Source organism: Ailuropoda melanoleuca, chromosome 2 (assembly GCF_002007445.2).
Source record: "Ailuropoda melanoleuca isolate Jingjing chromosome 2, ASM200744v2, whole genome shotgun sequence".
In the NCBI taxonomy this organism is placed as follows: domain Eukaryota; kingdom Metazoa; phylum Chordata; class Mammalia; order Carnivora; family Ursidae; genus Ailuropoda; species Ailuropoda melanoleuca.
This window is the reverse complement of record NC_048219.1, coordinates 47,049,083-47,121,171: the sequence shown is the minus strand read 5'-3', so window position 1 is coordinate 47,121,171 and position 72,089 is coordinate 47,049,083. Positions and strand designations below refer to the sequence as shown.

General features: G+C 38.9%; 2 protein-coding genes across 3 annotated transcripts; one reads left to right on the top strand and one right to left on the bottom strand.

Moving 5' to 3' along the window:
- Nucleotides 1-15,342: 15,342 nt before the first annotated feature.
- On the bottom strand, nt 15,343-31,753 carry TYW3 (tRNA-yW synthesizing protein 3 homolog). Of its 2 annotated transcripts, none has more exons than XM_002916907.4 (6): nt 31,475-31,749; nt 28,683-28,763; nt 26,926-27,024; nt 26,638-26,709; nt 24,169-24,302; nt 15,343-16,389 (listed from the first exon to the last, which is right to left on the bottom strand). In XM_002916907.4, exons 1-6 carry the CDS (start codon nt 31,646-31,648, stop codon nt 16,170-16,172), a joined length of 780 nt encoding a protein of 259 aa, XP_002916953.1. In that variant the 5' UTR covers nt 31,649-31,749; the 3' UTR covers nt 15,343-16,169. The 2 variants fall into 2 exon arrangements, with proteins under 2 accessions (XP_002916953.1, XP_019652728.1); XM_019797169.2 differs by lacking the exon at nt 15,343-16,389 and adding an exon at nt 21,477-24,067 and having other exon boundaries at nt 31,475-31,753.
- Nucleotides 31,754-31,795: 42 nt separating this feature from the next.
- CRYZ (crystallin zeta) lies at nt 31,796-57,400 on the top strand. The gene is made up of 9 exons (XM_002916906.4): nt 31,796-31,911; nt 36,950-37,066; nt 38,475-38,627; nt 42,630-42,793; nt 47,714-47,765; nt 51,499-51,648; nt 55,501-55,602; nt 55,705-55,800; nt 56,233-57,400. Exons 2-9 carry the CDS (start codon nt 36,956-36,958, stop codon nt 56,395-56,397), a joined length of 993 nt encoding a protein of 330 aa, XP_002916952.2. The 5' UTR covers nt 31,796-31,911; nt 36,950-36,955; the 3' UTR covers nt 56,398-57,400.
- Nucleotides 57,401-72,089: the final 14,689 nt, after the last annotated feature.

Here is a 72,089-nt window from a genome sequence, read left to right as displayed (position 1 = left end):
TGATTGCTAACCCTGGCCTCATTTCTAATCTAAAGGGCGAGTAATAATTTGGAAAAGGAATTATAACAACTTCCCAACAATTTAGCAAATTGTTATTATTTCAGGGGGAGGGGAGATGGTGAGAAAGGAGTTGCTTTTGTAACGTGTTTCTCTTACGGGCTACCATTTTCATGACATCAAGTCCCATTGCTTCCATGCTAGGATAGCAACTAATATATACTGGAAATAGTTTTTTTAAGTGGTGATATTTTATGCCACGTTACATATTTTAATATGGTCAAAGTTATGGGTCTCCAAAGAAAAAGGGTGGAAGGGGAGGTGTCAGTTCTTCTGTACGCATTTGCCTACAGGATTCCCAAATACATTTGAGTAAATCGCCTTGAGTATCACCGTTTTAGAAGGGATTTTGACCTTTTGAAGAATTTGACTTCATAAAAAAATAATACTGTTAAATGCTCCACTGAGTTTTTCTTTTAGTATTGCAGTGTCGGGGGACTTGGTTCAGGCAAGGTTTCTGTTACTAGAGTACAGTAATATATAGAGTCATCTTGTACATTCTTATGTTTGTATTTCTACATTAGAATGAAATATATATATGTATATATATATAGATACAGCTATATATACAGCATAGGTACTAGTTTGGAGATTAATGCAATTATTTTCTACTGAGCAAAACACTCACATACATATGTGTGTGTGTATAATATTCTCTTCACAAAGCAGCTGAGCGTACGTATCATACATATCTAGTGTAATATTGTATGAAAGAGGTCAGGACCATGCTGCTTTCTGCAATAGAAAATTTGTTGATAAGAGTCTAGGACAGAGGGTATATTGAATAGATAGTGGAGACCATCCTATTCAGCCTCTTAATTATTATTCAAATGAGGAAACACACACCAGGTAAGGGTAGTAACTTCCTGAAGGTCACACGGCTAGTAAATGACAAATTAAATTAAAACCTGGATATCCTTACTCCCACCATCACACCTTTTGCATTATATCCATTCTTCCAAATGGCTTTAAGTTATGTGGGGCTTTTTTTTAGGAACGGGACATGTTAGCTTCATCTAGTATAGACATCAGTGATTTTTGTAAGAGAATATGCTTTTGTGAGCAATACCACTGTTTCTGCATGTTTCACCTCTTTCCATGAACCTTTTAATGAAACTTCTCTGTAGTTTAGAACCCTTTTGTCCTTGGGTCTGAGAAGATTAAAATGTCACCTATTGAAAATATATTTCATTCTCTTTTATTTCCCAAATTAAGACCAGTTGCCCACAATAGAATTGACAATGAGTAGCAGAACAAACACAAAGTATTGTCCTTTCATTTCTCTCTTCAGGTGGGCAACCAACAGAATTCTGTGGGTGGACTGTAGGTCTCCGCAGTTGTAACTATATACGAGGCAACTGACATGTCCGGAAAATCAGGCGGTAATTCTGAATCTAAGTTAGAAAGACTGGAACTCCCTGTCATTTGAATTAACGTAAGCATAATGAACATTTTTTATTATTTATTCATTTTCAGTGGAAAATAACTTTCTTTTGATATTTTTCATATGTCTAGCAAATACTAGGGATAGAAAATATATCCCAAAGGAAATATTTTTATTTTAAATTGAAAATGTTAAACATAATATGCTATGCTGTTTGAAGCACAACAGATTTTAAGCAGATCTAAAAATTGGATTTAGAAAAACAAATATAACTATCTTTATTTATGTGTGTAACTATAGCAAGAAGGCTAAATTTTTCAGATACCCAGAAATGATTTATAGCTTGCAATTACCCACTCCATTCAATATAAACAGGATCGTAATTCATATTACATAATCTATAGCACATTCTAAAATATAGAATGCTACTCTGAAAAAAAAATTTCCTGTCATCTCTCATGTTCACCACCATGACCTGAAAGTGATTTTTTAAAAAAAGAAGTAAAGAATTGATATTATTAAGTCCTAGAGACAAAAAGCAAAGTATTTTTAGGAAGGAGCTTGGAATTTAAAAACTTTTAAGAGTGGGAAATCAGATATTATAATGGGAAGTATTCATTTTGTTATGGGAAGGAAAAACCCTGTTCAAATGGATGCATTTGCTGTACTTCACAGATGCTTGAAAATTAGTGAAAAATAACTATGACTTTCACTGTGGCTGAGGAGGATCAGAATGTCAAAGCTTAAAGAAAAGGACTAGCAAACCCAAAAGTTGACAAAATTTAAAGTAGTGACCTTAGGCAAAATCATGAGATGAAGCACCATGCCTTCAATGTAGCCTGAATATTTTCGAAAAATTAACAAAAATGAACTTTAGATAAGAAACTCAAAGCATACTTTTGTTTTATAGTTTTAAAGTTAGATAAAGTAACAGAATCTATTCACAGTCCAAGTAGGAGAAAAACTTAAGGATCTGAGCCCAGGAAAATGTTTTTCAAGGATAACACTCTTCTAGGAAGTGTCATATTCCTAACCTTGTTTTATTAAAACTAATATTTTAGAATATTAACACAAGCTAAAATGACCCCTAGTGTTAGGAAATAGATTCTTTAGGGTGAATCATAAGCACCAAATAGTGTTATGCACACAGTAATTTAGCACACACATTTTGTCACTGCCTGGAATAGTAACAATTGTGTTGCTTTAGTCAACACCAAGACACAAAGTGTGCGATAAAGGTAATCTCTTTCCTCCTGCCCATGAAGAATATCTTATCCTCAGATCCACTCAAGCAGTTTTAGATTTTTGTCATTCAGAAAAGACCTTTTCTCTCATTAGGAAATGCATGTTTATAGCTACGAATTAGAGCAGATGTACCTACAAGGAGAAAAAAAGGCAAGATTTTTTAATAAAAATTCTGCTAGCATCATCTAGGACAATGTGTGGAACAATTTCAAGGCAGGCTTCCTTCATAGTAAAGTTACCTATATATGGGAAATCCTAGCTTTTATGGGCTAAATGGAAAAGTACTCAAGCTGCTTTAGCTGTGTAAATCATTAGACACATTATAAGGAGATGCTAAAATGTCTAAGCATTTAAGAGCACTTGTTTCATTAAACCTGCACAAATGAACTTTGTGGTAGCCACTTAACAGTTAATTTTTCTATCTTGAAGAGCAAATTTTGGAGGGAAAATGTAACATTAAGGAACACAGTTCCCACAGTTCCCAAGTGCAACATGTACATAGTAAAGATATCTCTTTCCTAAGAAAAACACAACCGAAAGAGGGTTGTATTAAGATTCGATAATGAATGACTAAACTTTCCTATGATTTTGTGTTTGTGTTTGTGGCAAAGAAATGAAACTAGTAATACCAGTCAATGTGGTTTAGAGAAGCAAGCAGGGATTAGAACAAAAATCAACAAAACCCTGAATTTATTGTAATAAATGCAAAACGAAACATTATATAAAATATAGGCATATGGTTAAGCGTTTTAGAAACTATTGATTGTAAATGATAGATACTTCTGTTAAAAATGGGTTTTACCTGCACTGCATTATTTATCAATGACAATTAGAAAAAAAAGTGAAAGTAAGAGCTAATAAAATACAGATTCACGATATAGGTTAAAAATAAAAATTGTTAAACCTAACATCCAAGCACAATGTAATTAATTTCAGAAAAAAATTAATACCACATACATATGCATATTAAAAATATATAAAACCATTTTCAAATATATGTTTTGAATTCGGCTCTGAGCTTAATTGGAAAGCTTTCGTGGAGGAAAAAAAACACGAAGTTTCTTCCTATGTGCTTATTGCTACCATAGTAATTATCTACAAAGAATATGCCATGATGATAAACTTCATTACTCAATAACATTAGTAAACATTAAAATATTTAAAGAATATTATACTGCATTATGGTTTATTCTATTTAAATCTCACAATTATAGCAGCCTTTTCTTCTTGTATTTCCCCATGGGATGAATTGCTAGGATTTGATAATCTACTGCTAATGCAAGCTGATATTACAGTCATATGACCTAATTAAACATCAGGATTCATATTTAAAATATATAATTACCAGTGTGTCATTTTTAAAAATGTAATTACTAGTTTCTACTTTAATAGCAAAATTTGATGTGCATGTCAACAGACTATGTAAAGTTTTCTGGAAAATGTTTTTCTTCTCTGATTGTAAAGAAACAATGAAAAATAACAGTGTTGAAACCCATCGTTAATATTATTTTCATGGAATAAATTCCCTTGTCTTTCATCATTGTGAAAATTTCGGCTTCCAGAAGTATATTACATGTCATTTCTTATTGTCACTTGGAATCCATTCATCTTTCTTAATAGAAACATATTTTCATTTTTGGCATTTAAGAAATCCATTCACAACACTAGCATGATAGGTAAGTGAAGAAACAAACTTCCATTATTTTAAAACAAAGTAGACTCAAAGATTTCGGGCTTTGGGGAGGAATTTTTCATTTCTGAATTGCACAAAATCATTTATAATTACCTCTTAGTGATTTCAATATCACAAATCCCTTCTGATTAGCCCTCTTTAAAAAAGAGACGAACTCGCTTTAGAATTGTTTGGCCCTGTTGGAAGCCCTGTCTTAGAGAACGACAGATTATGTAATTAAGTTGAATCGTGTATTTTCCATAGAAACAAGGCATGATACTGGAACTGATGCAAGCTATATGCTCATTTCTATATTTAGGCTGCTCGACATCAACAGGGCAGCAGTCCGCTGACCGACCAACCAAGAGTTAAAGTATCATGTGCAGCTTTACAATTTTAAAAATATGGAAAGACAGAAAAAAAGAAGTGACTATAGAAATGGCTGATAAAACGTAACCCTTTTAAAGAACTATTCTTCCCTCCTTGAGTGAAAGAGTGTCCCCTCAAATAGTATTTTCCCACTTAGAGGATTGATTTGCTTAGAGAGGAGTATAGAGAAGTCTGGGGAAATAGTTAAGTGTAGCATCCAAAAAAGAGATCCAGGCAAGAAAGCAAAAACGTAAGTTCACAGAAGAACACATGCCAAGTACCTCCAGAAGTTTGTAAGTGAAAATGCAAATGCAATATTTATGAAAAATTCTCCTTTGTTTTTTCAAATACGAAGTGTAAACTAGAGATCACAAGGTTAAACCAGACATTGCTGAGACTACATCTAAACACACAATAGCACTAGGAAGGAGACAAATCGCTGAAGATTTCTCAGCACTTGATTATCTTTATCTTTGAATTAAGAACACTATTTCTTACTGGGCTTTACCTTCAGATTCTCTTATTTCTACTTTTTACCACCAAACCACAGTTATAGTCCTAAATACCCAGTTGTGCTGTATTTCGAAACCCTCTGCACTACATTCTAAATTGAAAGTGTACTATTTACATTTTACCTATGCAATCACAGAGAAAATTAAGTGTCACAAAAGCCCCTCAAAACAAAAGGGATCAAAAAAACTTGTAAACGGTTGTACAAGATCTAGAGTGTGTTGTCTAGAATAAGTCCTCAGGAATCAATGAACCTCCATTTTACAATGATTCTTTTAAACCAATAGCAATGGATTATTTATAGACTTGGTGATTGTATATTTAAATTTTGTAACTAATTGCTGTCTAAGTGTTGAACTTACATTTAACATAAAGAATAGACAGGACTTCATGAGGAATAGTAACATTAAAAAGACTTAAGAAAAAAATTTGACATGGAAATCTATAATCCAAATAAATGCAATTATAATTACTCGCTCTTTCTCGAGCATACCTATAGATTTAATACAAATATACAGAGAGACACGGCAATTTCCTTTGAGGCCTATATAGAGTCATCTATAAATATATAGATTCATCTTTTGAATTTGTACCAAGTGATGTTGATTATCCATTCTTTACACATATATTTATGTGTGTGTGAAAAATATTTAAAGTTATGAAGATGGTCTTACAATTCTAACCATGTAGATTTTAGATTCAAGCAGACTAAAAATTTGAAGTAAAACTGGTTCCCAATATTTCTGTCATATTATGCCGTAGACATAATTTTAATGGCACACGGAACAGCAAAGGTGGAAACTTCTGAGAACATAGCTCTTATTATTAAAATACCAAATATCATTTGGCATTACATGATTTCATTTTTAGAAGAATAAGTGGCAGAGTTATTTTTATGTTATTTTTTCTTAAAAATAAAAACATCAAAATATTCTAGAATTGGTTTTATAAAGAAAAGGAAACAAACCAAAGCCCACACTCCCCATTTCAGTTTTAAAGGAGCCTCAAGCGGCTGTTGTCCACTGTGTGTAGTGTTCTGCCACCTGGTGGCTGCTTGTAAAAACGCTAGACAATGTGTTTGGGCGGTCTGTTTCTTTTTCTTTCTTTACCCTCCCCTTTATAGAACTAACGAATTAAACTACAATTTGACAATATGCCTGTTGCTGTGGAAAACATTGGCTAGTTCAAGGGACTTACTAATTCTCTTTTTCCTCATTTCAAAGCATCAGTACACATTAGCCACAAGATTAACAGGAGGTTTGAACTATTGGCAATTGTTAAGTGAAATGAAATTAGCCAGAATTTCTTGATTTCTGCACAGTGCTTTTTTACACGAGGAATTAAAAATAGTTTATATAAGGCTTACTATACCCTGGAAAATAGGTAGAGGCAGATAGTAAGTCATGAAAAACTGAGGAACAAAGGAATTCATTAAATGAATATAACGAGACAACATTTCTGTGTAGTATTGTGAACATTCCTGCCGTTACATTACAGGGAAATAAACAGTTTGAGATGTCATTTCTGTCAATACATCTCATGGATGATGTAAACTACATGATCCAGCCTTTGAATAATGATCACTTACCAACTGATTATTATACACTGATGAATCATTCCATAATTATATGTGTGCTTTTTTTTTTTTTTTTTTAAACTTGCTGCCATGAGCACACCTAGTGTTCAGAACGTAATTTCTAAATGTCAAGGAACTGGGGCTTTTCAGCTGATTCTATGGCTGGGGGCAGCATACAATGAACCTGGAACATCTTCTTGTGAAAAATAATAAGGAAATACTTAAAACCTGATGGAAACATGTGAAAAGAGCCCCGGAGCCAACTTGAAGTGACTCCCATTGTTCACATCTGGGACAATAAAGAATGATAGCAACAGATTGTAATCCATTGACTAAAATAAAAATATTTGAATCCATATCGATCAGAGAGAGAGAGAGATCATGAACACACAGTGAAGGGGAAACTTTCTCCTGAAGAAGAATATCAGCTAGTAAATGTAGAAGGAATAAAGGAATGGCAAATTACCCTTTTGCCATCATCATGGTGATAACTGATTCAAACAAGAATTATGCTAAAACTACGTGTGAAAGTTTGATGAACAGGTTGTTCACACACTCTTAAAGTATAGCATCCTACAAATTTCTAATTAACTATAAAAGGAAAAAATATTACCTTAAGAACGGAGAAACTTGGTAGATACCACATTAACCAAATGATAGAGTTAATGTCACCAATAAGAGAACCTGAAGTCACAGGCCTCCTAAAATTATACACTGACAAGAACTCCTCATTGTGTAGTTTTCTTGCCAAAAATGCATAACCTGAATCTAATTGTGAATAAATATGAGAAAAATATAAGCTGATAGCTATTTTTAAAAACCCTCTTCATGTATTTCTCAAACATGTGAATGTTATGAAGGATAAAGACTTGATAACTGATTATTAATGATTAAAAGAGTCTAAAGAAATATAGAAACTAAATGTAATTTAAGTTCTTGAGTTGGATCCTGGGTCAGAAAAACAAATTACTAAAAAGCATATCATTGAGACAATTGATGAAATTTGAATAAATATAAAGTTTTTCTGAACTATTCAAAGGTTAGGTGAAGATAATATTATTTATCTTCAATAAAGCATGGTATTTATTATCCTTAAATGCTTTATTTATCCTTAAATACTTTTAGGGTATTTATTATCCTTTATTGTGGATAATAATCCATGCTTTATTATCCTTAAATACTTCAATGCATATTTCCTTAGAACAAGGACAGTCTCATATAATATCAACATAAATAGAAAAATCAGGAAATCTGAAATTTATATAACCCAAGTATATAATCTACAATTCTTATTCAATAAGATTCAATAAATCTTGTTCAAATAAAATCTTAAAAAAAAAAAAAAGGAAAGTGCTTGCGAGAAACCAACAATAGGGGTGCCTGGGTGGCGCAGTCATTAAGTGTCTGCCTTCGGCTCAGGGGATGATCCCAGCATTCTGGGATCGAGCCCCACATCAGGCTCTTCCTCTGGGAGCCTGCTTCTTCCTCTCCCACTCCCCCTGCTTGTGTTCCCTCTCTCACTGGCTGTCTCTGTCAAATAAATAAATAAAATCTTAAAAAAAAAAAAAAGAAACCAACAATAGGCAAGGCATCGGAGAGAGAAAAATGATAGAAATACACCTTTCTTCCTCAAGTCGTCAAAGTTTAATAGGGTGATGCTGGTGGATGTATGTGTGTGCAATTAACAAGTATCAAGCTACTCCTTAATATCTTTGATTCTAGAGTTATAAACAAAGTGCTATGTAAGTATAACCATCAGAAAGTGCTATGGGAAAGCAGAGATGGAAGAAGTTAATTCTGAAATGGGCTATCAGGAAACTTCTGGGAAGAGGCCGTGTTTGAACTGGGCTTGGATTGATGAGTAGAACTAAGGAGCACAGAAGAGCGTAGGCAGCCGTGTGAAGGTATCCACAATACAAAGTCTTTAATAATGTTATGAGGTGGAAAGCTCTGCCAGGTAGCGGCTTTGTCTTGTCTCTATTGACTGACACATAGTTAGGCACTCCTTACATAGTTGTCAAGTAACTGTTGTGCAGTTGTTGGATACACATATGAAGGGCAGGTAAACAATTGGTCATTGAGAAGGATTTCACTTTCCTCTTGCAAGACTTATATTTAGAAGAAGGAGTTTCTTTTTAATCATCATTGGCATAGCTAAAGAAAACAGGTCATTTCTATGATATACGAATGTATGAAAAGTTTGTGTTAATACATTTGACAGAAATATCTGGGAAAGGGTGTATGGAAAAGGAAATAAACTTTTGGAACCTTTGAATAATATGCCACTGACTTGAGAATGAACCAAACAGAATTTCTAGAAATAAAATACAGTCTTTGAAATGTAAAACTCAGCAGGCCAGCTAGACAGATCAGACAGAGCTGAAATGAGAATGAGTTTGCGGGCAGATAATCTGAATAAATGACATAGAATAAAGTGCATAAACCTAAGGAGACGGAGGGGAGGGGTGGACGGAAAGACATGGAGAATAGATAGATAAAGTAGGCCCAGTATATGACTCATAGTTTCAAAAGGAGAGACTAGCAATGAGGAGCGGCATGAACTATGGAGTCTAGTTAATAATACCACATCAGTATTGGCACATCACTTGTAATAAAAGCACCACCCAAATGTGAGATTTTATAAATGGGAAACTGAAGTGGGGTGGCCAGGGGTGAGGGGAGTGTATGGGAACTCTCCATACTTTCTTCTTTTTTAATTTTTAAAGATTTATTTATTTGAGAGAGAGAGAGAGCGTGCGTGTATGCAAGCATGAGGGAGGAAGGGGCAGAGGAAGAGAATATCTAAGCAGAATCCACACTGAGTGCAGAGCCTGACCAGGGGCTCAATCTCACAGCCCTGAGATCATCAACCAAGATGATGAAACCAAGAGTCGGTCCCTTAACTGCCACCCAGGCACCCCTGTACTTTCTTCTTGGTTTTTCTGTAAACCTAAAACTGCTCCAAAGAAATAAAATTTATTAAAATAAATTGACTAAAAATAATTATTAAAATAAATAAGTACACGTGCAGAGTTAAAATTAAAGTTTGGTTTTTTTTTTTTGTTTGTTTGTTTTTTTAAAGATTTTATTTATTTATTTGACAGAGATAGAGACAGCCAGCGAGAGAGGGAACACAAGCAGGGGGAGTGGGAGAGGAAGAAGCAGGCGCATAGCGGAGGAGCCTGACGTGGGGCTCGATCCCATAACACCGGGATCACGCCCTGAGCCGAAGGCAGACGCTTAACCGCTGTGCCACCCAGGCGCCCCTAAAATTAAAGTTTAAACCAAACTGTTTTAAAGGCAAGAAGAAAAAAGGCTGAGAGATAAATTCTCAGCAAGAACCAAATGCATAAAAACCCAGTACATTAAATGGTTGAGTTTAAGAACATAAGTATTTGTGGGTATTATAGTTTTTTGCACTAAGAGAAACCTGCATGTTGAGAGCAGCATGGTAGAGTAGGGAAAAGAGAGGCTTGAGGGTCAGAGCCCATTTTTAAAGGCCAAAAATCCTAACCAAATTGCTGTTCCTTATTACACACCCTAAACGGCAGTGTTAGATTTACTCCCCCTCCCCCAACCAGACTCAAGCAGTTGGGGGGGTGGTATTCACAGAAGCATGACAGCAGCCAGTTCTCAAGGTTCTTCAGCACCTCACCCATGAGTTTCCACAACTCCTGTCAAAATGGGGAAAGCCTTTATTTTCAGAACATGGCGCTCCTCACCACCTTTGCCTTTGAATCAGGTGGCTCTGGAAAAGGCTCCATTTCACTTGATCTGAGTTTAGCCACTGAGCCCTTTGCCTTGCCTTTCAAAACATCAGTGATGAGTATTCAGTCCTGGTATGCTCCCAAATGGCTACCCATGGTCCCACCACCTCAAGGGTGTTGTGTGAAAGCTGACACCTCCAGCAGGCCCATCCCACAATCTGTAGCATTCTGCCCCTTTCCTAATGGGGGGAGGCTGGATAAACACCCTGACACTCATTGCCCTCTTCAACTCCAGAAACACCAAGCCTCGATCCAGAGCAGCCTCATGGGTGTCCAACCTGTGCAACTGCATGGGACCCCATGCTTGGAAGTATCCTGCGCTTGACTTTATGCTCTGTTGTTGCCATTTTGTCACTGAATATTTTTCAACAAGATTTTCTCATTCCCTTTTCATTTTTGCACTGTCTTCTGCAAATTATGTAGCCAGTCCTGCTCCGATCTCTTGTTTATTGTGTAATATCATAACTAACATCATTATGCAGGTTAATTCTCCCTGAAGTTCTAACCAGGGGTTACCAATGCTGGTGCCCACAGGGACAAGCACCAGTGGGAAAGATTGCAGCCGGTGAGTAAGGGAGCCAGCAGGGGGCGCTGCAACTGCGGTGAGCAGAAAGCCTTGGGCAGCCAGCCTTTGCTTCTGCTAGGTGTTGTCACTGGCCCAGTAGAGACAGATCTTCCAATTTTTAAAGAAAAACTAGAGATGTACTTTAAAAACCTCATCATATTTTAAAATATTGGCTCAATGAGGAAAAAATATATTCTTTGTAGGCCAAAACACATTTGTTTGGCCATACTTGCATCACTAGCTTATGACCTCTGGCCCAGAATATTAAAAACAAAAGCATGTTTTTAAATTTCCCTTCCTATTTCTCAGTAAACTTAACAATCTTTTTTTTTTTCTCTCTCTCTCTTTTAGAACAAAAGGTTGGTTAACTTGTAGAGGATGAGGAGAAATGAATCCAGGCCTTAGAATTAAATGCCCGCCTCCACCCTGGGGGACAAGAAAGAATTCCCTTTGTTTTGGTTGGATCAATAACAATGAAGACAAACCATAAGGTAATTCTCAATAGGTTATCTTGCATATTAAATTATTACTAATTTCCCAGCTGCAGTTATTAATATTCTTAATCGGGCATGTGAATTGAATATAAAATAATATACTATGTTAAGGAGTGAGTGGGATTCAATGTCCTTTTGGGCTTATGGGCAGCACCTGAACTCTCTCTACTAATCTAAGAGGTCCAGGATAGTTCTGTTACCTTCGATAAAGGGATTAGGAGGCAGCTGCTCTCTTCCTGATTCTAGATATCAACTCAGTTTATAAAATTTTTGGATACAAAGTCCCTATGGGCTCAGTTTAAATGAGTGAAGGATTATGAAAACCAATGGATTATGAGTTCTTTAGAGATATTTTTTAACAACAGAATGCAGAGTCATTCTACCGCAAGATCCCTCTTCCCGTTTCTCCCCCCGCACCCCCCTTTTTCCTACAGATCTTATTTTAGGGCTTATTTTTTAATTGTTTCTCTTCTCTTTTCATCTACCTGCTGGCAGGTAGTTCCACATTTTATTCATTAAATTAGAAGAAATGTTCCAGACATTCTGAGACTATAAGACTTCTTTCCTGTCCAAATTCCCCTTTGGCAGGACTGCTATATATGTTAGTAGATAAGAATGTGCACTGCACACCTTTAAGGGGTGCTATTAATAGTGTCATCTGTGGGGAATGCCCCCTCCTGGAGTTGAACAGAGTTCAAAGGCACAGCTGAACATACTGTCATTCTTCCTGGCTTTACACCTAAGGATAAGGATGGGGACTTAATTAATACATTAGAACCTCCTGCTTACCCTCCTACAATGTATACACATAAAATCTGTGACATAGGTACATTGCAACATCTGATCAGGTTACTTTTTTCCATTTAAAAAAAATCTTTAATTTCTCTCCAATACCTTTAGGATTAAGTCTGTTACCAGTGGATTCTGAAAGTGTTGGGCTGATTTTATCACCATCACTTACATGGGTTTAAAAAACAGATTCCTGGACTCCAGATTGATGGTTCTGGTTTGAAAGGTCTCAAGTAAAGTCTGGGAGTCCGTGTTCTAAAAAGCAGCCCCACAAAGCCACTGCTAGGCTGGGCGTTTCAGACACATAGTCATGTTTAGGCAGCACTGGTCTGTGTCCGTGGTGGACTGCAAGGCCCTTCCCAATTAGGCTTCAACCAACTTGACTCATTTCACACCGAATATTGCATTTCAGCCTTTCTGGAATGTTCACCATCACTGAATATACAGTGCTCTTTAGTGCCTCAACTACATTACACATTCTTTCTGTCTCAAGAATTTTTCTTGGATTTTTTTCAGCCAAGTGAACTTGTTTCTTGACCTTTAGGACCTAAACAAAATGGTGTCCTCCTGAATTCGATTTCTAATTCTCCCTCACCTAGAATCAATTATTCCTGTCTCCAGTCTGTGTTCTAGAAGTGATCCTTGGGGCACGTGGGTGGCTCAGTTGGTTAAGCGTCTGACTTCTGGTTTCAGCTCAGGTCACAGTTTCAGGGTGGTGAGATCCAGCCCTGCCCTGCTGAGCACAGAGTCTGCTTAAGGTTCTTTCCTCTCCCTCCGCCCCTCCCCTTCCTCCTGCTCACTTTCTCTCTCTCTCTCTCAAATAAATAAAACAATTTTTTTAAAAAGAAGTGATCTTCAAAAACTGTTGGTCAGCTACTCCCCCAAAATAAGTTTTAAAACTATGTACTTAACATCATGTTTATTTGTGTCATGTTTACATCATAAGTTTTAATCACTACCAATGATATAATGTCTAACATCGTAAAACATCAACTCTTTATACTAAATGTATGTCATCACTTAGAAAAAAATAGATCTGAAGTAGTCTCAATACCTGTCTTAGGTTAGGTTCTTATAGAAGACACCTTTCTAGTGCAAGGGATGTATTAAGCAGGCGCTCCCAGGAGAAACGGGTAAGGAAATGGGAAAAACATGATAGGATTCAGGTGAAGTCCCAGCCTCAGCCTGACACTGCTGGGAGCTTAAATGGCAATTGCATATCCAAGTTTATCCAATGACTGGGCAACAGAGTTGCCTTTGAAGCTCTGCACTTGTCATTATTGGCTACAAGACAGTGGATGTGTATGTGGCAACAGGGTGGGAGGTGGGTAGGAAACAAGTCTGTTGACTTCCAGGCTTTTCTTTCGCTTAGAGTGGAGAGGCTCAAGAAGCCTAAAGCAGGAGCAGCACAGCAGAGGAGCTGGAAGATGAGGCACGGCCCCAAATAAAGGGAACCGTGGCTATTGGGATAGGTTCCAAAGGTGTCAACAATATTCCGACAATGTGATGTTACCAATAATTTTAAAAATTACATTAGACTTCGGATTCTGGAAGATGGAGTAGATATGCTTTTTCCCATTCCTTCCACTAAGTGCAACTAAAAACTTTGGGCATTATAAATAAAGCAAACATAAGAAGACTGAAAGGTGAAGAGGGGAAGGTGGACCGGCTAGGCATCTCAGGACCTAAAGAACAACACAGTGGTAAGTTCTCTGGGGTTTCTTCTTACCTCACATATCTTGGACTGGGAACTGGAAAAGTGGAACCCAGAAATGTCAGTGGGCTCAGACCAAGAAAAAAAAAAGAGGTCCCGGTAAAAGCCTTCTCTCTCCAGCGGAGGAACCAGGAAACGGTGTAACAAGAGACCTTAGAAATTAACAGCTGTACTGGAGAAGCCCTGCAGCTGGCTGGAGCTTAGCAGACAGGCAGGTAGGGGCAGGAGTCAGGAGTTATTGTCTCAGAGGTCAGAGCTGCTGGAATGGATGAGACGGCTGGGATGAAGAGAGAAATGCCAAGAAAACCAAAGACAGAAACATGGGAATGCCTACATGTTTTTGCCCTTTGGTTTACAATTAGAGAACAATTTGGTAGCTTTAAAAAAAAAAAAATACACATGCTTACTGTCCCTCCCTGGAGTCTCAGATCCTTTCTGTAGTTTTCCAAAGTTCTAAAGATGATTCTAAGGTACAATGAATATTGAAAAGGGTTAAAAGTTTCGAGAGAAAAAGATTTGAGAAGGATTCGCCATAATCAGGGCAATTTAGAAGAAAGCATTTGGGATGCTCTTAGGTGCAAGGTGATTAACAGCACCAAATGCTGCTGGTGGCAAGGGGATTGAGGACTCAAAAGAGCTTCTTTCTGGAATAATGAAGGAGAAGGCTGTGTTGGAAGACTTCCTAAATGTTGTGGGGATGCTAAAAGAAATTAGAAAAGTAAGTATTAGAATCTCATTATAAAGGCCTAAAAGAGAGAAGTTTGGAGATATGATAGAAAAAGGGAGTGAAGAAAAATCTCAAGAACTTTAAAACTCCTTGGACATCATCCCTGATGAATTTATTTAGAGGATAATAGATGTTTTTGAAGTCCATCTGTTTTTAAAATGAGAGTGCAAAATGATATGTCAGAAGGCAAGCATCTGGGATGCAAATCTAAACATAATTTACAATAAAACTTAGACAAATTATAAAAATATTAGGAAATGCCATAATCACAACTCAATGTTTACAATCTTGTAAAAATTTTTTCTTGACATTCTGGTAATTTTATCCTAGCATTTATTAGTTCTAGGACTAATAATTTCTCTTTAAGTATATAACTTATATGATTTGATACTTTCTGAAAATACAGTATGAAAGCATCATTTTATAATGAAAACAAATGAGAAATAAATAGGAACACATATGCAAAAGTCTATTAATAACTTTCTCATTTTTATTTAACATGATGCTGTCAGCACTCCTGTCATGTAAACACAGCAGGTGTCAGAACTATTATGCAGAAGAGGAATTGGAAAGCCTTGGAAACAATGATTTATTCAAGGACCTCCCCAATTTCTGTGCAGCAGTCAGAACTCAGACCCAAGTCTTTTGATTCCTTGAAACTTTCCAAAATAGTATATAAAGATTCTATAAACATTCCTAGGTCTTAAGTTATCATTTCTGACCAGGTTTAGTGAAAAACCAGGCCCACCTGTGTGGCAGAGACCATGCCATGGCAAGCTCTGGTTTGTGAGAAATAATGAGAAAAGAGGGTTCAGGTATTTTATCCTGAATAAAAAGCGTAGCAGTTGTTTTCTCCACAAAGTCAAAAGAAAGGGAAGGGCTTATTACTGGACTCCACGGCGACAAGAAACAAACTCATCCCCTTATAAAGGCTGGAGATTTCAAAGTAAAAAAAAAAGTAAAATGTTGGGATGATTTTTACTCAAACATTCCCAATGTTAAGGTTCTCTTGAAAGAATATTATAATTGTTTTGCAGAGCAGAAATTGAAACTCAAAAAAGAGAGGCATTAAAAAGTCTATTTTATTTTTGCAATGAATCTCTATGTGACTAAAACAGATGGTATTTAATGAGCAAATATTATACACAGCTATTTTAAAAAGCTAAGGACTTCTCTAAAATATAGAGAAAGAATAAATCTTGCTTTTCTGAATGGCTCATACACTCAAGAAACTAAAACACTCTTTTAAAGAGCAGCTTTGTGATATCTATTAGAAACATTATTCTACCAAGACAGAATCTTAGTAATCTTCAGGGAAGATACTAACACTGATTCCTGGGTCATCATCATTTTCACATTCTTTATCATTTTCTTCAGTAATACATTTGCCATGTGCTTCTTCTGGGTTTCTTTTCTTCTTACGAGTATATGATGAATTATTTTTGTCTTTGATTTTCTCTTTGGGATGTAAGTTAGTAATAGTTTCTTTTTCCAAAGCATGTTGTACGCAGTTGTAAAACCTGTAAAGAAATAAGTACTACTGTTGTATCTGTGTTCTCAAACAGAATGGCTGAAATACATCTAGAACTTATAAATTCTATACATTTGATAATGTTCCATATTAACCTTAAAATATAAAATGAAGCAGAGAAATAATATGCTTCTTGCTTTTATATGATCACTTAATTAGGAGGTGTGTTTTCAGTTCTTCAAGAACACTCCTGAAAACTGGGTTGGAAATACCTCTTGACAACTTGTATCCTACCTCAATTTCTATTTCAGATGTAGGAGTCAAACAAAAAAGGTAAAAACCAGAAAAGAAATTATTTTTCTTTATAAAAAATCATAAATGTAATAAAATCTCACTTTAAAGAATTTGGCAAATATATGAGGTTAAAAATACACTACCTATACAGAACTACCTAGAAATAACCTCTCAATATTTTTTTCTTTCCAGTTTATTAATGTATTCCAAATTAATGTATTTATTTATGTACCCATAGACCTACCGTCTTTTACAGAATTATTATAGTTTTACATTGTTTTCTCAAATTTAATATTTATTGAAAACATTTTCTATATCATTAAATAAACTACAAAATAACACTTTTTAATGGTCGTATAACATTATGTCATCTAGGTTGGCCTTAATTTATTTTCAAACTTTCCCTAATACAAACAACGTGTGACAAACATTTTAAAAAATAAAGTGATCTGAGTTTCTAGCTATTTATTTAGGACAGACCGCTAGAAATGTAATTACCTGGTTAAAGGAGATAAACATTATAAAGCTCTTGATAAATACTACCTGTTTTCCAGTATGGATGTTCAAAGAAATACGCTTCTAATAGCAGTACTTGAAAGACCACTTCACCCATACATTGAAAATTACCATTAAAAATAACTTTGAGGGGGGCCTGGGTGGCACAGCGGTTAAGTGTCTGCCTTCGGCTCAGGGCGTGATCCCGGCGTTATGGGATCGAGCCCCGTCAGGCTCCTCTGCTATGAGCCTGCTTCTTCCTCTCCCACTCCCCCTGCTTGTGTTCCCTCTCTCGCTGGCTGTCTCTATCTCTGTCAAATAAATAAATAAAATCTTTAAAAAAAAAAAAAACTTTGATAAGTGACAATGGTATCTTATTAGTTTAATTACCATTTTTTGTTTGCAAGTGAAATTGTTTTTCAGGTGTTTATTAGCTATTTTGATTTTTTAAACGTAAATTACTCTTTTTCTTTCCTCATTTTTCTGTTTTAGTTTTAGTGTTAATCTTGTACAATAAACTGTTAGTTCCCCAAAAATTGGTCTTCACGTCTTTTCTACTCCCATGTTTACACCTAATACAATCCTCTGCCTGACACAGTAGCCTTCAGCACATGTGGGAAGACAGCGAGGTGGCATGGTGTCTTGCATGCGCTTCAAGTGCATTCCACTGGGAAAGCTAAAGGTAGGCTAATTCCAGCCTTACTGGGTCTCGATTTCCTCATTTACAAAACTGGACATTATCCTGTACCGAGCTAGGTTGTCAGAAGGTTACAGGAGATATATGTAAGTACCTAGCACAGCGCCTGGCACAAAGTACGTTTTAAGTATTACCATTTACGTAGAATATAAACTCTATGAGACCAAGGACCCCATCTATCTTGCTTTCTGTTACATTCCTAGCATGCAATACAATGCTGAGTCATTTGGTAAAAATAAGTGAACAAATAACCACTAAACAAAAAGGTGAATATGGATGTGTTATCTTAGGTCCCCAAGCAGAGTAATCTGGAAGTTGAGAACTCCCTCACCATTGTGGGGATCTCATCACGCTTTTATGTTCTATTATAATGGCAAAGTGTGACAGGGAATTTTTGACACCTATGGAATAGATTGCTATTTGGATCAATTTTCTTCTTTAATTCAATGAACAGGCTAAGTTCTACTTGTAAAGGCTCTAAAACTGCCCTAAAAAGCCCAAGATACTCACCTGTTTCCAAATATTCCACACAAGTCTAATATGTACCTAACATGCTTACAACATATCCTGTCCGTATTTCAAGAATTTATGTACTCACCAGTTATGGATACCTTGATACCCAGCACCATCTTTGGCAAATAATAGACACTCAATAGATATTTCTTTGGTGAATAAATCTCAAAAAGGAGGTACAGGAGAAGGAAAAATAGTACAGTAGGAGGCACAGCAAAAGACTTTGAAAAATACTGATGTATAATTTTTTAGACCCTGTTCTGTGGTAACAACCTTTTAATTTAATGCTTCCCTATATCCTTACTTAATTGAAACCTGGTTCCCCCACAAAGACACTGTCTGCTCTGTACTCCTCTCAAGTGAAGATGCTTATTCTTTCTATATCCCACCTAACACAGAGTTGGGGCGAGGTCCGAATTGAGCTGGCTCACCAATACTTCGCGAGACTAAACGCCTTCATCTGCCCCTCATGCCGTCTACCGATACTTTGTTCAGTCTCCTACATTCATGAAAACTTCTACACTTGGCATATCTTTCTCTCCAGGTCTTACCATCATCCTGGGTGACTTCCATGACTGGTTTTCCTTTCATCTTCCACACTGCCTATTTAGAATAGCTTAACAAAATGACCCAATAGAATGACTCCATTAATCTAAAACATAAGTCTAAAACTTCATGCCAAAAAATGGTGTGATCACCCCTATGTGATCCTAAGAGGATATCCATGATGTGCAACTCCATTTTCTACCATTCTCCACCCAACCCTGAACTTTAGACTCAGGTCACCAAGTCTTTTTTCTGGATTATACTTTATTCCTAGAAAATTAAAGATAAGATTAAATTGCTCTTTTACGGTCACAGAGAATTAATAGCTTGTGTAAAATACCTTGTCAATCACATAAAAAAAGTAATTAAAGAGGAACAGGTGCAGGTGCTTTACTTTAATCTTCCATTAAAAACCTAAGAAATCAAAGCTACATCCTCAGGTACCAAAAACAACGGTAAAATGGAACAAACACCCTGTTGTCTGAAAGCCAAGAATAAATACTTCAAATACTTTCTCCTTTTCTTTTTTAAAGGGAATTTTTAAAAAGTTCTTTGGGAAACTATCTCTCTCAGTAAGTCAGAAATTTGTTTTGCAATTACATGCTCTCCCCTCATACGGTGCCCCTTTACACAGCACTCTGTAGCCCAATTCTCAAAGTGCAATTTTCTCAGCTCTCACAGGCAACAAAAAGAACTCAGAATATAAAAAGAAATGTATGCACAGGCAATTGTCTTCCCCACCCTCAAAGAAAATCAAATTGTCTTACAGTTCTCTACTTCCGCAGTCCAGACTATCATGCCATGGGGCAACTTGCACTTAGTTCTCTTCATGACATAACTTTTCAGACCAGCTCTAGGAAAATGAATTCTTGTTTTTCAGGTCAGTTAGAGGACCACTTGCAATAAAGAGCTGATGTTTCTAAAACTTCCAAAATAGGAACGTAAAATTAATGAAATCCAGCCACAATTTCATTCCCATTTAGGCTTCCATTATTCGCAAATAACAAAGAAGGCTATTTGCATAGATATGTATTTAGATTTTAACTTGGTTAAACTCTAGCATTTTTATTAAAAAACAGGTATGTCACGGAGCCTGTGCCAGGCATTGGAAAGAGGGAAAAGACCCAGTTGTGCCCTCAAGGAGCTCAGGGTTTAACGGGAGCTGCAGAACTGTAAAGGCACATTCAGCATGCCATGAAGAAGACAAGACCAGGGGGGGCACAGCAGGGGTACCCTGCTTCAAGTGAGATCATGAAATGCTCCTTGGGAAAAACCCAACGCCGGGGCTGAATTGCAAGGATGGATGGAAGCTGGCTAGGTATGGGAAAGGAAAAAAAGGAGGGAACCAAGGGGGAACTATACAAAAATAAAATAATATGTTTTCACTTTATACTTGTTTCTTTGATCTTAAGTAATAGGGACATATGAGAGTTATTATTTACCTGCTTTAGTTCCGCTTTTAAAAATAAGACTAGCGATGATGAGGAGTCTAAGACGTCTGTTAGCCTTGCCTCCTCCTTCTTTCTAACTCCCATTTCTGGTCTGTCACCACGTTCGGTTTACATTCTGCACTATCGCTCCCATTCACCTTGCTATTCAGGGTCCAGTTACTTCTCACCTGGACTGTGCAGCAAGAGCCGACACTGCTCATTCGTATCTCTAAGCCATCTTACACATCTTCCAGAAAAACCATCTAAGGCTTTGAAGCCCTGTGAGTAGCACTATTGATGGGAAAAGTGAGTCAACAAATTCAGCAAACATTTATTAACCGTTATTCTCATGCCAGACACTCAGAAAATGATAAATAAGAAACTGTCATTGCCTTTGGGGAAGTCAATTTAATGGGTTAACTTTTAATTTCTGTTATTATTTATTATTAATTCCATAAACATGTGCTGGTTTTCTACTATGAGCTGGACACTATCAAGTTTTGGGGAAAATATTTAAAGCGTGTATGTGTATGGCTGGTGGAAGGGAGAACTCAGTCCTGTTTTCAGTGTGACCACATTGTAGTGGAAGAAAAGGACATACATGTAATTATGTCTCAAAATGGTTCATATTTCTGTTTTGCACTGAGGAATTAACTGTAACGGTACTGGTGAATAATAATAAGAATCTGAATGAAGAAAATGGCTATGGGGTTGAGGCTAGGACAAGAAAGCTAATCAGGAAAGGCTGATGGGAGTATTCTAGTTAGATACGTTCACACGGCTACTGGATATATAGGCTCGGGATGTGGGAGAGATTTGGAAGACCTCTCATTATACGCGGAAGTGGCTGAAGCAATGGGCCAGGAATGCTATTTTAGAGAACAGTAATACTGAACCAGCAGACAGAATAATAAGGGAAATCCAGAAGGAAGCTAAGGAGGAGCACCGCAAGCAGGAAGGAAAACAGCAAAGTGGCATTACAGAATTTCATATGCCTGCCGACAGGTATGTGAAGAAATGCTCCATGTCATTAACCGTCAGAGAAATGCAAATCAAAACCACAAAGATATCACCTCACACCTGTCAGGATGGCAACTATCAAAAAAACACACAAGAGACAGCAAGTATTGGCAAGGATGTTGATAAAAGGGAACCCTTGTGCTTTGCTGGTGGAAATATAAAATAGTGCAGTTCCTGTGGAAAACAGCATGGCAGTCCTTCAAAGAATGAAACATGGAACTACCATATGATGTAGCAATTCTATTTCTGGGTATACACCCAAAAGAAGTGAATGCAGGACTCAGACATTTGTACATATGTATTCAAAGCAGCATAGCAGCATAGCTTAAAGATGGAAAAATCCCAAACGTCCATTGATGAGTGAATGGATAAATAAAATGTGGCATAAACATACAGTGGAATATTATTTAGCCTTAAAAAGGAATGAGATTGTGATACATGCTACAACACGGATACACTCTGAAGACCGTACACCGAGTGAAATGAGCCAGACACGAAAGGACAAGTATTATGATTTCACTTATGTGAGGGAACTAGAATAGTCAAATTCATAGTAATAGAAAACAGAATAGTAGTTACCAGAGGCTGGGAGTCTGGGGAATGGGGATTTATTGTTTAATGGGTACAGAGTTTCAGTTTAGGATGACTTTTAAAAATTCTCCTATAGTTATTTGAATTGTGAAACTTTGGTCCTATGACAAACCAATTTTAGCACTCAAAGTCTGATTGCAGAACTTATCACCTCCAGTATTTATTATTTTTTTCACTTTTCCACATAAGAAGGGCAACTTTTTCTCTGCATTTGGTTGAATGTACAGCTGTTCCCAAAGGAGCTCTCTAATTTGTTCCCCTTTCTGAATTCACGTGTAATCTTCTCATCAGTATCTTAAGACACTTTTTACCCTTCTTTAATTTCTCACTGATTTTATACGATGAGCGTAGCTCTCTTGATAGCAGCATGCATACTATAATCTCAAAACATATTTTTGAGTCAATGGATTTAAAGTATAATTTGATTTTATAGTTGGTGAACGTGGCTCAATTAACTTCACCAGGTGTATAGTTAGTTGCTCTTGGGCTATATTTATAATCTTGTTGAAATTCAAGTAAGGAAACAGAGAAACTGATTTGTTACTTCCTACATTTTAGCAAAGAGCCTCACTAGAATACAATCTAAGAAACGGTAGTAAACTTGTGGAATGGTACCAATAGGTACCTACATGGAGTACAAACTCTGTCGTCTGGTGAAGTGGCTGGGTGCTCCTCAGTACTTAGCTGAAATGATCACTTCGTTTAGAATGTTTGCTCAGAGCACCTGGTAGCCAGGTAACCCCTCAGCTTTTTTCAACCAGGGTTCTACTAGAAAATTAAACTCCAATGCCCTAAGACATCCACTGTTTGTAATGAGTTAACTTCTCTCCAATGTATCTAGAATGCAAGATATATACCATTGTTGCAAGAACTGAGAAACAGTCACTTGAATAAGTTTGTGAATTCTGTGGTGCAAGTGAGGAGTCCTGGTTAAGAAAGCCTGGATGGTTTATAATGATGTGATCATAGGTTTATTTTCTATATGTGCCAATGAAGAAGGAAAAGAGCTACCTACCCTGAGAATCCATGACATGACAGGGATCGGGCCAGTCCTTATATAGATGGCTATATATACTAAAACTGGTCTTTAAGACAGGTATTTCTCCCAAGTAAGATAGAAGAAAAATGAAGTCAAGAACGTTGAGTAAGTTGTGGTGGAACCTGGATTCAAATTCAGTTCTGCCTCTGGAGCCAAATTCTGCCTCTTTCCACCATCGTACACTGCTACACTGGCACTCATAGCCTTAGCTACTGCAAAAAAAATTGTAGGTATTAAAGAACCTTAAGCAGGCAAGCTAAACAAAAGGATTCCTTTGCACTTACAGACAGGATTCTGACGGTGACATAGAGAATGGCTTGGCGGAGAGACATACTAGAAACATTTTACTATGAGACTAGCTAACAAGGCTATTGCAGTGGTATTGAATAAGAAAGTGAAAGTACACATGGGGAGAGAAGAATGATTTAAGAATTATTTAGGCAGTGAGTGACTCGTTGTGAGGTAGCCAAGGAGGTGGGGAGAAGAGGAAAGGACACCATAAATGACAACAAGTTGGCCATCGCTCCTTGACGAACTCAGAAGCGTACATCTTGCTGACAGCAGATCACTGGCATTCCTTTCATAGAAGAAAGACGGCATCATAGTCACTTCATTAGGTCAAAAACTCTATTTTTATGAAAAAGTTGAATAGAAAGTAAGAGTTTTATTTACCAGGAGGTAAAATTTAAGAAGAGAAAGTATAAAGATGTGAACTGATAGTCATGATCCTTCCTCCTGGGACAATTATGGCAATTCTAGATCTAATCCGTAAGAACCAGCCACATATGTAAAATATGTATGAGGCTAAAATTAACCAGGTTGCTTTCCTCAAAAGGAAATTCTAGATAATCTCCAATAGATACATCCAGGGGGCAGTATGTACCTCTCGCCTGGCTGCCTTCAACTTGCTCACTTATGATCCCCATTGGTGTTGGGCTCTCTTACCTGAGGGATGATATTTCTCTTCCTTCACGCCTGTAGCTGGCAGTCACGTCCCACTATCTTCCATGGACTTTCCCCTTTACACTCCATTTAGTGCCCTTTACTGTCTGGGCTACTCTCATCTATTACTTTGATCATGTTTTTATTATCTGTGATAAGACTACAAATAGAAAAGCAGTTGGGAGCATAAACTGAAGATGACGTATTTTCAAAGATGTCCTAGATATATAAGAATGACATAGAAATATCCAATTAATATACCTTTCAATTCTCTTCTTGTTTTCTTCCATTTTCTGATTTGCTATCTTTAACAGGAAGTCAATATATTCCTCAGTTACCATCAGTTTTCCCTTATTGCTTAATGGAACTTCTAAGCCATGTGTGCTCCGGATAGCCTACAAGGAACAACCAATTTAGATATGACGACTCACGTACTAGAGACACTGAAGATAAGTAAAGAAAAGTCCCAGTCAGGGCCGTGTTTAAACACAGTTTGGTTCCATTACAGGATTTAAGTTTATGGTTTTATATACTTTACCTAAACACAACTGAAATCGAAGGAGATTAAACACATTTTCCCATCACATGAAGTTATTTCTTAAGAAAGTCATTCTACATATTGTCTTTCAGAAAAGCAGATAATATCCAAAAATCTGATCACTTTAACAGTTTCAGTCTCACTAAAGCTTAGAAAGCTTTAATATACTATTTAAAGAAAAAACATAAATGAAATCTCAACAGAAGCTTCAAGGGAAAATCAAAATGGACTGGATGTGGAAGAGGCCCTTAGCGCTGCTTGAGCAGAGTGCGGTTATGAGAATAAACCATCGTGTTCTATCTCACAAAGTGGCTGCTTTCTCCATGCTTTAGGGTTGCCGATCTTAGTAAACCTCTTGATGAAACAGTCAGTGTGTTCCAAGTAAAGCCAAACAGTGGAAATTGGTTAAGAACAGTAAAAAAACTAGTATGAGAAATAAAAATTCTTTCGGTGAACTTTTACTGCGCATCTACATTGTTCTAGGCCCCACGAAAGGTGGGAAGACACAGAATAAACATAATGTGATCCTTGCCTTTAAGAGCTCATGCTTTAAAGCAGGAAATAAACAAGTGAACAAAGAATGACAAGACAACATAGGTGCTATGCCAGGAGAGACACACACATACGTGCGATTGTGCCCATGCATGTACACAGACACATAAGCACAGTGCTAAGGAAACGGAGAAGAAGAACAACTAATTGAGACTGAGGCCTCAGCTTTATGGGAAAGGTAGCATTTGAGTTAGGATTTTAAGGTAAGTGCAATTTCACCAGATGTAAAAATGGAGGCAGGGGACATCCCAGCCAGAGAATGACTTATCTATAGTCATGGAGACGTGAAAGAGCATGATACATTTGGGAAACAGCTAATAGTTTTCTATCTGGCTAGAGCAGAAGTATGCTAGCAGGAAGGGAACCTAAATAAGGTAAATGGAAACTTAAATAAGGTAAATGGGTACAGCCTTGACTACCAGGGGAAATATATGGAGACCCTGGCTTTTTTAAAAGGGGGATTCTGATACTATTGGCTTGGGGGGACTGAAGAAGATGGATAGCAGGAAGATAAGTCACGAAGCCATTGTAAAAACTGGGGATCATGATGGCTTAAGTAGGGACAGTGACAGAGGGCTTGGAAAGGTGGAGTTGGGCATACGAAATTAGAGGCAGATGTGATAGGACTTATAACTAACTGAATATGGAAGACAAAGGAATGGAACGTGAATGAACAGTTTTGTTCTTGCTTGGGCTACCAGATGGAGTGTATGGGAAGGAGACAGGGACACAAACCAGTATGGTGGGCCTTGACTTTCTATTTAGGCATTTTTTTTTTATAGGTGTCTTCTTTTGTAAGCCATCTCTATCTGGGAAATGGGCAATTTGTGAAAAATAGAAAATAGGAAAGTCTAGGAAGCTAAAATGGAAGAAAACCTGAAATAGTTAAAAAGCAAAGAATACACACCATTACAAATAATAAATACTATAGAAGATCAGAACAGGGCAAAATCACTAGGAGTTGACTTAGCCAGGAAAGCGCTGAGAGAGGATGGAGGCTTAGAAAGGGCTTTAAAGATCATCTAGTCCAGGATTGGCAAACTTTTTCTGTAAAAGGATAGATAGTAAATATTTCTAACTTTGTGGCCATACAGTATCTGTCCTAACTACTCAGTTTTGCCATTGTAGCACAAAAGCAACCTGAGACAGGAATTTATCAAGTGGGAGTAGTGGGATCTGACCTCCTGTGGACTGGACTTGGTCCCAGGGCAGTACTTTGCTGGACCCTGATATGGCCAAGAAAATTGAGACCCTGAGGGATTAGAAGCTTGCCCAAGTTCACATAGCACAGCTGTGGTGCAGCCAGTGTCCGTGCGGAGGACTTTAGATCCCCTGCCTATGATTCTCTCTACTATATCATGGTGCTGATTAAACTGAGCTTTGACTATTTAGGATGAGGAGGGCGCAGAGAATCCAGTTGAAAGTAAGCAGAGGAAGATACCACAAAATAAGAGCTCAAATGCTAATCTAAGAACTCTAGACTTTGCTTTGTAGGAAAGAGTAAAGTACTGAAGATTTCTGAGCAATGGAATGGCAAGATTTAAGTAGGAAGAGACTAAACACAGGACTCTAATGAGGTTTCTCAAAAATTTGAATCACTTCATGCCCAAAGAATTGCTTTTTGCCAAAAGTTATCTTACCAACATAGTCTTTCCTCTCTTTCCCACGGTGATGCCGGAGTTCCTGAAACCAGAATCTATTGCCACTGAATGCTGTAAAAAAATAAATCGGTTACATTCTGATAATCTGGCTAATCAAATACACTGGTTAGCTCTAAAAATTATAGAAACATATACAACCCCAAATCTATAATTAAATTAAAAAACTAGTTAACTGAGCTAACATCATATTATTTTTTGGTAGATTTAAAGCTTAGGATTTAATCTACCTACATACCTACAAATTCAAGGATAATCATAAAATGTTACCAGAATCTGTGCATCCAGCAACCGTCGACACTGCACATGAAGAACAAGTGGTTCAAATTTCAAAATGGCATCACCAGTTGCTTTCTTCAGAGCTGCCATCTAAATAAAGGAGAAACGTTAGCATCAGACACCAATATACGATCCTTTTCTATGGTGACCCTTTACCACATACAACTTCAGTTTTCCCCAGAAACATTCAGAATCACCCAGCATCCTTTTTCCGCAATAACTTTTCACTCTGCTTTCTTGGTCCTCTTTCTCCAAAAACTGATTAATCTGCTTATTCTTTTAAAAGACCTGATTTCTAATTCTCCCATAAACCTCTTGTGTCATTCTTTCCAGCCACACCTTGGAAAGTAAACTACCACTCTATTTAACTCATAACAGATTTTCATTAAGGAATATGGCATGTGGGTGTCTCAGTCCATAGAGCACGTGACTCTCAATTCTGAGGTCATGAGTTCAAGCCCCATGCTGGGCATAGAGCATACTTTAAAAAACAAATAAAGGAATATGGTATGAAAGTTCTGTTTAGGGTGCCTGGGTGGCTCAGTCAGTTAAGCATCTGCCTTCAGCTCATAATCCTGGGGTCCTGGGATCCAGCCCCAGATGGGCTCCCTGCTCAGTGGGGAGTCTGCTTCTTCCTCTGCCCCTCCGCGCCACTAGCAAGCTTGCACTCTCTCTCTCTCCCTCTCTCTCTCTCTCACTTGCGTACACACGCACAAAAATAAATTAAACATCTTTAAAAAAAGAAAGTTCTGTTTAAACGCTTTGTTATTAGATTGAAATTTGAGATGCATGTATGTCTGCACTAGAATTCATACAAGGTGGTTGTTATTTCTGTCCATCCAGTATCCCTGGGCAGTATCCTCCCTTTTTCACACCATTTCATTTTGGTAGGACTGTCAATCATGACCCTATCACTCATGACTCCTGCTATCATAATCTCAGGGATGCCAAGTGCCTAGGTCTGATCAAGGACAGTATTCCATTCTACTGGAAAGAGTAAGTGATCTCAGGGGGAGAACATCTAACCCAAGCAGGATGACTCAGACTCCTCTGGGAATAATGGATATTAGCAAGAAGTCCTTCCGCTGCGGCTGTTGGCTGCTATTTTTCCTGTCACAAAGACTGTCTGCAGCAGAAGAGAATAAGGGCCAATATGCAGAAAGAACCACTACCCAAAGAAGGAGATGAAGAATGAGTGAGTACCCTAAGACAACATTTGAGCACTTGAAAATGTAATGTAAAGTGCCTAACTAATACAAACTTATATGAACTCATCTAGACATTTTGATTTCCGAAACTAAATAACCCAGGACAGACAGGAAGATTTACAAGAAGCAATCCAGACCAATAATGTATAACTTATTTATATCAGTATGCTGGTAAAATATAGATAGTACTAATCCCTTTCTCCGAGCTCCCTTTTCCTTGTATAATTTATTCCAGGTTACAGAGTTATCAAATGGTAGAACTGAAATTCAAGTTTTCGATTTACTATGTGTCTAATACCCATGAACTCTCTATGTCCAAGAGGATGTGTTTTAAAAGCAATAAGTAATGCTTATATTCATATTTATACTTTTAGCTCCCAAATCAAAAAAGCCACTGTAATGAATTCTCCTCAGGCTTTCTAATCTTCAGTCATTATAACTAAGGACATAAATCCACCTTGAATTTTCTATTCTTTTCATATGTATTTAATGTGACTGTGAATTACAAATTTATTTCTAAGTTTATATATAAAAACTTACCACATCATCCTTTACACAAGGTTTGTGTGTAACCAGTAGCCAGCAACGGTTTTGCTTTTGAACCTCAAAACCATTTATACCCTAAAATAAAAAAAGAAACATAATCTAATTTAATCATATAATATTTACACAAATAATAAGTACATTACATAGCATAATTGTAAGCTTTCTTAGATTAATAATCCCAAGCGCTAATTTTAGTTTACTGAGAACAATCATTAGGCTTTCGTTAAAGTTAACCCAAAACAGAAATGAAACCAAATTACTTGAGATAGAAATAAAACAAATTGTTTATTAAGGTATGAAAACTTCTTAGTATTTTCTGAAATATGGTCATGATTTTGTCAGGAGAAAAGGGATTATTGTAAGGGGCTGTATGCTAGCAGCCCTGAGTTGAACTCTAGTTGTTTTACTTGGCTTGTACAATATTGTTTTTTTTGAGGGAGGGAGAGAGAGAGGGGAGAGAGCCCAAGTGATGGGGGGGGTGTTAGTGTAGGGGGCAGAGAGAGAGGGAGAGAGAATCTAAAGCAGGCTCCACGACCCTGAGATCATGACCTAAGCTGAAATCAAGAGTCGGACGCTCAACCTATTAAGCTACCCAGGTGCCCCTTGGTTTGCACAATATTAAAAAAGCATACAAACAAAACAACTTGGAATTCCCTTCGTAAAAAAGCACTGTCTCAGTCTCACACAGGACCTATTACTTTTCACTGACAGGTGGGCTGTTCACACCCTTATAATACATCTCTAGTTTCTAAAGGCATGCATTTGTAACATCAGGATTAGACTTTACATATAGTCCCAAAGGGCAGAGCTAGGATTGCAAGGTCAAAGCTTCAAGAAGCCAGTAACTTAACTGGCTTTTGTTTTGTTTTGTTTTGTTTTATTAACTGGAAAAATGTTTATTTGTAAAGTTCTATTAGATTTTTTTGGGTATAAACAGATCCTACCCTCAAAGAGGCTGGAAAGAGGATGCAGGAAACCACACTTACTTTTAAATCACTATACTTCTACAAAGTAACTATTTCTACAACGAATTCACAAGAGACTTGGATGTCTAGCTTTGGAAAGAGGAAGAGCTGGGCCTGTCCTAAATAACTGGCTTGCTTTCATTGAATGATCTCAGTGACATTTATCTGATCTTATGCTGGCTGCTCTAAATGTTAGAGCCGAAGGTGTAGCTCACCTCTAGCAAATTTACAGAATCTAGGGGCATGTGTGAGAACTAATGCCATCTCTAGCTTCATCTGATCTATATTCCCTTCATTCAGATTTTCCCACTTTTAATTTTTCTTCTTGCATTGCTTTTCTGTAAGTTGATGCAAATCCTTCCTAAAATAAGTCTAAATGAAAATAAATAATATTCATAAAATGAAAAGAGGTTCTCAAAAAGTCCTAAGGCAGTTCAGAAGGAGCAGTCATTACTTATAAGTGGGTGTGTATGTTTGTGTTCAGATGGGAGAGGGGAGTTTTGGGAGTCTCAAATATACAGAGATGGGGGTAAACATTTTAGGAAAAACAAATATGAACAAAGACAACGGCAGGTAAATATAAGATGAAAAAGAGAATAGTTCTGTTGTAAATAGATAAACATGAAGAGAAATAGAAAATATGGGAGCAGCAGAAGGGTTGGAATACTAGAGAAGGGGTTTGGATTTTCTGATGTTGGAAAAATGTGTAATAAAGGATTTCAGCATGGATGAGTGACATGTGCAGAGTTGTCTTTAGGAGGGTGAATCTGTTAACAGTATGTGACATGCTTTGGGTAGAGAGAATAGTAGATCAGTGATCTGTTAGGAAAATGCTACAGAAATCCAGGTAAAATAGGGCAGTAGAAATGGGGGAAGAGAGAGAGTAAGCCCAGCGAGAGTGCCACTGCTCAGGAGGCAATGGTGGCAATATAAAAATATGCAGGCCCTGCTAACCTGGGGGACCAGAAAATTACCAGTCAATGAGGAATCTAAAAAATGAGCTTATGAGTGTGCTGTCTTTCATGCTTTGAATCCAATCCTAATGTTAAAATTGACATGCAGCTAACTTTTATAGTGCACTTAATATGGGCCAGGCGTGATGCTAAATGTTTCAAATTATCCCATTTCTACTATACAAAATCCCTATGAAGCCAATACTCTTATTATCCTCAGTTCATGGAACAGAGAGGGGCTGAGTTTAGATAACCCTCCTAAAATCACATAGCCAGTAAGTCCCATAATTAGCTTAGAATCTAAGCAGTATCACTCCAAAGCCTGAGGGCTTGACCACTATCTCAGACTAATCCGTACAGTACATTCTATTGTATTTAGAGTAATGTAAAAATTACCAGAGCTGTAATACCAGAGTGGGCCACTAGGAGGCATTAAACGCCCTAACCCTGGAGACGTTCTGTCAAGTAGTTGATTTGGTAGGGAGGTTGAAGAGAAAAGCTGCCTCGCCCTGCTGGGAAGTCTAAATCTCCCTTGTATTCAGAATCCAATTCGCTAACCCTTGCAACTCAAGAGTATTCTCAGGCCAGCAGTTTCGCCATCACTGGAGGGCTTGTTAGAAATACATAGTATCAGCTCCATCCTAGAATTCCTGAATCAGAATTTGTATTATAAAAGAGCACCCGGTGATTAGTAGACACATTAAAGTTTTAGAAGCACTGGTCTAATTCATCCTCTAAGTTTCATAAAGAAGCCGAGACCACCCATCAGAAGGACAAACACAGGCTGGATTGGGATGTTGCACTGGGTGGGCACAGGGCTCCTGGTGTTGCACACCACAGGGCTAGCGCTGAAACAATAGGGCCTCACCCCATCCAGGAGGATGATGCGCCCAGCGCAGGAACTGGTGGTGAAGTACTGTTCTCGCTCATTCAGGAGCTGCACAAATTCTACCACATCCTCGTCCACACCACCCTTCCGGCTGAGGTCCGCTTTGCTCAGACACTGCGCCTTCCATCTCCTGAACTCTGCGGTACGATCCATGCGAGGAAGAGTTTAGAGTCTATACTTTGACGTTAGCCCTCGCCTTTTCCTGGGGGAAGCCGTTTTGAACCGGGTGGTGGCCGGAAAGGCCCAAACTTCCTCCAAGTTCCGCGTTTGGGAGCGTGTTGTGCCCTCCCCTGAGGGTGGGGAGAAATGCGAGGGCGAGGCGGAGCCAGCAAATGTAGAAGACTCCCAGGTCCGTCCCCTTTTTTGTGGAATCTGAGTGAGCTCTCGCAGGTTTTGCTCCTCCACTCTAGAACGGGGTAAGTGGTTTTAAAAAGTCCCCTTTAGTTGTTCAGGCAGCGGATCTCCCCGCCGCTTGTCTGCAAAGCAGCTGCGTTTGATTGTGGTCGCGTTCTGTCCTGGAGAACCTGAAAACGGAGCTCGTGGCCGCAGACCTTTCCCTCTAGGGGCTGCTAATTCCTCATCCGTAAATCACGCAGGGACTTCACTCGTCCGCCACGAGCTCCCAGCCCTGGTCTCCAGTGAGGTCTGCGTTTCGGCTGCACGCCGGTGCGCCCGGCTCCCGCCGCCGAGCCTGGGCTTGGGCATTCCTGCTCCGGAGCTCCACCCGCCCGGTCTTAAGTCGCCTCTGCCGTCAGAGTTGCTGTCTTACTTTTGGAGAGAAAGGCCTAGTTTCTTTGACTCCCCCCCCCCAACTACCCCGGGGACCCCCACCTAGAATAATTTTCAAAGGAAGAAAAAATTACAAAACACTGCGTAGACACGTTAACTGTTCACCTAGTTCCGAGACGAGGCTTATCTCAGTGACCAGGGAATGCGTTAATGATTGAACGATTTAAAGGCTGAAGTTTGGACTGCTAGTGGAAAGGTTGTGCGATTCCCAGTAAAGCCACTGGCACGCACCGTGTGTCATAAAGAAGTTTCCTGAGCTCTTCCGAGCTGTGGAGAGCTGCCTGCCTAATTCCATCCAATCTTTACATCCAAGAACCTGGAGGGAAGAAACTTTTTAAGGCTACTTTTAATTTTTTTTTCCCATTTCTGGCGTAAGGCTAAAAAAAAAAAGTCTTACATGAGTCATTCTTAATCAACAGGAGCACATTTCGTAATGATGATTCTCTTTCCAAGTTCTTTTTTTTTTAATGATTTTCTATTATGTTAGTCACCATACAGTACATCCGCAGATTCCGATGTAAAGTTCGATGCGCTCAAGTTTCTTTTTTTTTTTTTTTATGTCTTGCCAGAAATTCTTATTTAATTTTGTTTATGCTCTTCTCTCAAAGGTGCCCTTGCTCTGGCTTTGTGACTTGATTTCTTCGTTCTGTATTAAAATATAGTTCTAACATTTTCCCTATCCCTTTAGTTTTTATTTAAACCAAACAGATTGAAACAAAGCATAGAAAAGATCACTGAGAAGGAATTTTAAATTCTGTATTTCCTACATTTCCAAAGTATGCTTGGCAACTTTTTATAGGTCAAAAGTATAACCAAAAATTAAACCAGGGCCTCTAATTTAAAGTTCATACTTGATGAATAGAAAAATCTGTTTAAAAACACTTGCAAGGTGGCAGGCCTGCTGACAGGCAAATGATTTAGTCTGAATAATAGAGGATATTGCATGCTGGGCATGCTGGGAAGCACTCCCACCCTGTGCTGCAGTTAATCTTCACAAGGATCCTGTGCTGGGGAGTACTGGCCCCATTTTACAGATAAGGAAATTACTAGTTTTCCTAATAGAGTCATGTCCTGTGTATCACTACTGTATCCTCCTAACTTACAGACATTTGGAAAATTTCACACTCTGAGGAAATGCATTAATCATAAAATATGTAATCCTACCTGCAGTTCAGTTGAATTTCATATTTCTAGCTCAGCCTCTCTCACTGTCATCATTATAAGGTATATTTTTAAGAAGTTAAGGGTCTTCTATGCCAGTCTTTCAAAGGGTAAGATAAAAAGGATTGTACAGTAAGCGAAAAAAATCACCAATCAACATTTAAGATAGAGGGCTTGGGTTCTAGCTCTGTTGCTGTGTGACCCTGGTGAGTCTCTTGACCTCTGGGAATGTTTTCGCATCCATAAAATGGATGGTGATTTTATTTCCATTTTTCTTTTTTTTTTTTAAAGATTTTATTTATTTATTCGACAGAGATAGAGACAGCCAGCGAGAGAGGGAACACAAGCAGGGGGAGTGGGAGAGGAAGAAGCAGGCTCATAGCAGAAGAGCCTGATGTGGGGCTCGATCCCATAACGCTGAGATCACGCCCTGAGCCGAAGGCAGACGCTTGACCGCTGTGCCACCCAGGCACCCCTTTATTTCCATTTCTGCATACGATTAAATGATTGCTTTTCTACCTATTGTGAAAATAATTATACCAGTGGACATAAAAGATGTGCTTTTTAGAAGAAATCAAGGTATTAGGGGTTTAAGAATTATAATTACTATTAGTGTGTTGTATTATTTTATTCTTTTTATTATTCCTTTTGACATATCACCTTATGTATTATGTATTATGAAGCAGATGATGATCTTGTGGGTAGTTGAAGGGGTTTTCAAAGACCATTTGTGCAGATTGGAGCCTGATCGATCTAGTGGTAAAGGCTCAGTGGGAAATGAGATGGACAGAAGCAAAGTAGAAGACAGCGCTGTCAAGATTATGCCCATTTTCCTTACACGCTCTGTAGGATAAGATGATAGTACTAGGCAAGGCAGCAGGGTCTTCTAAATCCAGTATTAAGGATGAGAATCCTCCTTTGTTCTTTTCTCCCAGCTTAGCGGATATCAAAATATGGGGGGTGGGGAATGTATGTGTTAGATAATTTTGACAGATCCTATTTCAGGGTAATTTTGCTTTTATTACTGCTACAGTTCTTTAAGGATAATAATGCTGTCTGCTGGTGAAAAGGTAGATGCAAGTGCTTGAAAGAAATAAATCAGTAGCAAATAGGTAGAAAGTGGAAAAGGAGCTACAGAGCTTACATGATGTGTGTAGCTGTGTGGAGGAATGAGAGCACGGAGTGAACAGGAGCTAGGAGAGGGGCTGGGGCATTACTCTTTGCCCTTGTGTTCTCTGGGGTTGGCACAGCACCTCACTTACAGTTAATGTTCAAAAAATACATGTTGGGTGAATAACAACCAAAGTTTGGTAGCAATGTTTTGTTTAAATGATTCTCCAGACTGAATTCTTTGAGCCCAAGGTCTTGTTTTTATAATCTGAGTCCTGTAAATATTGTTACATAAAATCAAAAGTGATTATGGAATTATAGAATCAAGAGTATTTTAATGAATAAGAAATTGGAAAGGAGAAAAGAGAGGGGAAGGGAATCATGGTACCTACAATATATAGGAGTAAACATTCGTCAGGTTCAGTGCTCGATGCTTGCTGTGTCTCTAGCACTGTAGCCATGAGTGGGAGCCCAGTTTTCAGATGGAGAAGCTCAACAAAGCTGACTGCCTTGCCCAAGGCCATCTGGCTAGTAAATGATAGAGCTGGAATTCATACTGAAAGCTGTCAGATTCCAAAACCCATACTCTTTCCATAACAACGTGCTGACAACAAAAAGGGAAAAGAAAGCTGTGTTCTTATTTCCAGAATGGAAAACTCTGAGCTGGGCAACCTTGTTCTGTTGTTGTTGTTGTTGTTGCTGCATTTTTTTCTGTTTTATTGTCTTTATAGTTTCACTTTCTTGTCTAAGAAATACCCAACCTGAGTGAAGAGTTAGATAGAAATTCAGCAGTGAGACTGCTGGTAGGTATGGAGTGAACTGCCTTTTCCCGGTCCTCATGCCACACAGCTGTCACCCTCAGGTACTGCCCAGCTGCTCTAAGTGACCTTAGGTTTATATCTTCTGCCTGCTTCTGCCCCTTGTATTTGAGGTCTGCCCTTCAGGACATGTCATTGCTAAACAACCATCTAGCGATGGACAATTTACTTTCTCCGCTGTGCTAGGTACTACATGGCATCACTTAAAATAAAGGGTTTTAAAATGATACAACTTTTGATTAATTATATCAGGAACTTTCCACTAATAACACTATCAAAATGCTTTCGATTACCCCCTGTACTTGGAGTGACATTTTATAGTTCTCACATGCTCTGTTCTGAGTAGCCCTGTGTTGAGCTTCAATATAGTAAAAGTCTGAATTCTTTCATCTCAAGTCCTAGTTTCTGCAACTCTTTTTGATCTTTCTCCTACTCATGGTTGATGAATATGATTATTCCAGAAGTTAGCAAGGAAGTTCTGGATGGTGGAAGAGTCTAGCTAACTATTTGATGTGGTTAATTTCAAGAAATTGTGATAACCCACAAGCAAAATTATGGAGATAACAGCCAAAACCATTTTGTTACATCACTGTAGGTATGGAACATTTCCATAATTAGCTATTTTTGTATTCTAATGTTCTTTACCTTTTCCTAGCGTTTATTTTAACTCTGAGTTTTCATTTCAGCGATAACAGTGGTAAAAAAAAAATAACAACAACAATGGTAGGACAGAATAGTCAATTGTAAATGACCCTTGTAATTTATAAAAGATGACATACAAAGCAGTGTTTTTAGTTTTTAATATTTTCCTCCTTTCTTAAAATGAATGAACTTCATAAAGCTAAGTGTTTCACCGTTGATAAATCTCAAAAACTTAATGTTGAGAAGAAAAAGCAAGTTGCAGAATTAAGTACAGTATGAACCAATCTAAATAGAGTTCGAGAACATGCAACACAATAGCATATATTGTTGGGTGACGTAGTGGTAAGACATCGTGCCTGGGAATGATGAGCACTGAGTTATGGTAATAATTACTTCTTAAAAGGGTGGGCCAGGGATGGATTTGGGGATGGGTACAGAAAGCTTCAATGATATCTGTAATGTTCTAGGTTTTTAAAATGTTAAGATTTATTAAAGCAGGGTGGCAGGTAAATGTGTTCATTATATTCTTAATGTTTCTTTCTATATGTGAAATATTTCATAATCTAACACAAGGTCTTTCTCTCTGATGTTAATAAAACTTAACAAATTTCTAAGATGTGGCAGCACAAGCTTGCACAAAAGGAAACCTAAGATACTGTATCATGCTCTGTCTAGCCAGATGTTTTTGTTTGCATGTTTGATTCCCTTGTGGAAGGACACTGAATCCCTACAGGAAGTGGTATCAAGTATTTTGCTTTGTAGCTGAAGGATTTGTAAGATGAAAGGTCCTTAAACATGAAATGAGATCTGTGTAAGCTCATGATTCAAATTGTTGTTTGAAAAATTGTTTGATCTGCCCCCTCCAGGGGAAAAAGCATAGTGATACAGCCTAGATACCATATGACAGTATGGTTTTTTTTTTCTTGGTGTCTAGATCACCATGGCGACTGTACAGAAGTTGATGAGAGCAATTCGAGTTTTTCAATTTGGTGGACCAGAAGTGCTGAAACTCCACTCAGATATTGCAGTACCAATTCCGAAAGACCATCAGGTAGAAATAATTACCTAAAAGCAGATAATAATTACACTGAGTGTGAGTCTCCAGGACATCAGGTTAATGTTCAGAAGAAGCAGACTCACAATAATTTGTAGAGACATTGAATTAGGACAAAGATTATACTGATGATATATGTGAGCTCTGACAAAGAGAGCAAGCATAATTATAACAGTGAGGTAGATCTATGAAAACGAAAAACATCTTGCTATAAGAACATTTTTGAGGTTGACGATCGTCTGTGCAGTGCAATAATTGAATTTTTCTGCATGGAGTCATAAGTAGTTTTGAACAAGTTATTCTATTATAAACTTTCATGATTTCTATTTTGTGCACAGTAGGAAAATCATTTTCTTCTGCATACATGCCCTTCTATATATGATTTAAGAGAATTTATATGAAGAGTTTAATCATTTCCGGTGACTTTAACAATATACCTTCTCATTAAAAATTATGTATTTTTATTACTGCACCTTCCATGACTCCCAAGTCTCATTTCCTTAACAAACCTTGAACCTTCTGAGAGTTTTTACAATTTGGCCATAACCTAACTTTAGAGATTCATTTCTTATTGCTCCTTCTCAGTCATCTGTGCTGTAACAAGCAGCATTATATGGTTTCCACAAGAGGCCCTTTTATTCCTTCTGTCTTTGCACAGACTATTCCTTCTACCTGAAATATTCTTTTCTCCCATTCTGAAAGAGCATCTATTCTTCTTTCAGGGCCTAGCTCAAATACCACTTTCTTTGTAAGGCCTTCTCTTACTCTGAAGCAAAAGTAATCATTATGTATTAACTAAGGTAAAATTAGCTTCTGTGGTAGATGTAACCTCAAAATCTCAATGGTTCAACAATAGAAAACTATTTCTCATTCACTAAATTCCAAAATTCTAAAACATCTGTGGGTAACTCTCTAAGAGTGATCTATGGACCCAGCCTTCTTCCATCGTGTGGCTCGGCCACGTTCAACACCTCTGTCTTCTGAGGTCACATCTATGAAAGGGTGGAGGCACGGTGTGGATAGCCTACAACATCGTCGTGGGCCCTGAAAGTGGCTCTGATCGCTTTTGTTCCCATTCTGTTGGCAAAGACTCAGTCATAAGGCGCCAAGAAGTAATGCTCTTCCTAGTAGTAGGAGGAGGCGGCATTACATACAGGTTTGTGTCCCACATCCTCTTAAGTATTTCCACTACTGTTTTCCTAAAATGTTTTTAATATAGCACTTAATAAGCCTTTCTGTCTTATCTTTTTTATGTATATGTTGGTTTGCAAAACTGTAATGTGAGTCCGTTTAAGGCGAGGTTTTCCCTTCCATTTTTATAATTCCCATAATCAGTAGAGTCCTAGCATAATGCTGAATAAATGCCTAAATGTTCTGTGTGAACTAAAATACGTTGTCCTTGCAGGTTCTGATCAAAGTCCATGCATGTGGTGTAAACCCAGTGGAAACATATATTCGTGCTGGTACTTACAGAAGAAAACCAGTCCTCCCCTATACTCCTGGTTCAGATGTGGCTGGGATAATAGAAGCTGTTGGAGATAATGTATCTACTTTCAAGGTATTACATTTTAAATTATTTCCGTTTTGGCTTAATATTTTTCTTAAAATATTGTAACATAGCTTTAAAATGTGTCGTTATTTAAGTCTTCAAAAGGCCCTGTTACAGATAGGAGTGCCCTTGCTGTGATGAGCACTGGCTGTTGGATATGTGTCGAATTACTGTATTGTACACCTGAAACTAATATTACACTGTCTGTTAACTAACTGGAATTTAAATAAAAACTTAAAAAGAAAATGAAAGGCCCCATTACACAATTTCTGCCACTTGGGGGACTCCTCCATTCAAAAAAGAGATTGCCTTTTATCTAGAGGCCTTCCTCCTCTCCATTTTTGGGCACAAACACTAGGTAAATTCTGTATCTTCACATCCTCACAGATTTCAACGGTGATCCTTTTGATGTAGCAAAAATATGTTAAGGACAGAAAATAGGCAAGGAAATTATACTCTTTCCTAACTCTCAGTAATATATAAGCCAACATAACATTTAATTCCTTTTATAAATTTAGTTTCATAAGATAAAGGGAAGGCCAGTCCTTTTGAATAATAAGTAAAAGATGAAAACAACACAAGGTCAACTATACATTTTTAGAGCTCTGACTCGGATCAAGGTGATTGAGTCAATGCAAATGTTATGATCGGGGCTTTTGTTATTTATATGCCAAAAGAAATCTAACACATAGTGTATTCACGTTCTAGCATCTTTCCTCTAATTCCTTGACCTGCTCCACTTTGGCAGCACATTTACCAAAATTGGACTGAGACAGAAGATTAACGTAGCCTCTGCGCAGGAAGTCAGACTCCTACAGCTTTGCTCTCCTCACCCCTGGTGGTCTGGCTTCTGCCCCCATCGCTCCACTGAAACGATTCTTGCTAATGTCACTAATGTCCTCTCTATTGCTGGAGTTAATGGGCCCTTTTATGTCATTATCTCTCTTGACTTCTTGGTGACATTTGACACTCTCAGCCACTTACTTTTTCTTAAAAATTTTTTTTTCTTCAGCTTCTATGACATCATTTTCTCCTGTCCTCTTCCCCCACTTCCTCCTGGGCATTGTTTTACAAGCTTCTTTTTCTCAGAATGCGCCTCAAATTTCAGTGTTGGCCAATGTTCTCAGACCCTCTTTAGACCTCTGCTTTTGGTATTCTGGACCTTCTTCATGATGCTCTCGTGCACTCCCATGGTTTCCGTGATCACATGTATACCTTTAGCTTAGAATTGTTCACATAGCTGTGGACCCGTGCTGTCTCATAAGGTAGCCACTAGTCGTATGTGGCTACTTAAAATTCATGTTAACTTGAAGTAAAATAAAGAAGTCAGTTCCTCAGTCACACCAGCAACATTTCAGACACTTTCTAGGCCCCCTGTTTCTAGTGACTTCCCTACTGGACAGTGCTGATAGAGAACATTTACATCATCGCAGAAAGTTGTGTGGGACCCACATAGTCAGCACTTGGTAACCTCATACTCAGTGTGTCTAAAACTGAGCTTACCTTTTGTCATATCAGATCTGCTCCTCTCTTGTGCGACTGTCTTGGTGACGTCCGAGGTTTCACTCCCCCTCGCTCAGCTTTCCCTCACTAGGATGGTTTTCTCTCTCGTTGTTCTGTGCCCACTGCCTGGAGTTCAGGTTATTCTGCCTGGTCCCTTACCTGGGTGTCTGTAATGGGTACTCAACTTACCCTGCCCTCCTTCCTCCCCAAATCTATCTTTGCTCCATAAGGGGTGTTTTCTAGAATGTAATTGATTGTTGTATAGTTTAATTGTCACATTAGTTCCTTGTAGATGTCGGAGTGTTGCTGAGAGTGCTTATGTTGTGAGAGAAGACTCTTTCCTGCTCTTTTCTACTGTCCTTCCATTCTCATCTCCATTCCTGCTCTCCCTGTAGTTTATTTTTTAGTAATGCTGTTCTTTCCTGCATACCGCATGCATTTCCTTCTCTGTCTTTGCTCATATTGCTTCTTCTGCTCGGCAGAATTAAACTGAAACTTAGAAGCATAGGTGCGGGGGCTTTACCCTCCAGCTTTTAGTTCCTTTTCATTTTATCTCTGAACTTGTTACCTTCAACACATTAGACTACTTCATCATTGGGCACAAATGATAGTGGTTTCTCAGCATTATTCCTGCCACTGTTCCTTTGTTTGCTTTGTTTCCTTCACTCATAATGACTTTTCTCAGTTCTAGTTTTCAAAATCTTGTCCAATTCCTCAAGACCTACCTTAAATATTAGCTTCTCAATGAAGCTATTTTTGATTCCTTCAACTTAGCAATAATTCCTTTCTCTTCCTGGTACTTATCTTTGATGGTTCATCATGTTTTCTTGCATTGTAGTTATTCCTATCCTTGCCTTTTCTCTTCTACAGTTTAAGGTGCTTTTGATGGGGAAAGTTGTTTTGTTATTAATATCCATCACAGAACTGAAAGTCCTGCTTTCCATAGTGAATTCTTAGAACATGTTTGAATTATATTTCAATCTATGCAACTTCTTTTTAAGCTGTGAAAACTGGACTAATCTTAACACCGTCATATTTGACCATTTGCAAGTGGCACTGTTTAGCAGTGATGCTTGTCTTGGACTGCTGGATGCCTTTTGAATCTTTTTAGTTTCTGTCCCACCGTATAGTGCTATTACTTTTTTTTAGATATTTTTATAGGACACATTTAAGTATCCTGAGAGTTACTGCCTTAATGTTTTGCTTATTCCAAGGAATATTTACATTTTTTTCAAGAAAGAAGAGTTCGGGCAGGTGTTTGTAGTAAACAGTCTGACTTCCCTAGCATGCAGGTCGTATCAGGCAAGCTCTAACGCTTGCTTCATGCCTTACCTCACCCTCAGTGATGCATCTGCTTTTCAATAGCAAGGACCCAGCAGAGTTTACTGAGAGTTTATTGTGTTTCTGGTGCTATAACAAGTGAAGAAGCCTGTCCCTGTTCATCTTGCTGTCAGGATCCAGGCATAGTTACCTGCTCTTGGTGTATGCATAAAAAATGAGGGAGAGAATGCAGGGGTGAAGAAACTTAGAGGAAGGATTTAGAACAGGTATTTGACATGTGGAAGAAACCTTAAATATTATTTGTTTCTTCTTCCTAGTATTTCAGAGAGAAAAATAGTTGTATTAACCACCATTTACTAACTGCTTAATCTGAGCAAATTATTGAACTTCTTTGTCCCTCAGTTTCTTCATTTGTGTAGTGGAATTAATCTAAAGTGGTGATAAGAAACGTAGTTACCTCATAGGCTCTTGAGGAGATCAAATTAGACAATACTCATTAGACACCTAATACAGCGTCTTGCACAGTAAGCTCTCTCGATAAAGGTTAGTTGTCTTCTCATTATACCATTCTGGAGGTTCTCTTTCCTTTCCTTTTTTTTTTTTTCTATTTTCCTTAAGTTTTCTTCTTGGTTTCTATTAATAAAATATTTAAAAACGTTCAGTATGTTGGGGCGCCTGGGTGGCGCAGTCGTTAAGCGTCTGCCTTCGGCTCAGGGCGTGATCCTGGTGTTCCGGGATCGAGCCCCACATCAGGCTCCTCGGCTATGAGCCTGCTTCTTCCTCTCCCACTCCCCCTGCTTGTGTCCCCTCTCTCGCTGGCTGTCTCTCTCTGTCTAATAAATAAATAAATAAATAAATAAATCTTTAAANGGCGCCTGGGTGGCGCAGTCGTTAAGCGTCTGCCTTCGGCTCAGGGCGTGATCCTGGTGTTCCGGGATCGAGCCCCACATCAGGCTCCTCGGCTATGAGCCTGCTTCTTCCTCTCCCACTCCCCCTGCTTGTGTTCCCTCTCTCGCTGGCTGTCTCTCTCTGTCTAATAAATAAATAAATAAATCTTTTTAAAAAAAAATGTTCAGTATGCTGAAGATATTTTTATGAGACCCTAAGATGTAGAAAACAATATATAAATACTCATTTGTTGTTGTAAAAGTTGCATTATATAGGATTATACCCATTTGGCATCATTTTTAATCCCTGGTACATTTATCAATTTATTGCTTTCCCCAGGAAGGTGACAGAGTTTTCACTACCGGCACCATCTCTGGGGGCTATGCTGAGTACGCTCTTGCAGCAGACCACACTGTTTACACACTGCCAGAAAAAGTGGACTTTAAGCAAGGAGCTGCCATCGGTATTCCGTATTTTACTGCTTATCGAGCTCTGCTCCACAGGTAATGACACACGCGGTCGGTCAGTCATATAGCCAGTATTGCCTGCCTTCCTACCATGTGTCCATGTCTCTCATATTGGGTTACTGTTTAGTTACCATTAAGCATTTATGGAGCGGAAACTGTGCTAATTTGGAAGATCATTCTAATCACTGGGGATACAAAGAAGAGCAAAACACTGTCTTTGTCTTTAAGATTCTGACAGTCTAGTAAGAGAGACAGACATAAGAATAATAACAATTGATGTATAATGTGGGAAGTACAGTGGTGTAGATGCATGTAGGGGTTTATGGGATCATAGAGATGTGACAGTGGTGATGAGATAGGGCTTCCTGCCAAGATGTAAGGCTTGGATTATTTTAAAGTCATGGTTCAAAAATCTTGTTATCCAGCCCTAGAAATGAATTGCTGCAATTCAAAAATACTATGTATGGCCCTGCCCTAGACCCACTAGTCAGTTTCCATGACTGGGATCTGAGAATTTATGTATCTGTATANCAGCCCTAGAAATGAATTGCTGCAATTCAAAAATACTATGTATGGCCCTGCCCTAGACCCACTAGTCAGTTTGCATGACTGGGATCTGAGAATTTATGTATCTGTATATTTTTTAAAGGTTTTATTTTTAAGTAATGTCTATACCGAACATGGGGCTTGAACTTACAACCCCAAGATCAAGAGTCACATGCTCCACCACCTGAGCCCTCCAGGCGCCCCCCCTGAGAATCTATATTTTAATCAGGGAGTTATCTTGGGGAGGATAGCTGGAAGGGGAGAGGAAATTCTAGACAATGGGAATAGCCTGGTATCAAAAGGGGGAACATCATGATATTTAAGGAGAGCTGTAGCAGTTTGGTTTTGTTGGATAGAGGATTTCAAGGCAAAGAGTGGCATAGAATTAGGTTGGAATATAGTAATCTTTTAATAAATATTAGCTGTCACATGAAATAGGTAGGTTTCAGATTGTAAAAAGCGAGATGATAGAGCTCTCACACTGTTCCTTAAGGGATTAGGGTCATGAAATGTTTTATTCAGCAGAGTGATACTGTCATATGAGTGTTTTATTAAGATCACTTATCAGCTATGATGGATTTGATGACAGGAATGGAGAAAGAGATCTTAAACAAGTATCTTTTAGGCAAAATACTTAAGGCCAGAGCAAGGGCCATGGTAGAAAAACGGAAAGGGAAGGACAGCTATTAGAGGGTAAAGTCAGGTCTGTTTGGTGACTGTTTGCATGTGGAGAATGAGAGAGAAGACTAACTTATGGAGACTTCTATGCTCTTTAGATTGGATAATATTTAACTGTGACAAAGAAAGGAAGGAGGGGCGCCTGGGTGGCACAGCGGTTGGGCGTCTGCCTTCGGCTCAGGGCGTGATCCCGGCGTTATGGGATCGAGCCCCACATCAGGCTCCTCCGGCTATGAGCCTGCTTCTTCCTCTCCCACTCCCCCGGCTTGCGTTCCCTCTCTCGCTGGCTGTCTCTGTCTCTGTCAAATAAATAAATAAAATCTTTGGAAAAAAAAAAAAAGGAAGGAAGGAAGGAAAAAGTTTCAAAGGGAAGCTTAGTCCAGTTTTGGAGTTGAACCCAAGATAGGCATCATGATGGAGAAGACCAGCAACCTGTTGGGTGAAAGAATCTGAAGCCTAAAGCCTAAAGATGTCAACATGGGGCTATCAGCCTGGGTGTGGGAGTTGACTGGATGATAGTGGCTAAAAGCCATCAGGGAGTGAAGAACAGTGGAGCGAGAATAGAACATTAGAGAACATCAACATGTAGGAGTATAGTCAGAAGTAGGGGACAGAGTCCTAAGAGACCAAAGGCAGCGTTTGTCAAGGCCAAGGGCATCTAGAGGTCATGGTGTTTGTTAAACCCCTGTTAAGTTCATGGTCTTTGAAGGCAGGAAGACTTGGGTTACAGTACTGTCGTCTCCTACTACCAGCCATATGACCATGGTCCAGTGACTTCCCTGTGTCAGCTGTAGTTACCTGGTTTGAAAAACGTGAATGCTAATAGCACCTCCTTCCTAGGGTGTGGTGAGGATTCAGTGAGGTCATACCTGTGAAGCTCAGTACAGAGCCTGGTGCAGAGTAAGTACTGCATTGGTGCTGGCAGTGTTAGGGGCAGTGGCTGATGTTGCTTCTAAGAAGGGAAGCTAGCTGTCAAATGCAGCAGTGAGGTGTGTTTGGAAAGAAAAAGAACAGTTGGGCTTAGCAATTAGGAGGTGATTGGTAACTTGAGTCAGGTCACTTTCAGTAGAGTGGTGACACAGAAGCTTGATTGGTGTGGGCTGAGGAAGGAGGTAGGTTTTGGTTCCTCGAATGGAGGTAGTTAGGGAGTAGAAGAATACTTGAGGAGTTTGTGGGGACGAAAGGTTGGACGGGAGTTGAATATGTTTATAGCTGAGGAAAAGATCTAGCAGAGGGAGCAATGGAAGGTTTAGAAGAGAGGATGGAGTAGCAATGGCGGGATGGAAAGACTTAGGACATATGTGGAGAGATTGGCTTCAGATGTCGAAAGGACAGCTCGTCTGCTCAACCTGGGAGGGGTAAAGATGGTATAACTATGGAGACGTTTGTGGGTAGAGTGGAGTGTTGAAGGGACTCGTATGAGATTGCCTCATTTTTCATAATTTAAATGGGAGGCAAAGTGGTCTTTTGAGAGTCAGAACTGAAGTGGCACCAAAATGCATGGTCACGTGATTTATTTATTATTATTTTTTTTAGTACTTTGCCATTTGGGTAGATTATCAAGGAAGTTAGATGTTAACATTAATCCAGGGCTGGAGTGTTAGTGGCAGAATGGAGTAGCGTGAAGGAAATGAGAGCACAGAAGAGGAAGAGAGAGGAGCTGGGGTAACCTACCATGGGGTCTAGGCTGGTTAGTGTAGGAGATGCGGCCAGCAGCAACAAGTGGGCAGAAATTGAGCAATCCAGAGACAGCAATCTCTGGGAGGTTGAAGGAAAGATTTTGAGAGAATATGGGCTTACAGAATGAGGATAGGAGATTACTGTCATAGCACTGGTTATTAGGGTCTGACATTTCTCAAGGAGAGTGGTTGGGGGTGGTAACCAGGTTCCGCCTTGGGAGAGAGTGGCTAAAAGGGAGAATTCGGGAGTTGTGATTCAAGGTTTTCTAACCAGGGAATATTGAAATATTTTAGATTAGGGCTCGCTTTGGGGTGGAAGAGAAAGCCTGTGTGCCAGATACTAATCTTCAGTGATTGGGAAGAAGTATGGAACAGCAGCATGGAAGGCCAGGCCAAGGCTCGAGCCCCTGCCGTGAGCCCCAGGGGTAGATGACTGTGTTAGTCAGGGTTGTCCAGAGGAACGGAACAAGAGAATGGGTACGTACTTACATACGTATTACATACATACATACATATATACAGAGAGAGAGATTGATTTGTGGAGGCTTGGTGAGTTTGAAGTCCGATAGGGTAAACTGGCAGGCTGGAGACCCAGGAAAGAGTTGCAGTTCAAGTTCAAAGGCAGTCTACTGGCAGAATCCCTTCTTTTCTCCAGAAGTCAGTTTTTGTTCTCTTAAGGCCTTCAACTGACTGGATGAGGCCCTTCACAGAGACATCCAGAATAATGTTTAACCAAATCCTGGCCGCATGGCCCAGCCAAGTCGGCACATAAAATTTAACCATCACAGTGACTCTGTGCAAGGGTAGAAGGATCTGAGCAGTGGGGTCTGGGAGAGGATTAGCTTGGTTTTTCACCACCCACCCCAGGCCCAGTGGTTTGGGAGAATGTGCTCTTAGTGTTTGAGGGGTTGTTTGTAAGATTCTTAAAAGAACCGTTATTGGGAAAAGTATTTCATATCCCGTAGTATGACATTAGTAATCCTATTCCCTTACATTTGTATTTTACTTTTTAAAATGTCAAAGTGTTGTGGTAATAGTTACCTTAGTTTATCATTTCAGACTCTCCATTTAACTCACTGCCCTCAGTGCTCTTATCTCCACACACGAGTATTGGAAGAAGCTTCATTTACTGCTCTTAATTGCCATTTGTCAGCTGTCAGTACACAGCCGTGAGCACGACTCTGGGTCCTTGTGTTCTTACTCTCAGATTGAACATAACGTCTGTACAGTGTGTCCACCCCTGTTATTCTGGGAAATAAGAGACCGTCCCTGAGAGTCAGGTCTGGATCACAGAAGAGCTGCAGATTGGGACATTAGCACTTGTCCGTCTGGAATAATCAAGCATTTCCTATCTGTCTTGTTGCGTATGCCTTATTTTCAGTATAATGGAAAAGTAGTCAGATGAACCAGAAGTAGAAAGAGTATGTCTTTTCACCGGAGGATCTAGACATATTTTGGTGTGGCATGGAAACCTTTGTGACAGGATTGACTGCATTTTTTGCTCTCGTACCACTGCGGATTCAGCACTGCTCTCTGAAATGGGGGCTTAGAGGCTGCGCGACCCGATGTTCAAAGGCATGGAGAAGGAAACGTGTTCTTAAATCATCTAACTTCTGTGTTTCCTTGGGCGTTACCCTGGGTCACAGAATCAAGACGGGGCTATCATAAGCCTGTTTTGAGACACTGTCTGTGGGAATGAATGAGAGACTCCAGTTCCTCTAGGTCCAGCTGTTTCGCTTCCCGTACCTCCAAATTCTGTAGCCTCCCAGATGTGCTACCAGCATCCAGCACTGTGCCTGGCACATAATAGGTTCCCATTAAACGTTTGTTGAACGAACAAATGAATTTCATGTTTTCTTTTGTCTGTGGTCCTGAAGAACCCTCATTTGATCCTGTGAAGCTTGGAGAATATTTTGGGCTGTAGAGCAGAATGAGTTTCCTGTTTGGGGAGGTGTTAGCTGCCCTGAGGGTAGAATTTCCTTAAGAGGAGTGACACACACCTGAGCTTCATTACCTTTAGAGTGAGGTGATGAACCCTTGCCTTCTTTTGCAGTGCCCGTGTGAAGGCTGGAGAAAGTGTTCTGGTTCATGGGGCTAGCGGAGGAGTAAGTATTGCTTTATTTTGAAGTTTATGTTTAAAGGAGCTTATGTGTGGGGGCTTCACATTATATTTCTTTTCAGTCATTTTTAAAAGCCAAGTTAATAAACATAGTCAATATTTGTAGTCAGTAAATATATTCCTTTCTGTAGTAAATCTTCTTTAAATGCTGTCTTGTGAAGGTGATTCCTTGTCATTAGTTTAGCATTTCTTGGATAATAAATTCAACAGATCACCCCATTAAAAATGTATGTATTAGGTGTTCCACTTGTGTCGGATGCGGACCAAAATAAACCGGCTTTGTTTTTGCCTTCAAGTAGCATATGTTGTAAGAGTATTTATTTAGAATTTTAAACAGTTTTTTAAAGGTAATATTAATTCCGTATTCCCTTAGATAAGGAGACGAAGGCTCATTAAAGCTTTACCTGTGTTGCCCCAGACAGCACTGCAAAGCCACACTGTGAATTCTCAGACCCTTCTATCTCCCTTCCACGGCTTGCCTGCTGCGCTTTGATGACATTCATGGAATGCACAGTGTATAGCTGTGTCCTTAACACTGCAACCCATGGCTTAAAATGCTAATGGGTGTGTGTGGGGGGGTGCTGAGAACTTTAATATAAGCCCTTCAGTGAAATAACCCAACACAGGGCTGTCAGAAGCTTCTTCAAGAAACCGGCTGTCAATCTGCCTCTGAGGAGCTTAGAGGGAAAGTTAGAGCTCTGAGGTTGGAATTTAACAAGAAATCCACATGACCTCTATCCTACATGTAGAGGCTTTAGAAATTTTGGAGATGAGATTTCACATTTTTAAAATACAGGGCTTGGGGCTAGATGGCTCACCTTGAGGAAGCTGGTTAACCCCTTCAGAGCATTGTGTATTCTGCCCAGCAGTTGAAAGAAGTAGCCTATTAAATGGCACATTGTTCCTGGAATAATGAGTGGCATCCTGAAAATGTGAATTTCCCTCTAAAGGTGGCCAGGTAATACAGAGCGTTCAGCCCATTGTGTTTCCGTTACTTCAAATAGATGAAGCACAAGGTTCCACACTTAGCCTCCCATCTACCTCACATAGATCATTCCTGAAGGGTTTCACAGATCAGAGTATGTACTAAAAAGGCTGAGATTGTCTTTTTGGGGCTTGAGAAAATATGACAGATATACCTTGTCAAAAATTCCATTGCTTGGCTTCGCCAAAGAGGCTATTTTTGGGTTAAATTAAATTTAACCCAAAATAACGAAAGGATCTGTCAAACTTGCATTTATTTAAATTGCTTTGGCTTTCAGAGAGCTAACCTGGTGCTCTGTATGAAAGGGAGAGGTTTCAGTAGGAAGGGGAGAGAAGAATTTAAAGAAAATCTCTCTTTATTCCCTTTACCCTCTTGTAAAAAGCCCAGTCACTTCACCATGATTTTTTAAATTTCTTTTTTTTTTAAGGTAAAATCCACACTGTGCTCTGAGCTGGCTGAGTTTGTTAAATCCTCGGCTGGCAGGGATAGGCTGGCGGCCTGGTGTGTGAAGCACTTCTGATCCTTCCTTCCCTACCAGAGGGAGATAGCATTGGGTTTTGTCTTGCTTCTGTTTGTACTTTCTGTCCTCATTTAATTCAGATTCCTCTGGGATTATGTTGTGTATTTAAAATGGTGTGGAATTTATGAACACAGCTTATCCAGATATGTTGGTGACGAGTGCCCTATTTTAGTGTCAGCAAAGTAAATAGAAGAAAAGTAGTTGACACATAGTGGTATATAATCTATTGAAGTACTGTTGCTGGCATAATTGTTGACAAGAATAGCATAAACAGTACCTTCGGAATAGCTATTAAGTGCCTCTTTAATGTAGAGCAGAAGGTGCTATATTTACATTAAATCTTTAGTTTAGATGTAGTTTTATTAGAGGACTATTTTTTTTTTCAATTTAAAGTAGCAAAAATCAATAGTGCTATATTATGGAGTATATTGTATTTTCTGGAATTGAATGTCTCTCTGACTCATGAGACAGTGAGTCAGTCCCAGGCGTTTGTTTGTTTTGGTTAAATCAAACAAATCCCTGCCAAAACCCAGCTGAGTTCAGGCTCATCGCTCCCATATGCCATACAATCTTTAAAGTCTATTTCAGGCCTGGGAGTCTGTGACTCTGTTACAATTTTAATCAGTTTCTGTCATTTTTCATTTTAATTCTTTTCTATCATCCCCAATCCATAATGATTTTACCTTCCTCTAAATCATTGGTTATCAATGAGTGGTGTTTTGGCATCATCCCTCCTCCCCCTTGAACATTTGGGGCAGTGTCTGGGGACATTTTTGGTTGTCACTAGGTGGAGGGGTTCTGGGTTCTAGTGGGTAGATACCAGACATGCTGCTAAACACCTTCAAAGCACAGGATAGCCCCCACAACATAGAATTGTCCAGCCCCAAGTGTCAGGGCTAAGTTTGAGAAGCCCTGCTCTGAATGTATGTGACACTTACTGTACCATTAATGTGGCATGTGATCAAACACAGATTTCCTAGTATTGCAATTTCAATAACTGCTTTTATCTATATTCCTTATATGCTTTTATTTCTCCTTTATCCTAAGCACGTGTATGTAGTGATCTAGTGATTTCATGTAATCCGTGGCTTTAAATACCATTTATAAAGTGATGAATCTCAAATCTATGTTTCCACCTCTGGACACTCCCAAGTCTACGTGAATATTCAGCTAATTGCCGCACATCCTCAGTTAAGTGAGCAGATACAGCTCAGCATTTTCAGAGTGAGTTCCTGCAAGGCCCTGCATGCCCCTTTGCCCACATATTGCACCATCTTCCATGTGCCCTGCCCTCAAGCCACATTGACCTTCTTTCTGTCCTCTGAATGCCCCAAGCTCATTCACATGTCACCAGGTGAGCCACGGCCATTCTACCTACAGCATTCTCCACCAGCCTTTCCAGATCCTCACACGGCTCGCCCCTCACTTCGCTCAGGTCTCAGCTCTTCAGAGTGGGCCTTTCTTGGTGACCTCACTAGTCCCTCTCCCTCTCTCCAATAGGCTAGGGTTTTTTCTCATAGCACTTTTTCTTTTCAGAACTTACTTTATTCATTTAGTTTGTTTGTGTGTTTATTATTTTCCCCCTTTCTCAGAATATAAGTTTCTTACATGAAGTACCATGTCTAGCACATAGTAAACACTCAATAAATGGTCATCCTAAAGGTGAATGAGTTAATTTGCTCATATACCTATCCCACCTAATGGTGTCACATTTTTCATTTAGTATTTTATATATACTGTTAAAATATGAAATCAGTGAGCAAGTTTTGAATATCTTTAAATCCTCTCCCTTCTGCACAAAGTAGATGGTAAGTAAGCATTTTGATACAGTGGTTGAAAGCTCAAGCTTTACAGACTGAGTTGGTCCAGCTCTGTGATTTGGCCGTGTTCCCATCTCTGTGACCTGGGCAAGTTACTTGTATTTTATAAGCTTCAGTTTTCTCATCTACGGAATATGGACAATAATAATATCTACCTCCTAGGTTTATCGTGAGGATAAAATAAAGCAATGCATAGAAAGTATTTTGTGTGATACTCGACACATTATAAATGCTCAGTGAAAGTTAGCTATTGTTCTTACTTCTTCATTTAGACTCAAAATTCTTTAAGGATAGGGTAGGACCTAGAAGAACCTTAAGTTTATTACATATATTTAATAAATATTTACAGGGATGCAAAGAATCTAGAGCTAGGCGTTTATATTTTGTTTTTCAGGTTGGACTAGCAGCATGCCAGATTGCCAGAGCTTATGGCTTAAAGGTTTTGGGCACAGCTGGTACTGAGGAAGGACAAAACCTTGTTTTGCAAAATGGAGCCCATGAAGTATTCAATCACAGAGAACTTAATTATATTGATAAAATTAAGGTAAAAGTATTCTACAGTTTTATAAAAGTAGATTTTATTGCTTGGGAGACTTACTTTTTTGTAAGTTCTTTTTTCTTATCACCCACTCTCTTAAAGTTGTTTCTTCTTTTTTTTATGCTCATGTGGGTTTTACAGTTTTAATAAATTAAAAAGCAGAGATGTCTAATTTTCAGACCTTTACCCTCATCTGTCTTGTTTATGTTTGTCAAATAGAACCTAGCCTTTCCAGAGTCTTACAGCTGTAAAAATTGATACTCTTTAATGTAGTCACATTTTAATTAAAGCCACAGCTTTGTATTTGGAGTCCTGAGGTGTTCCTTCTTTTTTTAGATTTATTTATTTTTGTTTTTTGGTTTTTTTTTAATTACTTAAATTCAGTTAACATATAGTGTATTATTGGTTTCAGAGGTATAGTTTTGTGATTCATCGGTCTTATATAATACTTAAGTGTCAGTGCTCATTACATCACTTGCCCTCCTTAAGGTCCGTCACCTACTTACCCCACCCCTCCACCCCTCTCCCCTCCAGCAACCCTCAGTTTGTTTCCTATGATTAAGAGTCTCTTATGGTTTGTCTCCCTCTCTGCTTTCGTCTTATTTTTTCCTTTCTTCTGCTATGATCCTCTGTTTTGTTCTTAAATTCTACATAGGAGTGAGATCATATGATAATTGTCTTTCTCTGACTGAATTATTTCACTTAGCATAATACCCTCTATCTCCATCCACGTCGTTGCAGATGGCAAGATTTCTTTTTTTCTGATGGCTGAGTAATACTCCTTTGTGTATATATATATATACCACATTTTCTTTATCCATTCATCTGTCGATGGATTTATTTATTTATTTTAGAGATAGAGCGAGTATGGCGGGAGGAGTGAGAGGGGCAGAGGGAGAGGGACAGAGAAACTCAAGCAGACTCCATGCTGAGCATGGAGCCGGACATGGGGCTTGATCTCATGACCCTGAGATCATGACCTGAGCTGAAACCAAGAGTCAGACATTTAACCGACTGTACCATCCAGGCGCCCCCACCTCTTTTTTTGATATTGGTAGACATTGTGAAATGATCACCACAATAAGTCTTATTAACATCCATCACTATACATAGTTACAAAAATTTTTTCCTTCTGATAAGAACTTTTAATCTACTCTGCAACCTTTAGATCTATGATACAGTATTATTAACTATAGTCGCCATGCTGTACTTTTCATCCCCATGACTTATTTTTTTTATAACTGGAAGTTTGTACCTTTTGACTATATTTACCCATTTCACCCACTTCCAACCGCCTGCCTCTGGCAACCACGAGGTTTTCTTAATGTAATTTCTGTTGGTGTAATTTTTCAGTGGAAGGTGAGGTACCTATAGATTACAAACTGGATCTGTCTAGCCTAGGGAAGAAAGTTTATTTGTTAATTGGATGCCATGGAGGAATAATCGTTACCTCTTCCAGAGCAGTGAGGTAGGCTTTAGTTAGTTGTTGCATATATTCCTTTGTTAGAGCAGAATTCGAGCAGATTCTGAAGTTCTCTGTTCGTACTGTAGTAGCAATTTACTAAACACTGATTAGTTTGCTAAACCTCAAATTACTTGCTTATGTTGAGAAAGACTTAGGATTTTCCAGGTACTGATTACTGTGTAACCTCAGCCATTACAAATTGAGAAACGTATGAGTGAGTTTATTAGCACTTAATCATCTTGCCAAAAAACTGATAAAGCTACTCCTTTGTATATGCCTAGGAAACCTAGAATTAATTGAATATTCACTCCTGATACCATCATCCAGGAGTATTTACAAAGATGAAAAATGGCCAGTTGTTTTAAGAATATGTTTTCGTTTCGCAGAAATCTAACTTTAGGACCCTGAGGTCTTGTGGCTTCTTTCTCTTCTACTAGCTCCTTCTGCTTAAGTCTCTCTCATTCTCCAAATCATTACCTTACCCGTTCATCAAACCCGTCACTGCTACTACCACACTTCTTGAAAAAGCAGTGAGTACTTACTCCTTTTACTTCCTTACCTCCCATCAGCTTCCACTGCATTTTGCTTGTCGGAGGTCACTGGTGAGCCCCTAATTAGCTGTCTGCTGTTTTGGCTTAGCCTTCATCCTGTGTGATTTTTGGGCAGCAGCTGACCCTGACCACATCTCCTAGAAGCCGGTTCTCTTCTTACTTCCCTGACTTCATTTTCAGTCCCCTGCCTCCTCATATTACTCAAATGTTGCTGTTCCTTAGCCTTTCCCCTTGGGTCATATCTTCCCTGGTGCTAGACCTTCCTCCTGGTCAGTCTCGTCTACGCCCATGGCTTCGGTCTGTGCCTGCATCCTGCTGATCTGTCCCTGGCCTGTGTTCCCTTGCTTCATGCCGTCATCTTGCTGGATGTGGTCACTTATCTGCTCACCCGAGACAGACCCATGTTTCATTTTTTATTCCTGTCTTTTAATCACTGCTCTTCTCCCTACCCATCACGTCAGTCACCTCCCTCTGTCAGTTTCGACTCTGACATGCCTTTCAAATATGTCTCCCTCTTTGTTCTCATCTCTGCTGTGACTTAGTTTAGTCTCATCTTCTCTAGCTTTGTCTGTTATCTATAACTGACCTAGTAGCCCCTTCTGTCTTCAGTTTCCAAAGTTATGTGTTTATCCTTAAAAAAAAAAATCTCCAGAAATAACTAAAATGGGAGCTCCATGAGGGTAGGAATTTTTGTCTTTCTTGTTCTTTGCTGTACCTTCAGTTCTAAAACAGAGTTTGGCATGAAAATTTGTTAATGAACACCTGCCTCCCAAAAGTTGAGATGTTTAACATGGTATTCAGTGCGTGTGCCCAGTCCATAGCGGTGGACAGCCGCCTCTCTACCTCTTCCCACTCCCCACCACCCCAGCTTCCCAAACACAGCCTCAGCTCCACTGGGCTACTTTCTAATCCCAACTCGGACTCGCATTCCATAACTCTTCTGTTTTCTCTTTCTTCCGCCTCGTGTAGCTTCTGCTGGCCGCTCTTCCTTCCTTTCTGCTTAAAGAGCTCTTGTTCATTCCTCAGGGCCTGGGTCCTCATCTCTGTGGAACTTCCTCTGATCATTACAGGTGATCAGAGTTATAGCTTTGCTTTTCCCTATAACCTAGAGTTTGTTTCCACTAACGCAGCCCCTAGCCCATCCCATCACAGCTTTGACTGCGGTATGTTTCCATCTTTCTGCTTAGCTTTGTGTTCAGCTCTCTGTGTCCATCTTTGAATTCCCAGTACTTAACAATGCCTGTCACAGGTGTTCATTTTTTTGTTGTTGTTAAATAAAATGGGTATAAGGTATATATGTATAACTTATTTAAGAGAAGAGCCGGTTTTGGGTGTTGCAAACCAACATCTCTGAAAACCCAAAAGAAAAGAAGTGTATGCCAAGCTGATTGTAAACCACCTGGGACAAAACTGAGTGTACAAAAAAAAAAAAAAATTCTGCAACACCAAACAGCCAGTGATTTTCTTCTTTTGTTTTTTGTCTTTTAAACAAAAGTGGAAGCTTTTTTGGGATTTGGGATTTGTTGTTTGTGCCTCTGTGAAAATACATTTTGAAGACAGAAAATTTTCAACTGAGGAAAAAGTATTTTATAGTCAACTTGAGTCAAAGCACTTGAAATTTATTTAGTATAAATCTTTATCACTTTAGATGTTGTAACTGGTACCTTGGAATTACATCAACACTGTATAATTAGATCATTTAAAATTTGTAGTATTAGTCTTAAAAATGTAGCATTTTATGTCATTTGAAACACATTTCTGTAATAACATTTCTGTGATAACTGTTTTACAGTTTTTTTACTTGTTTTCTTATCTTATTCTGCATTCTTTTTTATTACATAGAAATCTGTTGGTGAAAAAGGAATTGATGTGATCATTGAAATGTTAGCTAATGTAAATCTTAGTAATGATTTGAATCTTCTGTCATATGGAGGACGAGTAATGGTAAGTATTTGGGTTTCTTCTTACCACTTTGAAGCTTTATACCATAATTTAATACTGTCTTGCAGTAATCTATAACTACAGTCAAGTTGTTTTTCATACTAGGTTGTTGGCAGCAGAGGTCCTATTGAAATAAACCCACAGGACACCATACCAAAGGAATGTAGTATAATTGGAGTTGCTCTCTATTCATCAACTAAGGTAGGAAAAGAAGTGACTCTGATTTTGATAACTTACACATTGATACAATTTGCCTAGTCAGGCAGGCTAAAAGTTCCAGGAGATGTTAAACTTAGTTATCTGACTGGATGGGTATGTTAAGGATTAGTCACTACAAGATAACTAGGGGGATGATGTCATTTATTTTCCAAGGCAAGACACTTTTGAGAGAGAAAGGACATACTATTAGTATTTACTTCAGGTCAGTGGGTTTTTTGTAAACCAACACTGCCTCAGACAAATTGGACTTATGGTTACTCTATAGAAAACAGCTTTTTCTATAGTTCTGGACGAGTGACAAAAGCCACGTATTTGTAAGCACACGTCTGTGTGTGCTCTTAGAATCTGAAAATTTTTAATGCTTCTGAAAATTAAGTCATGTGTTTTACAAAAAGACCCTTTTCTTTCCCTTAGGAGGAATTTAAGCAATTTGCAGCGGCCATTCAAGCTGGAATGGAAGTTGGTTGGTTGAGACCTGTAATAGGTTCTCAGTATTCACTGGAGAAGGTGGCCCAGGCTCACAAAGATATCATCCATAACAGTGGGGCTAGTGGGAAAATGATTCTTCTCTTAGAATGATTAATTCTTTCATGTATTGCCTATGCAATTAGAGGTTTCCTGCCCCAGTTTTGCGTACACTACTTTTGCTTTAATCAGCATTCATGTGATTCAGTGAGTTTCTTATACAAAAAAACAAGATTTATCTTTAGAGATCTGGGCATTGGAGTACAATTTATTCTATAGCTCACAGTAGTCTTTATGCCTCCCACCTACCTCCAATCAAGGAGTCATCATAGTAGGAAATAGAATGTCAGTAGTCATTTGGCATTGGGTGCATTACAGAAATTCCTGGTACTTGATCATTAATTCTATACCTTTGACTAAAGCAAACTAATACAAAATAAGGCTGTGTGATTTCTAAGCCCACTTGTCCTTGTAAAGGTTCTTTAGTATCTGATTAGCTCAGAACTGTATTGGACTCTAAAGATTTTCTGGACTAAATATGACCCCTTTTCTAAGCTAATCTCATCTGAATCTACAAGTCTCTTGCAAGGGCAAGATAAACAGTGTCCAGAGAAATTTATTTTTTAACAAATGGTTTTCCACTATTTCCCCAAATATTAGAACATCTGTGTTGATGGTTGATTACTCATTATCCATATATTTATTCTGTGAAGAGAGCAGCCTTATTTTTGGTATAATATGATAGGTAGGTACGTAGTCTCCCAATAGATGCTTCTTGATTGATTTGATTTTCAAAGTAGATTTAGAATTATCTGTGTGATGGGAGTCCTGTGCTTTTATTTAAATTACTAAACAAATTTGACACATAAAGAGTGATCTGGTTTTGTCTTCATTACATGGTAACCTGCAGTAAATCCTGTAGAAAAATAAAACCTGTGTTTATCTGTTTGGTCTTCATGTAGTATGTGCCTTACATCTCTTGCACATAGTTCCTCTGGTTAATTTCTAACAGGGTTCTGTGCTGGAAGTCCTTATCGAAACTAAATAAAGGGATGATTACTTCGAAATCTTGCTATCAATGTTATATGCAAGGAAATAAAGTTTGATTGTTATTTTTGTTCTTGTCTTTCTTCGAATGAGTATCGCTGCTGTATATGTACAAACATACACCCACATACACACATGTATGTATAAAGAGATTTAAGGGATTTTCTCATAGTTATGGGGGCTGATAAGCCTATATGTATGGGCTGGTCCAGCAGGGTTTCTACATTGCAGAATTCTTTCTCTGGGAAACCTCAGCTTTCATTCTGAAGGCTTCAACCCATTGACTGAGGCCCACCTGCATGACTGAGGGTAACCTACCTAATGTCACCAGGGGACTCTTTGTAAATACATAAACAAAACATGGTGTTATTATGTTCATACATGAAACCAATCATCACAGGAAGTTGGCATAGGGACACAGATGAGGGACACTTAGTGTAGCTTGGGATTTCCAATTACACATTTAATATTTTTGATGCATTTGTTAGCTGCCTCCATCCAGAGTAGCTTTGGCCATGCAAGTACAAAATAACATGCATGCTTCTGAAGAGGGAATAAAAGGGGGGGGTAACATTTTATAATGTCTTCGGGTTAGCTTTCCTGAGGCAAGAAATTCTGTGTGTGCCAAGGGGCTTCCACAATCCATAGTGTCAAGAGCATTTTTTCTGTGCAAGGTAACGCTCAAGAATAGCAAAACCAGTCAGGTCGCTTTGACCTGGCTCTCTCTGCCTCCTCAGCTATATCTCACGGACAGGAAAACACCTCAGCTCAAACCTGATTTTTTTTTCCAACAGTACCATTTTTTAGCATAGTGACTTTTTAAAAAATATATCATTTGAAAATTGTCATAGGATAATTTTACTAATCCATAGGGCTTTAGGAATAGCTCATATTTTGGGAACTTCCTCCATCCAAGAAAAGAGCCCAGAAATGTTATGTCATAAAAAGGAATCTAGATTCACTTTGGCCTAGAGTCAGACTGCTAGGTGTTGATGGGGACAGCTTATGTATGCTTTTAAGAGTGAGCCAAGTCCCAAACCCACTGTGTGATACAGAGGCTTGTCAAACTTGTTAAACGTGCCAAGGTTGGCAACCCCTGGTTATCCTTTCCCAGCTTCATGCAAAAATACCCACAAAGACTGTAACAGTACTACAAAGTAAAGAGGAAACCCTGGGAATTAACTCCAGTGCCATCATTTGATTAGTTGATCCAAATTAGCTGGAGAGAAGTTAAGAAAAAGCCCCAACTCAATCACTATCGCAGGGCAACCTAGAAAATCAAGTCCCTGTTGCCTGGACATCCTCTGAGCTAGCTGGAATGGAGATCTGTGCCCACCCCCTCAATATTCCTCACCCCTTTCTTTCACCTGCATGATAGAAACTGAAGATTTCAATTTTTGGTACAACTGGAGATTCAGAAGTGAGGGGCACTTTGCACCCCTGGGTATACAGTCACCACAAAGAAGTCTTGCAAATGGATGGAGGTTAGAGGATCCCTAGATTGTAGCAAATGGTGAGAGTGTGTAACACTTGTTCAAAGAACATTTGTCTGACTATAGCAATTATCTAAGCACATTATCTAAGAATTGGAGCAGAAGATGCTCCTGCCTTAGTCCAGCAGGCACTGGAATTGACCCAGGCCCTTAGGAGGCCACCTCATTCCAGATACAGATCTGGAAGGAACTGAACTCTCCTGTGAACAGGGAGGAGGCCCAAGGGCATGTGAAACCTCCTCACAGAACTGTTAGAAGCGTGGGTTATGGAGGCAGAAGGCCTGGCTTTAAATCCTGGCTCTGCTGCTGACCAGCTGGAGAGTCCTGGGCCAATTACCTAGCCATCCAGAGCTTCAGTTTCCTCGCACACACCATGGGAGTGGTTTCTACCTCAGTGTCTGCAGAAAGTAAGCAGGTTAAAGTCTGTGAAGTACTTAGTGCTCTGTCTTGCACAAAGAAGTGTTTAAATAATTACTTTCATTTTTATTAGCCACAAAGAAGGAAGAAATTGAGATAAAGAGAAGGAATGAAAAGGGAGCATCCTGAAATATGAAAAAAATAAAAGGAAACTCCCAAGCAAATTCCCACAGGAGGAACAAATCAACATAACTGATACTACTGAAAACTTCATAGGTCATAGGGATAAATTTGATCAGTCTCAAAAAAAAAAATTAAGATACAGTAAGCAAAAGGAAAAAAATACAATTTTTGAATTATATCTGTGCCACCCCAAAGAAAACAGAAAAATGAAAGAAGCAATAATTAAAACTTTCCTGAACTAACCCAAAGAGCTAAGTTTATTTACTGATGGTTTTTATTAGGTCTATGCAAAATTAATGAAAACTACTAGTAATAAGACATATCCTTTAAAATTTAAATTAAGAGTCACACAGATGTTGGAAGGGAGTATACAGAAGAATCACTATTTGCAGTTACGTTATTCAAGACCTGGAGAATGCAAGAGAACAAATGCGAAGACTACTAATGAGTTTAGAAAGATAGCTAATTGCATAATAAATACACAAAGATTAATATAAACCTGTTGATCAGTTAGAAAATACAATGAAAAAACAATCTATTCACAGTAGAAGTGCTACTATTACCAATTTAAAAAGCAGTGAAATGTAAGTGACCAAATTTACACGAAACATGCAGGACCCTTAAAAAGAGAACTGCGAAACTCCTGGGGGATATGGTGGAGTACTCAAAGATTTCTTGGTCAGGTTCATGCACAGATTTTCCCCTCATACTCTGGAAATTCAAACTAATTTATACCAAAATCTCAATAGGACTTTTTAGAAACTTGAAAAAATATTTCTAAAGCTTTTTTTGTGGGAAAAAAATGGACAAACCACCAGACAATTCAGAAAGGAAAAAAAAAAAGGGTTGGAATGAGTCTCAGCAGATATGAAAAATTTTTTCCCAAGTTAGAGTTATTGAAATATTAGTCCAAGATCAATGGAACAAAAGAGAGTCTAGAAATGTTTCTCACTTTGGTGGGGGGGATAAGTATGGCTTTTAAGTGGGGAAAAAAGTTATTTATTAAGGGACCTGGCTACCCGTTTGTAAAAAAAGAAATAAAGCTAGAATCTTACTTCACATACAACAGCAATAGACTTTGAGATGGTTCAAAATTTTAAGTGTAATAAATTATATAAAACACAAACATGGTAGAATATTTTTTTATATGAAAGGTAAACAGCCCCTGATATCAATACTCAGAAGCCCAAACTATCAAAGAAAGAGCAAAATAGGAAAAGTAGAAAAAGATCTGTAGTAACAGATAAAGATTAATAATCTTAAAAGAATTCTTAGAATTAGTAAATGATGAACACCCCACCAGAGACGTGGAAATGAATGGATAATCCACGCAAGAATGGATGCATACAGGCACGCCTCATGGCTCAGTCGGTTAAGCGTCTGCCTTCAGCTCTTGGGTCATGATCCCAGAGTCCTGGGATCAAGTCCCACATCGGGCTCCCAGCTCAGTGGGGAGCCTGCTTCTCCCTCTGCCTGCTGCTCCCCCTGCTTATGCTCTCTCTCATTCTGACAAATAATAAATAAAATCTTAAAAGAAAAAGAAAAAGAATATCCATACAGCCAACAAACTTAGGGAAAGTGTTGTTCACCCTCATTAGTAATAACAAGAAATGGGCACCCATGGACTTGTGGAAGTATACAATTGCTTCTCTTCTGGAGAGCAGATAGACAATGTCTTTTAGTTTAAAATGTGGATCCCCTTTGACCCATTAATTCCACTGGAAGAATTTATCCTAATGGGATGGACATGTCTGTGGAGGCGTATGTCAAGATTGCTTTCAGTGCAGCCTAGCTAATCATAGTAAAATATTGGAAACAACCCAGATTTTCATCAATTAAGTGATTAAAAAGCTGATATATTTGTACAGTGCAACATGATGTAGCTATTAGAATATCATGTAGATACATGGCTACTAACATGGGAAGATGTTCAGGGCACAGTATTAAGAATATTAACTTTAAGAAGCAGATACAAAATACGTATAATTCCAGTTCTGTTTCATTGTGTTTACCTGTGCCTTTCAAGAGATGCCTGTTAAATACTTACCAAGAGGTTTTGATTTAGTAGAGTTATAAAGATTTCCCCCAACATTTTTATTTTTTCAACACTTTCACATTTTTTTTTAGCAAAAGTTATTTCTAGGGAATCGGCAGCAAAATTTTATTTAAAAGACATGCTTCCTTAAATAATAAATATTAGGATCTAAAGAGTTTAATATCAAAAATAAAAATAAATGACTTAATTAAGTTTCAGAGTACATATATATATCTTATCTTGAATCTTCTGCAACTGTATGTCTGCATATTCAGAATTAGTTTTTAATCTGTGTTGGTAATTTATGATTTATTCTTATGACATGCTCTGTAAAAAAATATGGCAGTGCATGTGTTTAAATTTGTACTAAGTGGATCGTAATGATTGATTTATTTTATTCTTGTTATTGAAGTAATAAATTGTCTTCAGAAAATACTCCATTTTGTTTTAAAAAATTATTCTTCGGATGAGAACTATCTGATCTTGTGAAAACTCTGTACATTTCTCGTTATGAACCCTTGTATTTAACTTATGGTTAATAAAAAATCCAAGATGAACTTGGGCTTATCAGTTTGTCTTGGATGTTTATTTTGATTGCAGCATCACATTTGAAATCCAATTGTAAGCATCACTTGTAATCAAAGCACTTTTAGTAGGTGTGACAAATGCATTTTAACAAAATTGTACCCATGTATTACTTGGCGAAATATTATTTTGCTTAGGAATTAACACTGTAATTCTGTTTCACAGTTTATCCATGTAATTTGGGTTTTTACATGTCTTGCAGTTCCTTTTATCCTAAAGTAGGTTTGAGTTTATTAGCTGGTTTCACATAGTCTTGTTTATAGACCTATCACTATCGCTTCTAAGTGCTTCTCAGATTATGTTCCTTTTTTATGTCTATCAAACTACATTTCCACATAAATGAAAACTCTTAAGTTGCTAGAATTCTTTGCCTGTTTATCGTCAGCCTGCTGGTTAACTAAATGAGGAGCCGTTTTCCAGTTTTGTTCCACCCAGTGGTAGGCAATTTTTCTGGAATTTTTATTTCATGATGAAGAAAACACTAAGCTGTTTATACTTACAAATTTATTTGAATCCTTTTGTCTTCATCTCCTATTTCATTGGACGTGATGACCACCTGCTTATTAAGCATTCATTCCTCTGTGTTTTCTCTGGATCGCTTTGCTCTGGGCTCTTCATGAACTTTGCTCTATCAAGTATTCCCCGAATCCTGGAGCTTCATCCTCACCCTACACATGGAAACACCTCAAATTCTTTCCTATCCTGACTTCTAAAAACAACATTCTCCTGATACCCCTGCTCGCTTCTTAGTTTCCTCTGTAAACCTCAGTTCTTCCACTCACCTTTAAAATGTCGGCATGCCTTACCTTTGGACTTGTTTTCTCTGTACATTACTCTTTTTTTTTATAATAATATTTTTATTATATTATGTTAGTCACCATACAGTACATCCCTGGTTTTTGATGTAAAGTTCAGTGGTTCATTAGTTGCGTATAACACCCAGTGCACCATGCCATATGTGCCCTCCTTACTACCCATCACCAGCCTATCCCATTCTCCCACCCTCTCCCCTCTGAAGCCCTCAGTTTGTTTCTCAGAGTCCATAGTCTCTCATGCTTCATTCCCCCTTCTGATTACCCCCCTTTCTTTATCCCTTTGTTCCCCTACCGATCTTCCTAGTTCTTATGTTCCATAGATGAGAGAAACCATATAATTGTCTTTCTCTACTTGACTTATTTCACTTAGCATTATCTCTACATTACTCTTGACTGGCATCAGAGCCCAGGCATCAATATCTCCTTTGTATCCTCAAACCTTTATCTCCACCCTGTTCTAAGGCCCATATATGGACCGTCCACCGGACAGTGCTTGCATGTTCCACAAACATCTCAGAATCGGTATGTCCAGAATTGAATTCTTCCCTAGCTCAGTGAATGACAACGGCTTGGACCTGGATACGCAAGTCCAGCGGTCATTTTCGACTCTTCTGTCTCCGTTATTCCCAGTACTGCAACCTGTTGGCCACAAACTTGAATGGCATCTAGTCTGTGAACCTACGGAACCTGACTCAATGTCAGTGCCTGGGTCTCAGCCCTCATTGCTTCCTGCTTGGTCTCCGTCGTGGCGTTCTCACTGGTTGCTCATCCTTTATTCTTGCCCTACTTTGAATCCATTGGGCCATTCAAAGTGGCCACACGGTACCGGAGTGATCTTTGTGAAATGTCTGATTAAAATCCCTTAATGTGTGGGATTAAGTTGAGGACAGAATGGGGAGGGGGGGCGGGGGGGAGGGCATATATGCCAAGAGTATGGAGCTCAGAGCTAAGCCTTCAGGATCTTGTGAGCCTCAAACATGTGAAGGCAGCACATGGAATTTCAGGCCCTACCAAATACGATAACCTCCCAGAGTAAAGTCTTCCTTGACCACCCTAATCAGAGTTAGGCACCCTTCCTCTCCGCCCATAGAATAAATTTGAATGCTTGCCACCCTGCTTAGGGTCTTAAATTCTTTTTAGAAGAAGATGGGTTACACACACACACAGCACTCAAACATAGAAACAAAAAAGCACACCTCACACTGTTGCAATTTACTATTTATTTGCCTGCTTTCCTGACTAGAGTGGTGTGTATTTGTTGAGTGAAGGGACTCTGTCTTTCATTTCCCAAACCTGTCTTTGTGCCTCACTGGTGGAGGGAACTTAGCAAACATTTATTGACTAAGTTAATAAATATTTATTATGCACTGATTTGTGGAATGTACCTTAACTTCTGCATGACAATGTATTCAGAATGCATTTGTAAAGTAAAAATTCTGAGGTTTTACCAAGAAATGGGGAATTTGCAACCAGTGGGTCCTAGCTCTGTGCCCATTTTTGCTAGAGGCCTGTCAGAAGCTGACTGGGGGACAGGGGTGCTCAGAAGAAAAGTGGCAGCCACAAGACCAGCGAAAGAGCCATGGTCTCGACAGCTCTGGATTCCCCAGAAATATTGGGGAAGAGTTTTCAGGGAGCTGGATGCCCTAGACCAGACATGAGACTCACTGAAATAATAGAATATGTCTTATTACTATTACTGTGACCTCATTTGCTTTACTCCCAGCCCCTTATGATGAGGACTGGGGAAATTTAAGTTAACACACCTTTCTCAAGTGATCAGAGGTAAAGTCCTCTTTGTAAAAATTTTGATTATACTGCTCTGTGACTGCATTCAGTCCTTCTGTTCATTTGATCCCTTGTGGCTCAGGCCCTTAGCCTGAAGCAGGCCTCATGTTGCACCAGGCCTAGGTGGTCACTGGAATACCCGAACTGGTGGGAACCACCGTCCTTGTACAGAATCACCCAGCGAAGCCTAACCCCGCATCAAACCTGTAATCAGCCCCCAGTTTCCAACCTTACGGGCACCACTTCACTTCCTCTACCCAAGCTCTAGCCTGTCAAATGTAGCATTTGCGGCCGAGCCTTCTCTCATTTGCCCTTCAAACCCAGAACTTCCTTCCTGTACTCCTTCATGCCATATATGCCCCATTTATTACCCTTTCTGCAGATACACTCAGAAATTAAGCCTTTGATTAATTATAAGATGATCTTTATATATCCCCAGTGAAGTATGTGGAAGATGAGCAAGGCAGGTAGGTAGAATGTGGTAGGTAGGTAGAATGTGGGAGCAGCAATGAATCAGATGTCACTCAAACCATTAATGAAAGCAAATTGCTATAAACCGCGTGATGGGGAGGAACGTGGAATGGCTGAAGCTTTAGTGTGATAAGAAGTTGCTAATCAGGAGGAGTGAATATTTTCATCTTTTGATTTAACTTTTTTGCTTAAATAGAATTTAGGCTTCTTGAGTTGGGGAATTAAAACCTAACGCAATGCTGGAGAGCACAGACATTCAAGTGTTTGAGGTGTGAAGGATTATAGTGGTGGGTTAGGCTTCCCTACCTGTAAACCTGGCTCTCTCGGGTTCTACTTATAGTGCCATTTATATTGATTATGAATATATTTTCTAAACTTTTTTATTTTTCCCATGAAGACAACTTTTTTTTTCTTTATGTATCTATTTTGGATATACCTTCTATATAGATTAAGAGAAAATGAGGATTTGGAAAGCAGAGCATCCCTTTCATTACAATTTCTTTTTACATAACCTTTTTAAACTGGATTCAGATAACTACCTGTCTCTCCTATCAAAGGAGAAGGGTTCTGCACCTTAAAACAAGCAAAAAAGGCTTTTAGAAAATAAAATATTTTAAATTGATCCATTACAGTTTTTTGTTTCCTGAGTACATTGGGAAGTGGGAAAAAAGACAGAAGGAGGGGGAAATGGTACTTCAAACAACCTGACTATAATAGCCTTAGTTAGGTTTAGTATACTATTTATATTTTTTCTCCAGACAGGTACAAAGGAGTTCAAGTGCTCTGTGTGCCTGCTTTTCCATACCACACACACACATACACATACCCATATACATTTATGTATACACACACACATATATATGAATGTGTGCGTGTGTGTGTATTTAACTTCCAGTAATCCTGGCCAGTGTTTATCTAAACTCTTTGAGGCGTGTGAAGTCCCAGTTATGCAACATAACCCTGGGCAACCACAAACAAGACTGGAGCACATCTCCCAGAAATAATACTTGCTTATCAAGTATTATTACAAATAATGCTGTGTCCCAAGTATTACACACACACACACACACACAGATATATATAATGTATATTATGTATATCTATTTAATTTGAAGTTTAAACTGTATCGCAGAAGAACCCACAGAGATATGTAAACATATTGGTATATTAACTGTAAATTGCAGATTTAACATTTGGATCAAGTACAAGAGAATTGGCTTTATATACTGTCAAAGCTCAGCTCTGGGTACCTGCCATCTTGCTTCAAAGAAAATCTCACTTTGGATGGTTAAGAGGAAAAAAACATGGAATTTTAAAGAAAATAAAAGTAAAACCGATCAATTAAAACATTTGTTTTCCTTTATTATTTTATTTGAATGAAACAAGCATCCAAACCTCTAAACCTTACTTGATTTTAGCTTAAAAACCTTTAACAGCCTAATTCTTAAACTTATATTTTAAATATAGAAAGTACATAACACAGGTAAGTACTAATTTTTAAGTGTCAATTCAACGTAGTAGGAAAAAAGCAATTGATGTGCTTCAGTAATAACTTCCACTTGTTTTTAACTTGTTTTATTAAAGCTTGCAATTCTATTTAATTGGCATGTAATTTAATTGCCACATAAGTTATTTAATTATATGCTATAAATGGAAAATGTTGTTTATAGGCAATCACATCTCTTTTGTTAAAATCTGGAATACTAGATCTCCCTCAATCTTGTGTTTATGTTATTTCTTCATGCTGATTATTTGCATTGCATGATTGAGTTATATCACCTATTAAATTGATTTTGCTATTGTTTATAATGGGGTGTATTATGTGTGTGTTTGTATTTTTTATTATATTTCAGTAATCCAGAGAGCCAAAATTTAACCTACTTTATTAACAAAAAGAAAGGCCCAGAAGTTTCCTTCTTTACGGAAAGTACAATGTCATGCTATCCATCCAGCTTAGCACGTCCTACCCTCCACTCTTGCCTAATTCTAACACATTACTTCTACTTGGAAAGCTGTGCTGACCCCACTAATAGGTTAGGTGGTTTTTCTCTGAGTTCCTTGCAGAATAAGTAATACAGAGTTAGACAGACCTAGAACTGGTCTAGTCTTCCTCTTTCACTAGTGTGACAACCTTGGGCCTTCATAGCTTCAAGTTTCATGGTTCTAAATCAGGGATAATAGTTACCTTACTGGTTGTCCTAAAAAATATATTAGATGCATCTTTCTGTGCTTTGCATGATGCTGGCATATAAAAAGCCTGCAAAGAAACCTAGCTCTCTTCCATTAAATGCTCAATAAATATATGTTGAATGAATGGATGGATTACAGTTTTGTGGGGTTTTTCCAGCTTTACTGAACTATAATTGACAATAATTGTCAACTGACTTGTCTGACTCCCACTGCTCTGTTTATCCATGGATCCATGGGTGGTCTTTTGTCTCATGAAAGGTAGAGAACAGTACCTGCCACGTAGTACGTGGTTGGTAAATTGATTAGAAACCTCTAGCTTGGGGCGCCTGAGTGGCTCAGTTGTTAAGCGTCTGCCTTCGGCTCAGGGCGTGATCCTGGAGTTCTGGGATCGAGCCCCATGTCACTGTCCCGCTGGGAGCCTGCTTCTTCCTCTCCCACTCCCCCTGCTTGTATTCCCTCTCTTGCTGGCTGTCTCTCTCTGTCGAATAAATAAATAAAATCTTAAAAAAAAAAAANGAATAAATAAATAAAATCTTAAAAAAAAAAAAAAAAAGAAACCTCTAGCTTGCCCATCTGACTAAAAACCTAATAAATACTTCAAATAAACATCATTCATTTAACATATTTGTTAAGCCCCTACTCTGAACCAGGTACTGTTCCACGGCCTGCTTCTATGTCAGTGACAGCCTGTGGTTTCATAGCATTTGGATTTTAGTGGAGAGAGGCAATGATAAACAGGTTAAGTACATGGACTGTTGAGGATGATAAAAGCTATGCAGAGAACTAATGCAGAGTAAATGGCAAGAGAATATTGAGAGCAGGTGCTATTTTACGTAGTGTGGTCAGGGAAACCTTCCTAGGAAGGTGATATTGGAACGAGGGACCTGAAGGAAATGAGGGAGTCAGTGGTGCAGATAGATATCTGGACACAGCTTTCGGGGCAGAAGGAGTAGCAGGTGCAAAAGCCTTGAGGAAAGAACATCTGCAGTGTGTTTCAGGAAGAGCAAGGTGCTCCAACTGCGGTGGAATGAGGAAGTAGGAGGGTAACAGAGGTTAACACCAGCAAGGTAAGAGGGAGCCTTGCTTGCAGATCAGTGGACATGTTTAGATGGAAATCTGAGTCAGATGGAAAAAATGTATCCATTAGCATTTGGATACAGAAGTAAAAACGCTCTGCTACCTAAAGCAGAATGTAGTTTATACAGGGGGTAAGCGTATGCTCTTGTCCCATAGTCAGTGGACACAGTGCATTCCTTAGATTTATTTTGACAGCAAGGGAAATCATGGCCTCTTTGGCATTATATTTAATTTCAATTTATAATTATAGCTGTTCATCTAAAAATTTCAAACCTTCCTTTGAAAACACATTATAGTGATCCAGATTTCCCAAGGCCCTGGGTGTGTTTTTTATGGGAGTATTTAAGCACTGTTGATACAAATTGGTGTCTCTGGGCCCTTGTTTCCAAATTGCATTCATTAAATGTTTTCAGGTGCGATCAATATTTTTTGAAAGTCTCCAAACGTAGTTTGTAAAATTGCATGCTTGGATTGTGGAGCAATTATCCTCTTCTATGTTGAGAAATATTTTAACTCTTTCCTAAGACCACATACCAAGAGAAGGAAGACATCTACATTAAAAGGTGAGGCTTTCTCTGTTTAAGGAAAAGAAATATTCCTTTTATTTTGGGCCATATAAGCATAAAACATAATCCTTTTTTTTTTTTTCAGAGTCCACATTTAAACTTGCTCTCCTACTGGCTGATGCCCTCACCTAAACACTTCGTACTCCACCCATCCACATTCCCTGCCCAGTTCAGGTGCTCTTCAATTTTAACAGCTTCCTACTTGACCAGAACTTTTTTTTTTCTTTTTCTTTCTTTTTTTTTATTTTATTATATTATGTTAATCACCATACAGTACATCCCCAGATTCCGATGTAAAGTTTGATGCTTCATTAGTTGCGTATAACACCCAGTGCACCATGCAATACGTGCCCTCCTTACTACCCATCACCAGTCTATCCCATTCCCCCACCCCCTCCCCTCTGAAGTCTTCAGTTTGTTTCTCATAGTCCATAGTCTCTCATGTTTCATTCCCCCTTCTGATTACCCCCCTTTTCTTTATCCCTTTCTTCCCCTACCGATCATCCTAGTTCTTATGTTCCATAGATGAGAGAAATCATATGATAATTGTCTTTCTCTGCTTGACTTATTTCACTTAGCATTATCTCCTCCAGTGCCGTCCATGTTGCAGCAAATGTTGAGAATTCGTTCTTTCTGATAGCTGAGTAATATTCCATTGTATATATGGACCACAGCTTCTTAATCCAGTCATCTGTTGAAGGGCATCTCGGCTCCTTCCATGATTTGGCTATTGTGGACAATGCAGCTATGAACATTGGGGTGCATATGGCCCTTCTCTTTACTACGTCTGTATCTTTGGGGTAAACACCCAGTAGTGCAATGGCTGGGTCATAGGGTAGTTCAATTTTTAACTTTTTAAGGGACCTCCACACTGTTTTCCAGAGTGGCTGTACCAACTTGCATTCCCACCAACAATGTAGGAGGGATCCCCTTTCTCCACATCCTCTCCAACAATTGTTGTTTCTTGCCTTGTCTATCTTTGCCATTCTAACTGGCGTAAGGTGGTATCTCAGTGTGGTTTTGATTTGAATTTCCCTGATGGCTAATGATTTTGAACATTTTTTCATGTGTCTGTTAGCCATTTGTATGTCTTCATTGGAAAAGTGTCTGTTCATATCTTCTGCCCATTTTTTGATTTGTTTATTTGACCAGAACTTTTAACTAGTCTTCCTCCCTCCCTCCACCCTGGAGCCAGGCTGATTTTTCTAGTGGGAAAATCTGATCCTCTCACCGTCATGCTTACATCTCCCAGTGGGTCGCTGCCGCCGGGATCATCGAACCCACACCTTAAGCTGAGCTTCCGAAGCCCTTTTGGGTTGAGGTCCCGTGTGGTCTCTAGCCACAGCTCTCTCTGTGCTGTCTTCTCCAGGTGCCTGGTGAGGAAACACGCACTCAGCCTTGCACACCTGCTGTCCCCTTCCTTTCCCATGTGCGGCACCGTCTCCACTGCATGCCCACTTCCTTCTTTGTTGCCTCACAAAAACTGCTCAGCCTTCAAGACTTCTTTGGCATCCCTGCCTCTGTGAGGCCGTCCTTGATCCACGAGGGCAGGTTGGAATCTTAAGAAACACCCAACCTCACTCTTAAGTGCTGACATTCTTGATTGTAATCTCTATAAATAGGTGTGAAGATAAGAGAGGTTTCGCCCCCAGGAGGTGGTTAGATTGTTGAATGTAAGAATCAGGTCCCCCCCCCCCGCCCCACCCCGTCGGTAGACCCAGGACCTGTGGCAGAGCCTGGGGCAACACCAGGTACTCACAAAAGATGGGTTTGTTGGAATAAAAGCTTTCTGGAGAGCCCTTGTCTGAATTCGTTTTTTGCTGCTGTTGACGAAATGCAGTTCCTTCCTCACCAGAAGGTGTCACACTAACTCTACGTTTTCAGAACCATTTTTTGGCTTTCCAGCTTTGCTCTAACATATTAATTGGGTTGTTATGGGAAGGAGATGATAATTTAGGCACTGTTTACAGAATAAAACTGACTTAACCTTCAGTTTTTCTGTGAACGTTTTTTTCCAAACCCAGCGTTCCAACTGAAATTGCCAAAGTAAAAAAGAAGACTTCAAATTTAAAAAATGATGAGAGTGAAATAAAAATTCAAGATAGGGCATCAAGTGAAGAACACAGGAAAAATGCGAAGCACAAAATCAACACCTCGGAGTGGTAATGGCCCGATAATAGCTACAGCTACACAACTGTTTCTTTCCATCTCAAGCAAAACGCAAATTGTGTTTGGTATTTGAGCAAAAGTGCTGAAAGGAAAAACAAGGCCCGGAATGAAATGTGCCTTGTTTGTAGGGTTTCTGTAACTTTGAAGAGCTCAGGATCCTGCGTAAGGGACTCCTAATCATGGATCCAAGAACATTACACACGCAACGCTTTTACGCACAGGACCGGAGGAGCCGGAGAAGCGAACAGGAGAGGAAACGTGAGGACATGATAAATGCTCTTGAGGGCATGAAGACCTAAGTGAAGAGAGGTTTTTTAAAAAATAAGATAGAAGGTGCCCAAGTCTACATCACTGAATACTTAACAGCTCAGAGCAATAAAAAAAAGGTAGAGAGTCTTGGAATCAGCAGATCCGGGTTGTAAGATGTACTAGCCGTGTGACCAAGGGCCCCATAGGTCTGACCTCTCAGGCCACGCGTGTTTCCAAACATAAAGCTTATCTCCACTGTGAGTGTCAAATAAGATAACGCATGTGAACGCAATTCGTGTTCTTTAGAATGCTACATTAACATAAAGCAGTCTTACAGGAGAGAAGTGAAGGTAACGTGTATGGAGCTTTCCCTGTGGCAGGTGAGTGCTGGGCACTACACAGAAACACGCCTTCGATTTCTTCCAGTGGGGCGAGACTCTCTCCCAGTCAAGGAACAGCAGCCACAGCCCTCTCCTGCCCATGTCCCCTTTCTTTCTTGGCCCTGTCACCCTGTTCCAGGAAATATCCCTTAGGTAGGGAAATCATGGCTATTGTTACCTGTCCCTAAACATTGAAGGACCTTCACAAGGGCTGAGTTTTATTAGAACTGGTAGTTTTTGGCTTGCAGGTGTTGTGGTGCTGAGTTAGAATTGGTGCTTCTAAGAAAGCTCTAGCTGTGTTTGCCAACACATGCCTGGTGGAAGCTTTCTTTTGAAGGAAAAAGACGTAAAAGAATGTGCCATCAGATCAAGAATACATATGCCTTTTAGACCTTCTCGGGTGA

Excerpts from the sequence above, each read along its gene's own strand:
- TYW3 (XM_002916907.4), bottom strand. The coding sequence starts at position 31,648 with ATGGATCGTACCGCAGAGTTCAGGAGATGGAAGGCGCAGTGTCTGAGC. Across the intron at positions 28,764-31,474 it reads GCATCATCCTCCTGGATGGG|GGTATAAATGGTTTTGAGGT; the intron begins GTGAGGCCCTAT and ends TTTTTATTTTAG. Across the intron at positions 27,025-28,682 it reads CTTGTGTAAAGGATGATGTG|ATGGCAGCTCTGAAGAAAGC; the intron begins GTAAGTTTTTAT and ends TCCTTTATTTAG.
- CRYZ (XM_002916906.4), top strand. The coding sequence starts at position 36,956 with ATGGCGACTGTACAGAAGTTGATGAGAGCAATTCGAGTTTTTCAATTT. Across the intron at positions 38,628-42,629 it reads ATAATGTATCTACTTTCAAG|GAAGGTGACAGAGTTTTCAC; the intron begins GTATTACATTTT and ends TGCTTTCCCCAG. Across the intron at positions 51,649-55,500 it reads ATTATATTGATAAAATTAAG|AAATCTGTTGGTGAAAAAGG; the intron begins GTAAAAGTATTC and ends TTTATTACATAG.